Source organism: Bos indicus x Bos taurus, chromosome 15, assembly GCF_003369695.1.
Source record: "Bos indicus x Bos taurus breed Angus x Brahman F1 hybrid chromosome 15, Bos_hybrid_MaternalHap_v2.0, whole genome shotgun sequence".
NCBI lineage: Eukaryota > Metazoa > Chordata > Mammalia > Artiodactyla > Bovidae > Bos > Bos indicus x Bos taurus.
In genome coordinates this window covers 71,325,995-71,398,083 of record NC_040090.1, presented here as the reverse complement: position 1 = coordinate 71,398,083, position 72,089 = coordinate 71,325,995, and positions in this window count along the sequence as shown.

Sequence of the window (72,089 nt, the reverse complement as noted above, 5' to 3'; positions counted from 1 at the left end):
GCCGGTCAGAAAGATCCCCAGGCGAGGTGAATGGCTACCCAGAATTATTGCCTGGAGAATTCCATTGACAAAGAAGTCTGGTGGGCTATAGTCAAAGGGGTTGCAAAGAGTCAGACACAACTCAGAGAATAATACTTTCACTTTTCCCACTTTGTGTGTGTGTGTGTGTGTGTGTGTATAGTAAATTACAGTCAAAGTAAAATTGTTATGATTGTCTAAATTTAGTCCCACACTTTTCATCCTCTGACTTTGAAGCCTTTGTTCTTGTTTTTGTTCAGTTTCTAAGTCATATCTGTAACTTTGCAACCCCAAGGATTCCAGAAGGACAGTCTGTCCTCTCCTTTCCTATCTCCAGGGATTTGTATCAAACACATATCATTGAGTCAGTGACACCATCCAGTCACTTCATCCTCTGTCACCCCTTTCTCCTTTCATACTCAATCTTTCCCAGGATCAAAGTTTTATACAATGAATTAACTCTTGGCATCAGGTTGCCAAATTATTGGAACTTCAGCTTTAGCCTCAGTCCTTCCAATAAATATTCAGGCTTGATTTTCTTTAAGATGGCTGGTTTGATATCCTTGCTGTACAAGGGAATCTTAAGAATCTTTTCAAGCACCATAATTCAAAAGCACCAATATGTGGCACTCAGCTTTCTTTATGGTCCAACTCTCACATCCATACATGACTAATGGAAAAACCATAGCTTTGACTATATGGACCTTTGCTAGTAAAGTGATGTCTCTGCTTTTTAACACACTGTCAAGGTTTGTCATAACTTTTTTCCAAGGAGCATGCATATTTTAATTTTATGGCTGCAGTCCCCATTCATGGTGATTTTGGAGCCCAAGATAATAGAATTTGCCATTGTTTCCACTTTCCCCATCTATTTGACATGAGGAGATGGGACCAGATGTTATGATCTACATTTTTTGAATGTTGAGTTTTAAGCCAGCTTATTCACTCTCCTCTTTCACTTTCATCAAGAAGCTCTTTAGTTCCTCTTCACTTCTGACATTATTGTGGTATCATCTGCATATCTGAGATTGATATTTCTTCTAGCAATCTTGATTCTAGCAATCTTGATTCAAGCTTGTGATTCATCCAGCCTGGAATTTCACATGATGTACTCTGCATACAAATTAAATAAGCAGGGTGACAAAATACAGCCTTGACATAATCCTTTTCAAATTTTGAACCAGTCCACTTTTCCATGTTCAGTTCTACCTGTTGCTTCTTGGCCTGCATACAGGTTTCTTAGGGACAGGTAAGGTAGTCTAGTACTCTCATCTCTTAGAGAGTTTCCCACAGCTTGTTGTGAACCACACAGTCAAAGGCTCTAATGTTAGTCAATGAAGCAGAAGTAGGGCTGTGTGTGTGTGTGTGTGTGTGTGTGTGTGTGGAATTCCCTTGCACTTTCTATGATCTCTGGTTCCTCTGCCTTTTTAAAATCCAGCTTATACATCTTGAAATTCTCAGTTCACATACTGCTGAAGCCTAGCTTGAAGGATTTGAGCATTACTTTGCTAGCATATGAAGTGAACACAGTTGTATGGTAGTTTGAATATTCTTTGGCATTGCCCTTCTTTGTGACTGGAATGAAAACTGGCTTTTTCCACTCCTGTGGCCATTGTTGACTTTTCCAAATTTGCTGACATATTGAGTGCAGCATTTTAAGAGCATCATCTTTCAGGATCTGAAATAGCTCAGCTGGAATCCCATCACCTCAATTAGCTTTGTAGTAATGCTTCCTAAGGTCTACTTGACTTCACACTCTAGGATGTCCTGCTCTAGGTGAGTGACCGCACCATCATGGCTATCTGGGTCATTAAGACATTTTTTTGTGTAGTTCTTCTGTGTATCTTGTCACCTCTTCTTAATTTTGGAAGAGATTAAGCCTATGAATCTCCTGTAATTAGCTTTCTCAATCTCTCTACCTCTCCAGTTGGGAAAATGACCATGTGAAGTCACTCAGTCACATCCAACTCTTAGGGACCCCATGGACTGTAACCTATCAGGCTCTTCTGTCCATGGGATTTTATAGGCAAGAGTTCTGGAGTGGGTTGTCATTTCCTCTACCTCTCAACAGCCTAAATTTCAACTTTCAGTACATATAATTCTTTCACAAAGCCTTCACTGATCTTCCATTGAGAATGCATTTCTCCCTATTAAGGTGCAGACCTTTGTTTAGATTTTGTCTTACATTTTAATTATTTGTGTTTATATCTGATTGCTCCTACCAGATTTTAAGTTTGTAAAATGAGTCCTCTACTAATATTGCTGTGTAAAAAAATTACTCTGAATATAGTAGCTTAAAACAAACAGTTGTTGGTCAGGAATTAGGGGGTAACTTAGCAAGATTTTTTTTTTCCTTAGTGTTCCATAAGTTTGCAGCCACAGTTCGCCCAGAGCCTCAGTCATTTGAAGGCTTAGCTGAAGCTACAATAACTGCTTGCCAGTTGGTTCCCTCACATGACTGCTGACAAGAGGTTACAGCTCCTCCTCAGCTACTTGTCAAACCATTTGAGTGCTCTTACAAGCAGTCTCCCTCAGAATGAGTGAATCAAGAGGGAGAGGTCACAGCACTTTTTCGAACAAAGTCTCAAAAGTCACAAACATGAATCTATCCCATTTTTCATTTTTGTTATAAATGAGAACAACTCAAAGTCAAGTGGAAGAAAATTAGATTCTAATTTTTGGAATGATGTATAACAAATAATTTGTAGATATATTTTAAGACCTCCACAAGAATAATATACAAATTAATATCCATAAAATCACATTATAGTGACATACATTTTGAATAAAAATTAGATTAATGAACATTATAGTTATCTAAAATAAATTGTTCCTGTGGATTTATTTTTAATACCCTCTATAGTCTCTAGAAATCCTAAAGAAATGAATATTAATATGAATTTTGAGTCGCCCCACATCCCAATTTTCCCAAAACAATTCTGATTAATTTCCATATTGTCTCAACTTCCCATGTCATTTAATAACTGTCCTGGATTTTTTGTTAGGTGAAGAACTATTGGTATCAACAGTGACACTCACATTAACAAGGATTTGTTGGATAGATCTCCATTCTTTAGTTTCACTCCTGCTATGGTTTTGTTCTGGAATTTTTGAGAGAAATGTATAGTTACGAAGTGTGTGTGTATGTGTGTATGAGTTAGTCACTAAGTTCTGTCCAATTCTTTGCCATCTCATGGACTGTCACTCACCAGTCTCCCTTGTCCATGGATTCTCCAGGAAAGAATACTAAAGTGGGTTGCCATTTCCTTCTTGTGAGGATTTTTCAACTCAGGGATCAAACCCGGGACTCCTGCATTGTGGGCAGATTCCTTACCATCTGAGGAACCTGAGTTCCTCTTTAACACTTGCTTAAATCATGAATTTAATTTAGAACTGGACATGGAAAAACAGACTGGTTCCAAATAGGAAAAGGAGTATGTCAAGGCTGTCTATTGTCACCCTGCTTATTTAACTTATATGCAGAGTACATCATGAGAAACCCTGGGCTGAAAGAAACACAAACTGGAAAGAAGATTGCTGGGAGAAATAACAATAACCTCAGATATGCAGAGAACACCACCCTTATGGCAGAAAGTGAAGAGGAACTAAAAAGCCTCTTGATGAAAGTGAAAGAGGAGAGTGAAAAAGTTGGCTTAAAGCTCAACATTCAGAAAACAAAGATCATGACATCTGGCCCCATCACTTCATGGGAAATAGATGGGGAAACAGTGGAAACAGTGTCAGACTTTATTTTTCTGGGCTCCAAAATCACTGCAGATGGTGATTGCAGCCATGAAATTAAAAGATGCTTACTCCTTGGAAGGAAAGTTATGACCAACCTAGATAGCATATTCAAATGCAGAGACATTACTTTACCAACAAAGGTCCATATATTCAAGGCCAGTGGTCATGTATGGATGTGAGAGTTGGACTGTGAAGAAAGCTGAGCGCTGAAGAATCAATGCTTTTGAACTGTGGTGTTGGAGAAGACTCTTGAGAGTCCCTTGGACTGCAAGGAGATCCAGCCAGTCCATTCTAAAGGAGATCAACCCTGGGTGTTATTTGGAAGGAATGATGCTAAAGATGAAACTCCAGTACTTTGGCTACCTCATGCAAAGAGTTAACTCATTGGAAAAGACTCTGATGCTGGGAAGGATTGGGGGCAGGAGGAGAAGGGGACGACAGAGGATGAGATGGCTGGATGGCATCATTGACTCGATGGACGTGAGTCTGAGTGAACTCCAGGAGTTGGTGATGGACAGGGAGGCCTGGCGTGCTGTGATTCATGGGGTCACAAAGAGTCGGACACAACTGAGTGACTGAACTGAACTGAACTGATAGCAGTCTGAGGGAAGCAGTGACCATATATAATCTTTCCTCATGAAATGCTCATGTAGATGCTTTCGGAAACAAGGTTCCATATATAACAAAACTTTGGGAGTCAATCAGATTGCACAGGCAAAGTTTGTGTGAAATATCTCCGTAGAAAATCCCTTTACTCTTAATATTTGTAAGACAATAGAGCAGAATTCTTCCGTGGGCATTTGATGCAGTCACCTAAAAAAGCAAAGGGGAAAGGTACGGCTGCAATTTCCTTTATTATTTAACCATACTCACGTTTCCTGGAAGATTACACTTCAATCACAACATTAATCAGAAAGCAGAATTGCCTGCTGAGTTTGGCAGAATAACGTCCCCTCCCCTAAAGACTGTTATTTTTCAGTCTCTCAGTCATGTCCAACTCTTTGGGACCCAATGGATTGTAGCATACCAGATTTCCCTATCCTTCACCATCTCCTGGAGTTTGGTCAAACTCATCTCCATTGAGTCAGTGATGCCATCCAACCATCTAATCCTCTGTCATCCCCTTCTTCTCCTGCTTTCAATCTTGCTCAGTATTAGGGTCTCTTCTAATAAGTCAGCTCTTCTCATAAGGTGGCCAAAGTAGTGGAGTTTCAGCTTCAACATTAGTCCTTTCAATGAATATTCAGAGTTGATTTCCTTTCGGATTGACTGGTTTAATCTTACAACTCAAGGGACTCTCAAGAGTTTTCTTAAGCAACACAATTAGAAAGCATCAGTTCTTTGGCTCTCAGACTTCTTTATGATCCAACTCTCACACCCATACATGACTACTGGAAAAACAATAGCTTTGACTAGATGGATCTTTGTTGATAAAGTAGTGTCTCTGTTTTTTAATACACTATCTAGGTTTCTTCCAAGGAGCAAGCATCTTTTAATTTTATGGCTGCAGTCACCACCTGCAGTGATTTTAGAGCCCAAGATAATAAAGTTTGTCACTGTTTCCATTGTTTCCCCATCTATTTGCCATGAAGTGGTGGGAGTGGATGTGAGGAAAGTGAAAGTCGCTCAATCATATCTGACTCTTTGTGAACCCAGGGACTAAACAGTTCATGGAATTCTCCAGGCCAGAATTCTAGAGGATGGCCTTTCCCTTCTCTAGAGGATCTTCCCAACCCAGGGATTGAACTGGGGTTTCCCGTATTGCAGGCAGATTGTTTACAGCTGAGCCACCAGAATGCCATGATCTTAGATTTTTGATTGAGTTTTAAGTCAGCTTTTTCACTTTCCTCTTTCATCTTTATCAAGAGCCTCTTTAGCTCCACTTCATTTTCTGCCATAAGGGTGGTGTCATCTGCATATCTGAGGTTATTGATATTTCTCCCAGCAATCTTAATTCCAGCTTGTGCTTCATCCAGCGCAGTATTTAGACTGTGCTTATGTACATTTACAACGCATGATGTACTCTGCATATCAGTTAAATAAGCAGGGTGATGGGCTATATCCTAATTCCCAGAACCAGTGAATATATACGGTTGCTTAACACATGGAAAATAAGGTTACAGATAAAATTAAGGATGACAATCAGCTGACCTTAAAAGAGGGCAAGTATCCTTCTGCATAAGCAGAAGGCCCCAGTGTGATAAAAAGGGTCCTTAAAAGTTGAAAGGGACTTATATAAAAGAGTTGTTAAGTTGGAAAAATGAGAAGGAGGCCTGGTGTTTCTGGCTTAGAAAATTCAGAAGAGGCAAGGCTCAGAGAAAAGAGGATTGTGAGAAGCTAGACAGGATAATCCAATGAATTCTGCTCTAAAGCCTCCAGAAAGTAGTGAAGCCCTGATACTACCTTGAGATTAGCCCATTAATGTTGGATTTCTGAACAACAAAAGTGTAAGATAATAAATTTTTGTTAAGACACTAAATTTTTGATACATTGATACAGCAGTAATAGAAAACTAACATACCTCCCCTGGGCTTCCCAGGTTGCACTAATGTTAAAGAACCTGGAAAGAGCTATAAAAGACCCTGGTTCAATCCCTGAGTTGGGAAGATCTCCTTGAAAAAGGCTTGGCAACCTATTCCAGCATTCTTGCCTGGAGAATCTCATGGACAGAGAATCCTGGTAGGTTAAAATCCGAAAGGTCGAAAAGTGATGGACATGAGTGAAGTGAAAAAGTCAGACACGACTGAAAGGACTTAGCACACACACATGTGTACCTACCCTAGTTCATCTTTGTTCTAATCATTCCTATAAGATTAACTTACTTAATTGATTTAAGACCTATCTCCATGAAACTTTCCTAATTTCAGCCATCAGAATAAAGTATCTACTCTCTTTAATTATTTTAATTTTTAAATATTTCTGATATATTACTTTCACAGTCAGTCTTATATATGGTGGAACAATTTACTCTACAAACATCCCAGAAATAGTAAGAAATGCAACACAGCATGCATAGGGAAGAATTAAATATGCATGAATGATCAAGTGGTGCTTGGCTAAACTGCATAAAATGCTGACCCCCAAACCCTGATAATTCACAAATGACAAGATTTATTTATCACTCATGCTAAATATTCATCATGAAATCACGACTCACATTTGTGAGAGAAGAAGTACATATTTATAAGGGAATACTACTCAGCCATAAAAATAACAAAATAATGCAATTTGCAGCAACTTGGATGCAACTAGAGATTATCATATTAAGTGAAGAAAGTCAAGACGAGAAAGGCAAATGATACCTCATGTGATATCAATCAGATATGGAATCTGAAATATGACACAAATTAAACTATCTATAAAACAGAAGCATACTCATAGGCATAGAGAACAGATTTGTGGCTGCCACGTGGAGTGGGGAGGGAGAAGATGAACTGGGATTTTGGTGTTAGTGGATGGAAGCTGTTATGTTTAGAGTGAATAAACAACAAAATTCTAGTATATAGCACAGGGAACTATATTCAACCTCCTGGGATAAAATATAATCAAAAAGAATGTATGTATATGTATAACAGGGATTACCAGGTGGCTCTAGAGGTAAAGAACCTGCCTGCCAATGCAAGAGACATAAAAGACAAGAGTTTGATCTCTGGATCAGGGAGATCCCCTGGGGGCGGGAGTGGCACCCACTCCAGTATTCTTGCCTGGAGAATCCCCAGACAAAGGAACCTGGCCAATCCCATGTACAAGAGCATGGCAAGGTACAGTCCATAGAGTCACAGGAAGTCAGACATGACTGAAGCAATTTAGCACATGTGCATGCATGCTTGTGTCTAAAGGAGTAACTTTGTTGTACAGTGGAGATTGGCACAACATTGTTAATCAACTATGTATCAATTAAAAAAAAAAAAGCTTGTTGTTGTTCAGTTGCTAGTCATGTCCAACTCTTTGCAACCCCATGGACTGCAGCATGCCAGGCTTTCCTGTCCTTCACCATCTCCCAGAGTTTGGTAAAATTCATGTCCATTGAATAGGTGATGCCATCCAACCATCTCATCCTCTCTGGTCCCCGTCTCCTCCTGTCTTCAATCTTTTCCAGCATCAGGCTCTTTTTAAATGAGTCAATTCTTCACATGAGGTGACCAAAGTATTGGAACTTCAGCTTCAGCATCAGTATTTCCAATGAATATTCAGGACTGATTTCCTTTAGGATTGAGTGGTTTAATCTCCTTGCAATCCAGGTGACTCTCAGGAGTATTCTCCAACACCAGTTTGAAGGCATCAATTCTTCATTAGTTAGCCTCCTTTATGGTCCAACTCTCACATTTGTATATGCCTACTAGAAAGCCATACCTTTGAGTAGCTGTATTATTGTTGACAAAGTAATGTCTCTGCTTTTTAATATGCTGTTTAAGTTGGTCGTGGCTTTTCTTCCAAGGAGCAATTTGTCTTAATTTCTTAAGATAAAATGTCTTAATTTCTTAATTTCATGGCTGCAGTCACCATCTGCAGTGATTTTGGAGACCAAGAAAGTGAAATCTGTCACTGTCTCCATTGTTTCCCCATCTATTTGCCATGAAGTGATGGGACTGGATGTCATGATCTTATTTTTTGAACTCTGAGTTTTAAGCCAACTTTTTTACTCTCCTCTTTCACCTTCATCAATAGGCTCTTTAGTTCTTTACTTTCTGCCATCAGAGTGTTGTCATCTGCATATCCAAGGTTATCAATATTTTTCCTGACAATCTGGATTCCAGCTTGTGATTCATCCAGCCTGATATTTCACATGATGTACTAAGCACATAAGTTAAATAAGCAAGGTGACAATATACAGCCTTGACATACTCCTTTCCCAATTTTGAACCAGTGTGTTGTTCGATATCTGGTTCTAATTGTTGCTTCTTGACCTACATGCAGATTTCTCAGGAGGCAGGGTGAGTGGTCTGGTATTCCTATCTCTTGAAGTATTTTCCACAGCTTGTTGTGATCCACACAAAGACTTTAGCCTAGTCAATGAAGCTGACTTAGATGTTTTTCTAGAATTTCCTTGCTTTTTCTATGATCCAATGGATGTTGGCAATTGGATCTCTGGTTCCTCTGCCTTTTCTAAATCCAGCTTGTACATCTGGAAGTTCTTGGTTCACATATTGCTGAATCCTAGCTTGAAGGATTTTGAGCATTACCTTGCTAGCACATGAAATGAGTGCAATTGTGTGGTAATTTGAACATTCTTTGGCATTGCCCTTTGGGATTGGGATGAAAACTGACCTTTCCCAGTCCTGTGGCCCACTGCTGAGTTGTGTAATTTGCTGGCATATTGATTGCAGCAATTTAACAGCATCATCTCTTAGGATTTGAAATAGCTCAACTGGAATTCCATTACCTCCATTAACTTGGTTCATAGTCATGCCTCCTAAGACCCACTTGACTTCATACTTTAGGATATCTGGCTCTAGATGAGTGATCACACCACCATGGTTATCTGGGTCATTAAGACATTTTTGTATAGTTCTTTTGTGCATGCTTGCACCTCATGTTTTATCTTCTGCTTCTGTTTGGACTCAATGTTCAGTGTTATCTGAACAGAAGATAAATCCAACTAAAAAAAGGAAAAGTATTGAGTATTGAGCATGGTTAACCACTCCTTCTGACGGATTTAAAACTTGCTACCTTACAATGACACACAGCATGTTTGCAAATATTTCAGTGGCTAAGAAAATCATATTACCAAGCCCATGTGCAACAATCTCAAGGAAATACAATCTCCCATTCGAGAGAAGTAGCAAATATCTAGAAACTATGACTTAGTTATTATCCACAGTGAACTAGATTTGCCCAGGAGGCTTTATAATATGTGATTTTCCTGTGAAAACATCTGGAAATAGTGTGTTTGGGTAGCTCAGTGGAGTATGAAAATGGAGCAGAAGAACAATGTGATTCAAAGGTATGTGCTGTGTGATATTGATGTGTCTGTGTATGGGAGGTGGGATAGGGAGCCTGTGGAGGCAGAGAGAGAAAGACTAAAAGGGAATTTTTAGCAGGTTCTGTGTGTGGTGGTTTTCAGGGTAAGGAGAGATGTCTAAAAGAAAATTTATGAAGTTGGCCAAGGGATTGGTTGTAAACTCACAGTGATACCACTTTAAAGAAACTAGTTGCAAGGAGACTAATTATTTTTCAATGCATTTGGAGTTAGAGTGTGTTTTATTTGAGTGTGTTAGGACCCAAGACAGACCACCCCAAAATATGCCTCAATGGCATATTGATTAGTTTTAATTAAAGTTACTTAAGAAATGGCAGATGCAGTAGGAATACTTTGATCTTCCTCTCTGTCTCTCTAAAAGCAGACAATAAATCTGCCATGTGAAAGGTGGCCTCTCTGTACTGAGTGGTAGAAAGACTTTTATCACCAGAGACAAGGAACTCCAGCTGAGACGACTGTATAAACAAAGTGTATTACTTTTTAACTATGCACGAAGCCAAAACTCTGCTTAAATTCCTTATTAATTAAGAAACAAAGCCTGTTATTTTTTTCTGTCAATTCCTCTCAAATTTATTGCTTCTTTGTCTAAAATGTATAAACAGTGTTGGCTTTGACTACCTCTTGCCTAGAAAATCCCATGGATGGAGGAGCCTGGTGGGCTGCAGTCCATGGGGTCGCTGAGGGTCGGACACGACTGAACAACTTTACTTTCACTTTTCGCTTTCATGCATTGGAGAAGGAAATGGCAACCCACTCCAGTGTTCTGGCCTGGAGAATCCCAGGGACGGCGGAGCCTGGTGGGCTGCCGTCTATGGGGTCACATAGAGTCGGACACGACTGAAGTGACTTAGCAATAGCAATAGCAATAGGTCCTATTTGCATACGACCTCTGTGTGCACCGATTACATCTGTTTCTTTTTCTCCTGTTAATCTGCGTCAATTTTATTACTAGTCCAGTCACAAGAATTCAAGAGGGGTTGAGGTAGATTTCCCTCTCATTGACAAATGTATAGCCTGCAGATACGGGGCCAAAAATGGGTTCAATATGTACACCCATGGCTCAGTATGTCCGCCTATGGTTCAATATATACACCTATGGTTCAATATGTACACATACAACGTGTGTACAACTGTGGCTGATTCATGATGATGTTTGACAGAAAACAGCAAAATTCTGTGAAGCAGTTAGGCTTCAATTAAAAAATAAATTTAAAAAAACCTTTGATGTCTATGCATTTTTGGAGGTTGGTTTTTTTGCAGATACTTAACTTTGCATTGAATTTTGAATGCCTGGAGAATATGAAAACAAATGAATCAAGTACTATAAGAGGAAAATATAAAATAAAAGTGGCAAAATAAGTCTTATTATAGCAGTAATTATACATTGGAAGATAAATTTTCTAAATAAAAGAAATAACATTTCTGTCTGTGAATGGAGATTTCTAGGTGGTGCAGTGGTAAAGAATCAACCTGCTATCGCAAGAGACAACAGAGATGTGGGTTCGATGTCTGGGTTGGGCAGATCCCCTGGAATAGGAAACAGCAACCCACTGCAGAATTCTGGCCTGGAAAATTACATGAACAGAGGAGCCTGGTGGTTTAGAGTCCCTGGGTCCAAAAAAAGTCAATATCACTGAGCAACTGAGCACACACACACACTGTAAATATTTATTATTTTAATAAATGGCCAACAACTTTTATGAGACAAGAAAAAATGTCTCAGAAAAACTGAATACTAAAAACTAGATACCTCTTGATGAAGAATGAAGTATGAGGGTGAAAGAGTAGAGTGAACAAGCTGGCTTAAGCCTCCACTTTCAAAAAGCTAAGATCATGGCCCCATCACTTCAGGGCTAATAGTTGAGAAAAAGTGGAATCAGTTACAGATTTTATTTTCTTGGGCTCCAAAATCACTGTAGATGGTGTCTGCAGCCATGAAATTAATACGCTTGTTCCCTGGAAGAAAAGCTATGATCAACCTAGACAGTATATTAGAAAGCAGAGACATCACTTTGCTAACAAAGGTCTGTCTATTCAAAGCTATGTTTTTTCCAGTAGTCATGTACAAATGTGACAGTTGGACCATAAAGAAAGCTGAGCACTGAAGAATGGATGCTTTCAAATTGTGGGGCTGGAGAAGACTCTTGAAACTCCCTTGGATTGCAAGGAGATCAAACCAGTGAATCCTATAGGAAATCAACCCTGAATATTTATTGGAAGTATTGGTGCTGAAGCTCCAATACTTTGGCCAATTGACTCATTGGAAAAGACCCTGATGCTGAGAAAGTTAGACAGCAGGAAGAGAAGGGGGTGACAGAGGATGAGATGGTTATATAGCATCATGAGTTTGAGCAAACTCCTGAAGGTAGTGAAGGACAGGGAAGCATGGCTTGCTGCAGTCCATGAGATTGCAAAAATCAGACCTGACTTGTGATTGAAAAACAACAGCAAAACAAGAAGAAATACCAAGAATGTATGAAACAAATATATATCAAAAGAAGGTGTTGAAAACACAAATTCCACACTATACAAGGGCATTTGGGAAAGAGTTAGTTATCTGATTTTGGTGAATAAATGGAAAATAAAGCAGGAGGAGAATAAATTTCTATTTGCAGCTGAATGCATTAATGTTAGTAAGTGTTACAGTTCAATTCATTCAGCACACCTCTTTCCCAAAGCCCAGGTGCCTGAGAATATGCTCTAATCTTGACTTTCAAAATTCACCAAAAATTTTAAGATTTGCTTATATCACTTTTTTTCATATTATACTTATTGAAAGCAGTGATAAGATTTGTTGGTTTTTCCATCAGAAGGAGATGAAACACGGAGACATGATTTTGACTTAATTACCAAGGCTCAGGCATGAGACAATAGGATCATGAAGGATACCTTTGGCAATTAAAATAGAAAGAGATTAAATTCAGAGACTGGAAATTAAATCAACAGATTACAGTGATAGTCCTGATATTTGTGACAAATACTTGGATTAGATACTGATTATCTGTGGAATATAAAATTAAAGAAATTTAGAGTCATGGAGAAAATTTTGGGTACACTGACAATACAAATACTCAGTTTCAAGTAGTACAAATAAAAAAACAAAAGTCAGTGACGACAACAGCATGAGTCAATCCAAATTTTAACTAATGACTTTTAATAGAAGAACTATCCAGATAATAGGCCTTCTCTATAGTTCAGGGATCAGGTACTTATTGGTTTGGCACTTTTTGATAAGAAAAAAAGTGGCAACTAAATTCTTCCATTTTTCTATCAGGTTCAATATGAATCTGCTTTTCTTAACGTATCAGAGAGATACAGGTATTAAGAAGGTGCTATTAAGAATATTGTCATAATAATTGAAAAGAAATGAGTACAGGCTGTTTAACTGCATTTTCTCTTATATATTCTAGATGTTAAAGTTTAGAGACTTATCTGTGGGGTAGGTGACTAATAGAGCATTGTGATATGAAATTCAACTTATCTAAACAGTGATTTCTTCAAGGTCATTCCCTGTTGTTTGCATTTAGGAGAAGCACTGAAAATTATTCAAAGCCTGGTGTTTGGATTTATTATTTGTTTAGAAGATGATGTTCTGAAAGGAATCTATTTTTCTTGAGTTTTAAACTCTTCTGAATAACTGCTTCCTTGTATCTTAAAATAATGAAATCGCCTTTTGACTTTCTAAAAAATATATATTTTTATATAAAGATTGGCTTCTATCAAAGTCACACATTCACAAAGCAGAGAGACCTTGATGGTTTTCTATTGCATTGATTTTAAAATAGCTTTGTGAGAACACTGTTGAACTCTGCAAGGATGATCTGAAGTCTATGCTATGAGCTGGCTTTCATCCATGTTTTGGGGGGCAGTGCAGGGGCAGGTCTCATTGTGACTCCTTGGTTTTTATAAGCATAGCAGTGAGTGAAATTCACAACAAGAAGTATCCTTGGTTTACTCACAAGTATCAATGAAATAAACAATTCACAGTGAAGTAGACAAAGGAAAAGGTAATGGATGACGGACTAGCTGCAGCCCTTGTCTATCCAGGGTCCTTTTATTCTGAAGTACAGATCTTCACAAATCAAAATTTAATGTATACGAAAGAGATGTGTGTGTGTGTGTGTGTGTGTGTGTGTGTGTGTGTGTGACTGAAGTGAATGATTTGAAATAGTTGGGCTGCCCTTATAAAAAAAGTAAAGTTAAATAGTAATGGGTAAAGTTATGAAAACCACTTATTTTTTAATATTTGCCAGTTATTTTCCACTCAATGCCTTCCTAACTTTCATGTCTATTGTTGAAAGAGGATAATAGGAGCTGCTAGCTAATAGATTTAACATTCTCTAAGGACTTAGTATACTTATCATGTACTCAATAATGTTAATGCTTTTAAAACACAATTTGATAGTTTTAACATTTGACTTGGAGAGTACTTCAACCATGCAGTAAGGATTCAAGAGTAAGTACAGTGTGAAGAATACTTTAATCTCTTTTATACAGACACCCTGGTGGCTCAGATGATAAAGAATCTGCCTACAATGCAGGAGAACTGGGTTTGATGCCTGGGTCGGGAAACTCCCCTGGAGGAGGTCATGGCAACCCACTCCAGTATTTTTGCCTATAGAATTCCATGAACAGAGGAGCCTGGTGGGCTACAGTCCATGGGGTCATAAAAATTGTACACAACTGAGCGACTAACACATAAACATACAAACTGTGAACATTTTACCCCATTTGAATAAGTAAAATATGGCCCTTTACTATAAGATTTTTCCATGTATTTCCTAAGAATAGGATTATTATTTTATATAACTGCAGAGTAGCCATTAGCTAAAAATTTAGCAATGATTCAATAGTTCTGCCTAATTTACAATCTATAATTCAATTTTTCAACTTGAATAAATAATTTCCTGTATAGCATTTTTTCATCAATGCAGGATATAAGCATTATATTGTCTCATCTATTTGGTCCTTTTACAAATTTAGAATATGACAACAGCATTTCTTTGTTTCATAACATTGATATTTTAACAGTATAGTTATTTCCTACTCATATTTAATAGAAGACTCATCAATCTGTCTTTTCCTGATATTTCCTCAATATTAGGTACCCATTATATATTTCTGGCTGTTGTGATGTGTTGCAGTCTGAAAAATCACACCTGAAAGCACTTGATGTCCATTTGTCCCCAATGGTGATTCCATACACAGACAAGATCATCCCTCATTTCTCCACTGTTTAACATACAATTTTTCCCTTGCAACTGATGAGCAATTTGTAAGAAAAGCATTTAAGGAATGAGAATATTCTGTAACCATCTCCCCCCAGCAAAGTATGTCATCTGTTGAGTCTTAACAACACTTTACCACATGGTTGCAAATGACAATTTTCCAGTTCTAATACCTGCTCCATATTCACTAGCTGACACTTGGTACTCTATTGTAAGCAACAGCCCCCTCCCCTTTATAAATGTATTTATGTGTGTTTATATATGTATGTATTATTTGCCTGTTGATTTTTGATATAGATTGATAGATTTCTATTTTTCCAATTGTTTATAATTTATTATCATACTTAATTACTTTGATATTCAGATTAACCCAGATTTGACCAGTGGATCCCCTTCAAAGCTAGTACCTGTGCCCTGTGACATATCCCCATACTTTTTTGAAAGCTTCTTATTTATGACTTCATAGATTTGGAGAGAAGCTTTTCCTTTTAGTAGGAAATGTTGTCAGAAACCAAGATCTTACTGTTAGATGTCCTTATTTTTACTTGAATACATTTGTTTCTAGGCTCTTTCCGTGGTCAGAGCTAGGGAACATATGCTATGTATATATTTCTATATAGTTTTGTATCTGTTTATCTATATATGCATATCACTTCAGTTCAGTTCAGTCGCTTAGTGGTGTCCGATCCTTTGCGACCCCATGAACCACAGCACACCAGGCCTCCCTGGCGTGGAGGCTCCAACCCCCGGAGTCCATCCAAACCCATTTCCATTGAGTCGGTGATCCCATCCAACCATTTCACCCTCTGTCATCCCCTTTTCCTCCGCCCTTAATCTTTCCCAGGATCAGGGTCTTTTCAAATGAGTCAGCTCTTCACATCAGGTGGCCAAAGTATTGGAGTTTCAGCTTCAACATCAGACCTTCCAATGAACACCCAGGACTGTATAGTATACATACATACATGTGTATATACACGTGTTACTTAAGTAGACATATAAACACATATTTTAGAAATCATGAATTCATACCTATACCTCCATATCTAACATTTCCACATATTTCTTATTTTTTTATCTTTCTCCTTCAACTTTGAAAATTCTTACTTTCAAAATTTACAGATTTACTAATTTTCTCAATCTTATAACACATCCAAGATAATTAAGATAATTTCAGAATTGCTTTGTTCATACAAATAAAAAGTGAAATGACCTAAAAAGAGTTCAGGACTTGCTTGTAGACTCCCTTCCCATCACCTGACTTCACTGGTGTCCTAGATAGTAAAGAATCTGTCTGCAATGCAGGAGACCCAAGTTTGATCCCTGGGTTGGCAAGATCCCCTGGAGAAAGGAATTGTTGTGCACTCCAGTATCTTTGCCTGGTGAATTCCATGGACAGAGGAGCCTGGTGAGCTACAGTCCATGGGGATGTGAAAAGTCAGACACAACTGAGTGACTAACACTTTCACTTTCCCCTCACCAGCTCATTCCACTCAAGATTGAATTCAAGTAATGTGTTCATAAGCTACTCAGATTAGTTCTTTTTTCTCCTTCTGTGTGTTTGTAGTATTCCTTTGAAAATTATTGGATTCATTTGTTATCATTTTCTATGTTTTATGTTCCCCTCCTTTACCATTATTGTAAGCCTTTTTAAAATTATTTATTTTCATTGGAGGATAATTACAATATTGTGATGGCTTTTGTCACACATTGACATGAAACGGCCATAGGCATACATGTGTCCCCTCTTCTCAGAACCCCCTTCCCACCTCCCTCCCCACCCCATCTCTCCAGGTTGTCACAGAGCACTGGGTTTGTGTTCCCTGTGTCATATATCAAACTCCCACTGGCTATTTTACATGTGGTAATGTATATGTTTCAGTGCTATTCTATCACTCTCCCAGTGTGTCCAAAATCTGTTCTTTATGCCTGTGTCTCCTTGTCTGCCCTGCATGTAAAATTGTCAGTACCATCTTTATGGTATTTCTATATTAATGCATATATAGATTCCATATATATGCATTAATATACCATATTTGTCTTTCACTTTCTGACTTACTTGACTCTGTATAATGGGCTCTCAATTCATCCACCCCACTAGAACTGATTAAAATGCATTCTTTTTTAAAGCTGAGTAACATTCCATTGTGCATATGGACCACAACTTTCTTATCCATTCATCATCTGCTGTGCAGAAACATTTAAGTTTGATGCAGTCCCACTCATTGAATTTTGCTTTCTTGTGTTTTTGATGTCACATCCAAAAAGTCTGCTGAGTCCAATGTCCTAGTCATTTCTTCCCTATGTTTTGTCCTAGGATTTTATGGTATCATGTTTTATATTTAAATTTTTGATCCATTTGAAGTTAATTCTTGTGAGTGGTATAAAATAAGTATCCAAATTCATTTTTCTGCATTTTCATCCAGCTTTCCCAACACCATTTGTTGAAGAGACTGTCCTTTCCCTATTGTATTCTTTGACTCTCTTGTCAAACATTATTTGACTGTACACATTGGTGTTTAATTCTGGGCTCTCTATTCTGCTCCATTGATCTATATGTCTGTTTTTATGTTGGTACCATACTAGTGTGATACTTGTGACTTTGTCCTTTTACAGAATTGCTTGGCTATTAGGGGTAATTTGTGAGTTAACAAACTTTTTAGGGTTTTTTATTCTATTGCTGTGACTTTGGGTAATGTGGACATGTTAACAATATTAATTCTTCCAATCAATGGACACAAGATATCTTTTCACTTGTTTTTGTCTTCAGCTTTTTTCAAAGTTATTGTTGTTTTCAATGTATAGATATTTCACTTTGTTGGTTAGATGTATTCTTAGGTATTTTATTTATTTTTTACTTCTATTGAGAATATGATAGATAGTTTTCCTTTCTTTTATCTTTTTTGGTTTATTTTTTCTTTCCTTTCTTTTTTAGCCTCTCCCTTCCAGCAGATCTTCCCAACCCAGAAATCAAACTGGGGTCTCCTGCATTGCAGGTAGATTCTTTAACAACTGAGCTATCAGAGAAGCCCCCTTCTTTTTTTCAGATGAATGAATTGTATAAAAATCATTGGTAAATAGAAATGCAAAATTTTTGTATGTTGATTTCATATGTTACATATCTAGTGAATTTATTCATTATCCAACAGATAGTCTTTGGGGATTTTCTATTTACAAAATAATTTTTATGCAAATTATGCAATTTTACTTCTTCTTTTATGATTTGTATGCCTTCATTTCTTAGTGTTGATTAATTGCTCTAGCTAAGACTCAGAGTACTAAATTCAACAAGAGGGAGGAAAATAGGAATCCTTGTCTTTTTCTTGATCTTAAAGAAGAAGTTTTCAGATTTTCGTGTTAGCTGGGTTTTGTCATTTATGGACTTTATAATGTGAGGTGTGCTCTTTCTATACCCAATTTCTTGAGAGTTTCTATCATGAAAGCATACTGTATTTTGTCCAATGCATTTTGGTGGCATGTGACTTTTATCTTTTGTTCTACCAATATAATATTTTATATTTCTTGATTTGCAGGTACGAATCATCCTTGCATTCCATATATAAATCACACTTGGTCGTGGTATAGAATTCTTCTGGTGTGTTCTTGAATTTGGTTCACTAACGTTCTTTTGAGAATTTTTACATACATGCGCATTAGAGATATTACTCTATAGCATTTTTTTTTTTTCTTATAGTGGTCCTCATATGACTTTCATATAAAGAGAATGCTGTGGGATGGTACGGGGAGGGAGGAGGGAGGAGGGTTCAGGATGGGGAATACATGTATACCTGTGGCAGATTCATTTTGATATATGGCAAAACCAATACAATATTATAAATTTAAATAAAATTAAATTTAAAAAAATGCTGTCATATCTCACTGTATGGATGTACAGTATAACACAGTTTATTTATCTATTTATCTACGGAAGGATATCTTGTTCACTTTAAATTTCGACCATATGAATAAAGCTGTTATAAACACTCAAAAAAAAAAAAAAAAAAAAAGAGAGAATGCTGGCTTCATAGAATGAGTTTGGAAATGTTTACTCCTTTTCAATTTTTTGGAAGAGTTTGAGAAAAAAATAGCATCTTTTTTTTTTTAATTGGTAGGAAAAAAAGTTTATTAGAACTTTTTCCTTATTCAATCTTAGCAGGTATTATTTCTACCAATGGATAAAATATTTCATCCATTAATTTTAACCTATCTAATTTGTCAGTGTATAATCTGTTCATAGTAGCCCCTTATGGTCTTATGTATTTCTGTAGTATCAGAGAGAATAACTTAGTTTGAAAAGTGTTAGTTGCTCAGTCATATCTGACTCTTAGTGACCGCATGAACTGTAGACTGCCAGACTCCTCTGTCCATGAGATTCTCCAGACAAGAATACTGGAGTGGGAAGCCATTCCCTTCTCCAGTGGATCTTTCTGATCCAGGGATCAAACGGGAAGCCATTCTCTTCTCCAGGGGGTCTTTCTAACCCAGGGATTGAACCCTGGGTCTACTGCATTACAGATGGATTCTTTACCATCTGAACCACCAGCGAATATCAGAGACAATGACTTAGTTTAGCTGAGGCTACACTAATTATATAATAATAATATGTATGTTTCTTTTTAAAAAAACAGGTTAGTTTTCTTTTTTGGATCCTTCCAAAAGCTTTTGTAGTTTCCTTTGTTTCTTCACTAATCAATATTATTTCCTTATTCTACAGACTGGGCTTAAATTTTTCTTCTTCTAGTACCTTGAAATATTAAGTTAGGTTGGTTATTTGAGATTGCTTTGGATCTGTAGATCGCTTTGGGTAGTATGGATATTTTAACAATATTAATAATTTTAATCCATGAACATAGAATATCTTTCCATTTATTTGTGTCTTCTTCAATGTTTTATTAATGTTTTAAACTTTTCAAAACTTTGAAAAAAATTTTGAAAAAAGATACAGATCTTTACATCTTTTGTAAAATAAGTGTGTTCCTAAATATTATTCATTTTATTGCAATTGTAAATGGTATTATTTTAAAAAAATTCTCCTCTGATAGTTTATTGATAGCTTTTTATTAGTGTATAGAAACACAACAGAGTTCTGTGTATTGATTTTGTATTCTTTAACTTTGATTAGTTCTGCAGGCTTTTTGTTGTTGTTGTTGTCTTTTTTTGTGTGTGTGGAATCTTTAGGGGTTTCTGTATATAGGATTATATCATCTGCAAATGATTAGTTTATTCCCTTACCATTTAGTTGTCTTTTATTCCTTTTTTTCCTTGTCTGATTGCTGTGGCTAAGACTTCCGATACTATACTGAATAAAAGTAGCAGGAATGGGTATCTTTGTCTTGCTTCTGATTTTAGAGCAAATATTTCAGCATTTCACTATTGAGTATGATGTTAGCAGTAGGCTTGTTATATATTGCTTCTACTATGTTGAAGTACATTTTCTCTATACACTCTTCATCGAGATTTTTATCATAAATGGATGCTGAATTTTGTCAAATGCTTTTTCATTGTCTATTAAGGTCATATAATTTTTAACTTTTATTTTGTTAACGTAGTATGTCATGTTGACTGATTTACTGATGTAGAACCATCTATCTCTGGAATAAACCTCAGTGATCATGAAGTATGTTCCTTTCATATATTGCTGAGTTCAGTTTACTAATATTTTCTTGAATATTCTTGATTGTATGTTCATCAGGCCTAATGGCCTATAATTTTAATTTATTGTGGTATTGTCTGATTTTGGTATCAGAGTAATGCTGGCCTCACAAAATGAGCTTGGATATTTCTCTTCTTTCAATTTTTTTGAAAAATGTGAAGAATTATTATTAATTATTTTTGAATGGATTGTAGAATTTATTAGTAAGACTATCTAATCTTGGACTTATTTTCATTAGGACATATTTGCCTACTTATTCAATCTCCTTACCTAATCATGGGTGTATTCAGATTTCTAAATCTTCATGACTCAGTCTTGGGAGGTTGCATGTTTCTAGGAATTTATTCATTTCCTCTAGATTGTTCAGTTTATTGGTGTATAACTGTTCATAGTATCTTCTTATGAGTCTTTGTATTTATGTGATATCAGGTTCAATCTCTCCTCTTTTATTTCAGATTTTATTTATTTGAGTCCTCGCTCTTTTATTCTTGGTGAATCCAGATAAAAATTTTAAAACCTTGTTTTTTTCTTTTCAAAGAAAAAACTTTTAGCTTCATTGATCTTTTATTTTTTTTTAGTCTGTATTTTATTTGTTTCTGCTCCAATTTTTTATGTTTCCTTCCTTTTGTTTACATTGAACTTTGTTTTTGTTGCTTTTCTAGCTCTTTGAGGTATAAATTAGTTTGAGAGTTTTCTTATTTCTGGAGGTAGGCGTGAGTTTCTATGGAGGAGCTGTTCAGCTAATTCCAGGTCTTTGTTAAGAGGGAATTTTTCCATTTGTAGTTGTAGATTTGGTGTGTTCATTTGAGGAGGTGAGTGCAAGATATTCCTATGTCAACATTTTGAACTGACTTTCTGAGGTTTATATTCTCATCTGAAGAATCTGTCATTCCACACAAGGGCACATTCAATTACAGAGTTAATTCTTAGCTGCTAATTTGCAACCACAAAATATGTTTCTAACCCAATCTGTTAGCACTGAGGATTGAAGCATGTTGTTGGCACCATGGAAGAAGATAGATGAGCAGGAATGTGTTATCTTAGAAAGTACTGTCTGGAAAGACAGGTAAGAACCTTCTTTTATGTTCTCAATTGTACAATTTATCTCTTTTGATGATGTATATGCATTAATAAATCATGATAACTATAATTACTGTTAATACTCATACATTGGCTAAGTGTTTCTAATATAAAGTTACAGTTTTCTATTTTTCATTTTTCTCATTTTTACATAGTTTTATATGCCTTAGTATCCCTGATTGTCATTATTCCCTTTCAACCTAAGCTCCTCAGCATCTCTTGCAAGACAGTATAGTGGTGGTGAACTCCCTCAGCTTTTGTTTTTCTTGGAAAGCCTTAATTCATCTTCATATCTGATGGGTAATTTTGCTGGACAAAGTATTCTTGCTTGGTAGTTTTTATCTTTCAACATTTTGAATATGGCAATCTATTCCTTCCTGGCCTGTAGAGTTGTTGTTTTTTTTTTTTTCCTGAGAAATTGCTGATAGGCTCATGGTGGTTCTTTTGTAGGCTACTTTCTATTCTTTCCCTGATTAGCTTTAAGGTTCTTTATCATTGTTTGGTAATTTCATTATAATGTGTCTTGGAGAAGGTCTTTTTGTACGGACAAAATAGAGAATCCTATTATCTTTCTGGACCTGTATATTCCAATTTTCTCCCCAGGATTGGTAATGTCTTGCTATTATTTCCTTAAATAAACTCTCTGCCTCCTTATTCCTTTCATCTTATGCTACACCAATTATTACATTATATATGATAGAAAGTAATAGCTCTCATTGTGTTTCTTCACTTCTGAAAAATCTTAGTTTTCTCTCCTCCTCTAACTCAATTATTTGTATATCCCTATCTCCAAGTCATTAATTCTTTCTTCCATCTGATCAGCCCTGTCACTAATGTTTTCTATAGTATTCTTCATCTCATTCATTGAATTTTTCAGTGTTACTATTTTTGTTGTTGTTCAATTTTATGTGTGTGTGTATAAAATTTTAATTTTATTGGTAAAGAACTCACTATTTTCACTAATTTTACTCTTGAGTTTATGGAAAAGCCTTTTCTTGTAGCTCATTGTTTTTCTTCATATGAGCTTTTTTGAATTCTTTATAAAATAAATCCCAATATCCCATGCTTTTGAGTTTGATTGCTGAAGAATCATCATGTTTTGTGTGTGTGTGTGTGATACCATAGTTCCATGATTTTGTGTGTGTATGTGTTTGTAGCTATGTACTTCTGCTTTGGCATTTGAAGTACTAGACATCTCCTTAACTGTATTCTATGTCTTCTTTCAATTCAATAAGCTATGAAAAATCTTTTGTCTTCCAGAAAGTGACACTCTAGCTCAAGTTTGGCCTGTTTGTCTGCTGTAGCTGGAACTCATGGATTCACTCAGGAGCATACACAAGGAGCTGGCAGTAGAGTAGGGGAAAGGATATGCTCGGCACATGGGAGTTTGGGGTGATTGCCCCAGGACAGTGTGGATACTGTAGTCGGGGTATTCTCAGGGGTTTGCAGGTGGACTTCCTGCTGAATTTCTGAAGCAACCAGTAGGAAACACATGTTTTTAATGCATCCAAACTGATTTCTATCCCATCATGATGGTGCACTGGAATCTGTCTTCAGACAGGCTGGACTTTCACAGATTTTCTTTTGCACATGTTTATCTACCAAGTTTGTAACCAGCGGGTTCTTTTCATTACTGGTCATGGTGAATAGTGTTGGGCAATTTTGATATGGATTCATAGCCCTTATTGACGTCTGCTTGTTTATTTTCAGATGCACAGAAAACTCTTGGATCACTTAGTGTAATATGCAGAGGTACTTTTGTTTAGTTATGGGTATCTAATTAGTTGTTAAAGGAGAGAGAAAAGAGGAAGACCTTTCTCTTCACTCAGCTGCCCCACTTCTGAGTGCTGCAGATGGCCTTCCTCTCAGAATGCTAACTTTTGACATTGATACTGATACTTTTTCAGCAAAATTATGTCTTTGACTAGTCATGTGATCAGTGATTTAAGGAAGTCTCCATAGTAGACAGTGGATTGAAACAAATGTGACTGAAACACACATTTTTATTGTCAAATTTTTGAGAAATGACAATTTGGTAGCTAATTTTTCATTATAAAATACTTTTTTAGTTAATTTATGCCATAAGAATTTCCTACAAAAGAGTATGGTTTAAAATACTAAAACATAGCTAAGTATTTAAAGTGTAATACAATATATGGCAAGAACATTTGTAGCAAGAATATTAAAACTATTCTTTTGCAAAGTCTAAGGTAGAGCCCTTCAACCTCTATTTCCTGCTCATATTTCACTTAGAACTAGGTGATAATTTACTACAGTTTTCACTGACACAGCCATCTGGTGGCTTTGCAAAGTTGCACAGGATATGGCACAACTGATTAATACAGGAAGTGAGTGGAAGGTGCTACCACACTGAATACTTTTCCTCTAATACCAAAGACTATGTGCAATCAGCTGTTCCATCTGCTTCTACTTGACAATATTTGTTTTATTCACTAATTAGAAAACAAAGATCATGGCAACCGGTCCCATCATTTCATGGGAAATAGATGGGGAAACAGTGTCAGACCATGTTTTTTGGGGCTCCAAAATCACTGCAGATGGTGACTGCAGCCATGAAATTAAAAGACGCTTACTCCTTGGAAGGAAAGTTATGAGTGACATAGACAGCATATTCAAAAGCAGAGACATTACTTTGCCAGCAAAGGGCCGTTGAGTCAAGACTATGGTTTTTCCAGTGGTCATGCATGGATGTGAGAGTTGGACTGTGAAGAAGGCTGAGGGCTGAAGAATTGATGCTTTTGAACTGTGGTGTTGGAGAAGACTCTTGAGAGTCCCTTGGACTGCAAGGAGATCCAACCAGTCCATTCTGAAGGAGATCAGCTCTGGGATTTCTCTGGAAGGAATGATGCTAAAGCTGAAACTCCAGTACTTTGGCCACCTCATGCGAAGAGTTGACTCATTGGAAAAGACTCTGATGCTGGGAGGGATTGGGGGCAGGAGGAGAAGGAGACGACAGAGGATGAAATGGCTGGATGGCATCACTGACTTGATGGACGTGAGTCTGAGTGAACTCCGGGAGTTGGTGATGGACAGGGAGGCCTGGCATGCTGCAATTCATGGGGTCGCGAAGAGTCTGACACGACTGAGCGACTGAACTGAACTCTCCATTTAGGAGAAGGCAATGGCACCCTACTCCAGTACTCTTGCCTGGAAAATCCTATGGATGGGGGAGCCTGGAAGGCTGCAGTCCATTGGGTCGCTGAGGGTCTGACGCAACTGAGTGACTTCACTTTCACTTTTCACTTTCATGCATTGGAGTTAAGGAAATGGCAACCCATTCCAGTGTTCTTGCCTGGAGAATCCCAGGGACAGGGGAGCCTGATGGGCTGCCATCTATGGGGTCACACAGAATCGGACACAACTGAAGTGACTTAACAGCAGCAGCAGCAGTCTCCATTTGTTCTTTAGTAAATGCATCAGTATGTAATATGTGGCTGGAGGTATTAAAGGTTTCATTCATGATTTCAATTCAGTTCAATCACTCAGTCGTGTCCGACTCTTTGCGACCCCATGAATCGTAGCACGCCAGGCCTCCCTGTCCATCACCAACTCCCTGAGTTCACTCAGAATCACGTCCATCGAGTCAGTGATGTCATTCAGCCATCTCATCCTCTGTTGTTCCCTTTCCCCTCCTGCTCCCAATCCCTCCCAGCATCAGAGTCTTTTCCAATGAGTCAACTTTTTGCATGAGGTGGCCAAAGTACTGGAGTTTCAGCTTTAGCATCATTCCTTCCAGAGAAATCCCAGGGCTGATCTCCTTCAGAATGGACTGGTTGGATCTCCTTGCAATCCAAGGGACTCTCAAGAGTCTTCTCCAACACCACAGTTCAAAAGCATCAATTCTTCAGCCCTCAGCCTTCTTCACAGTCCAACTCTCACATCCATACATGACCACAGGAAAAACCATAGCCTTGACTAGACGAAACTTTGTTGGCAAAGTAATGTCTCTGCTTTTGAATATGTTATGTAGGTTGGTCAGAACTTTCCTTCCAAGGAGTAAGTGTCTTTTAATTTCATGGCTGCAGTCACCATCTGCAGTGATGCTGGAAATCAAGTTTCCTTTTCAACCTCTACCTTGTCTTTGGAAGAAAGCTGTATGTCTCTACATGTTGAGAAGTAAGTAACGTCAGAGGATGAAACCACTCAGAAAAATTCTCCAAATGTATCAAATAATATTAAAATGTACTTATTTTAAAAATATTTATAACACCAAAATTTTATTGACTAGCATTAACTGCAGTTATGGCAAAGAAACTTGGGACAGAGAAGGGAAATTAACATGTAAATTACTTTGTTATATTTGTAGCAGGTGAGCTGGTTTAACAAAATTAAGACAAATGACTGTGCTTTAAATCTACCCTAGATTTATTGCAATATGTTCTATTTCATTATCAGTACATTTTATTACCTAATAGAATTGTTCAGTAGTAATATCCTCCCAACCTACCACAAAAATTTTTTTTACACTTTTGAAGCTTTTTTGAATGAGGTTTTGATTAAAGTGAGCAGAAGGACATACAAAATAATAGAAGTGATTCACAGAGTGAGTAGGACTCAGGTATATTCAGGCTAAATCATACAAAAAGATTGAAAGGAGTGATGCAGTCAAACATAAGCTCTCTGAACGGCCTTGGTGAAAGATTCCAAATCAAACTCTTTTTTATTATTGACATAAAAGAGAAAAGAAAATAAAAAAATCTTACCTCTTTAGAAACTAGCTTCCATATCAAGATCAATGAAACACGACTAGTTGGACTCAATTCAATTAATTGCTGACTACAATTGAAATATGTCCTGTGTATCAGCTGAAATTTCTCCCTTGGCCATTATAAATATATACTCCCCTGTTCCTCACACAGGCATCTTTAGAATCCAGTCTACCTTGTGTTATACCTTTATAGACAATTACATCTTTCTTGAGGTATCATGTGCACTGTGTTTTATAGTGCTACAGTTGAAGTCTTACTACTGTATATATAATAAGACCATCTCTTTGATTTATACCTTATTTCTCTAGAATTCAGCTTGCTTTTTACAATATATAATTATAATGAATTTCAAGCCATCAGGAATAGTTTTGTAATAACTCCCAAATTCATTTGCAACTGACTGTTGCAGAATTCTTTATTTTTTCCTTCTAAGGTTTACCAGAATTTTTCACTCTATTTGGTATGAACAAAATTTTAGCAGCATCTTAGTAAATGCATTGAAAAAAATCTTTTCCTCAACTCTTTGCTCCTCTTTTTTAACATATTAAACCTTCTATCTACAATCATTTTCAAACTAAAGTATACTTCTTTAACACACTGAGCAGAAATTAATGAAAATTTCTAGGTATATTTTACTCCTTGATAATTTGATAAAAACAAAAATAACTGAAAAAGAGCTTTCGATTAAAAAATGCAAGTAGATGAATGCTTGAAAGGACAGTTGAAGAACAAACACATTTTTTCTCCCTTTATTCCTTTTTTCTTCACCATTCCAACCTTTCAGAAAATATAGTTCCATCAGTTTCCCCCAATCAGTGTCAATTTCTCTCCCAATCCTCACATTTATTTGGCCCCATCATTTTTTAGACTGGAAAGCAGAAAAACAGTATGTTTGAATAACATATAGAAAAAATATATATTTACAGTATCTTTATTGATATGGGTAATAAAGACCAACAGAACTATTTTATAGTATGAAAACCCCAAAAATAACCAAAAGGAAAGATTTTTGGACTTGTATATCTCCTATTAAAATATAATCTATTGTTCTCTTCCTTACCTTATTGAAATAGTACTATACTAAATATGTCAATAAAATGGCTGCTTTTGAATTTTGGATTTCCAATAGTGGGAGAGTCAATTGCTAGGCAGGTTGATAAGAAGTCTGGGGTTCCCAAGCTGGGAAGAGGAATCTGGATCTCTCAAAGAGGAGATAGGGGTCTGGAATTCTCAAGGAGGAGGAAAGGACAAACGTCTTTTTTCTTTCCTCCCCCTCTACATTCCTTAGTCTTAGTCACGTAAAACTTTTTTTTTTTCTTCCTTTAAGCCAGGAACTGATGATTTCACAACAAACAACTCGGTTTCAACTCTGTACTAAGGATTATATAACAACAATGTATCCTGCTTGAGGACAGTTTATGGCAACCCACTCTGGTACTCTTGTTTGGAAAATCCCATGAATGGAGGAGCGTGGTAGGCTATAGTCCATGGGGTCACAAAGAGTTGGACAGGACTGAATGACTTTACTTTCACTTTTCCTTCCTGAAAACCTTCTGACTAATCCTATTACCTTAAAATGTATATTATAGGAATGGATCTGGTAAGATCTTTCTATTGTTAAGTTCTAATCCTGTTACCTTAAAAAGTAAATTCTGGGAGTGGGTCTAGTAAAATTTTACAACCTTGAGACATTCTTTTGATTTATTGTAATAACTAATTTAAAAATTACATAACTCTCTTGCTAACACTAGCCAGGGGGCACTCTCTGCCCCTCTTCTGATGTTATGTCAGAAGATTCCTCTGTCCCTTTTCATACTTAAATAAAACTCTGCTACACAAAAGCTCTTGAGTGATCAAGCCTAGTTCCTGGTCCTGAAGCTAAATCTTCTTTGGAGATCACAAATCCAACATCATTCACAGTAAACAATCAGGAGTCTGGAGAAGGAAGGTAAGAAAAGTCTTCACAAAGGGAGGTCAGGGGAGCCCAGGTTTTATTTTATTTTTTTATTTTTTAAATTTAAGTTTATTTATTTTAATTAGAGGCTAATTACTTTACAATATTGTATTAGTTTTGCCATACATCAACATGAATCTGCCATGGGTGTACACATGTTCCCAGTGGTTTTAAAAGGCCATGTAAACAAGAATGAAGGCAGTTTTGTTAGACTGCCTTTATCCAACCTGAGTGAACATTGTGTGTCTCAATGACTTCTTTGAAGTCATTGAAGAGTACCCAGAGTCCACTCAGAAGAGTTTCTTTACTAGCTGTCATCCTTGTTTGTGTCCTGTGAATACCTCTCATGGAAACTAATCAATATATCATGGTTTTATTTGTCCAGGAAGAGTAAAGTCTATCTGTGGCTTCAACCAACTGTGCTCTCAGTTTTCTCCTTTATCAAAGATTAAGTTCTCTCCAACAAAGAAGAGTTCCTTGAACATCTAACCTTATATTTGAGCGGACTGAATGGAATCAGTTTGAGATATCTCCTCACATTTGCACAGTTGTGAAAACACAACATGAAACAATATTTCTGATATATTAATGAAATATTAAAAGTATTATAAGGAAGGTATCAGAGAAGGCCATGCAACCCACTCCAGTACTCTTGTCTGGAAAATCCCATGGATGGAGGAGCTTGGTGGCCTGCAGTATGGGGTCGCTAGGAGTCAGACACAACTGAGCGACTTCCCTTTCACTTTTCACTTTCATGCATTAGAGAAGGAAATGGCAGCCCACTCCAGTGTTCTTGCCTGGAGAATCCCAGGGACGGGGGAGCCTGGTGGGCTGCTGTTTCTGGGGTCACACAGAGTCTGACACGATTGAAGCGACTTAGCAGCAGCAGCAGCAGTAAGGAAGGTATCATTCTTTTAAAAAGGGATCAATTGTTAACATGACACCTAACAGGAAGTTATTCTTCTTCACAGAAAGGAGTGAAATATCCTATTACTTAGGACAATACATTGCCAAATGAGAAAACAAGCAAGAATTGCTCAGATCAGGGAAGTAATCATTTTGTTAATTTATTTATTTTTAATGGAAAGATAATTGCTTTACAGTATTGTGTTGGTTTCTGCCAAACCTCAACACGAATCAGCCATAGGTATAAATATGTCCCTCCTTCTTGAACTCCCTCCCAACTCCCTCCCCATCCCACCCCTCTAGGTTATTACAGAACCCCTGTTTGAGTTCTCTGAGTCATACAGCAAAATCCCATTGGCTACCTATTTTACATATGATAATATATGTTTCCATGTTACTCTTTCCATACATCCCACCCACTCCTTCTTTTCATAGTATCATCAAATCAGTTTATCAATCATAGTAACCATTGTTCTCAAAAAACAATCTCTTATCATTTTAAAGTCCTGACTGAACTCCTTTGAACATGACTATGCAGAGATGATTAGGGGTACATTCAATTAGGATCTTGACAAACAGCCAAAGTTTATCAATCATAAGAAAAAGGATATTAATAGTGTTGTATATAGCTAGGGTTAGGAGGTAATATGGCTTGATAGCCAAAAACCACAGGATATGAAGTCATAACACAGCCTGAACTTACGCTCTGCATTAAAAGTCTGGCTTTGTCATATGCGCAGCTAGCATACTGAGGGAAATGATCGTATAAATAAAGTTACCTGTATTATGCGCCAGGCATCACAGTAGCTGATTGGTAAGTATTATCTATAATATATAAGCATGGTTTGTTCATGTTTTCTTTATCTTCTGCATCTTTCCACTTTTACTCTCTCATATGCATGTTCCATTATCTAAACTTCAGGGACAAATCAAATGTCATTACTTGGGATTTTTGTAAATCTACATCCTATAATACCTTCCTCCATCTACCAAGTATAATTGTTTAATTCCTCCTTCTCATATGTTCCCAAGCTAAACTGTACATGATTCTAGTTTTAGTTATTCATGTGCTCAAACACTTAAGTCAAATCTGAACTTCACAATACACCTTGCATGAGTTTCTCTCCTATTGTTTCAGTCAGTTAGTATAGACTGAAAAATAGAAGCTTATTGAAGGTGAAGTACATGTCCATGAACCAAAACTAGTAAACAAATGTGAACAACTGATTCTGGAACATTATAAAGTGATTCACAATGGTACAAAGTTGAAAAGGAAGAAAACAAACACATCATTCAGTAAGTGCATTGAAGAGAACGATTCTGACAAGAGGGACAATGGCAGCAGGAAGAATCAGGCAATGTTTTTCAGAGACAGCAGAGATGCTTTTTCACTAAAATAATTAATTATTTAACAAATGGATGCATACAAATCTTCTGCAACTAAAATATGAGAACTATGAAGAAAGAAATGTTGACTCAATCACCTGTCAACAAAAGGAGGTTGTCAGGTCTCTACATTAGAAGGATCAGAGATTAAAATCAGAATGCATATTTTCAAGTTATGGCAGTTTATTCAAATGCTTAGAAAAATAACTTGATTTTTACATAGATTACTTTTATCCCTATTAAATCAAACCACGTATGTCTATAGCCCCAGTTGAAATAGCACTGTATTTATTATAATAAAATAATAAAAGTAGATAATTCAACAATAATTTTTCCATGCTGGAGAAAATCTATTTATTCATTTATTGTTCAACATTTTTGTTGTTGTTGTTGTTGTCTGCTAGGTACAATTTTAGGTACTAGAGATAGAAGAGTCATCAAAACAAAGTCATTGGACACATGGAATTGACTATCTGTTGGATAGAGACAGACAATGGTAAAACAAACACAAAAATAAAGTCTATTAAATTATGACAAGTGCAGGAATAAAAATGAAACAGTTGAGGAGAGAGGGTGCTGAGGTGTGATTTTATACAGGATAATGGGGGAAGACTATGTTAATAGTGAGGCTTGAGCAGAAATCTGATGATGGAAGAAAGCAAACCACATGTGCTCTTGGAGAAGAAAATCAGTAAAAGAGAAGAGAAAATACAAACCCTCCCAGATTTGAAGCCAAAGGGTTTGACCACAAAGACTATGCTCCTAATTAGTACTCTACCCTTCCTTGTTATGAGGATTAAGTGAGTTACTACATAAGGGCATTTATCATAATGCTTTCAACAAACCTAATTACTATTAGAAAAATTGTAAATTCTTATGCAGACCAAAGCAGAATGTAGCTGCACAGCCTTTTTTACTCTTCAGTAATCTGCCTGAAATGCAGGAGACCAGAATTTGATCCCTGAGTTGGGAAGATCCCCTGGAGGAAGAAATGGCAACCCACTCCAGTATTCTTACCTTGAGAATTCCACAGAAAGAGGAGCCTGTCGGGCTACAGTCTTTGGGGTCACAAAGAGTCAGACATGACTGAGTGACAGAATAGAATAGTGGTGCTCTATCAGCTTTAAAATTGTGGCAACCTTGCAGTATTGTGACTTATTATTAAATACCTCAAAATAATATGTCAAAAATAATTACTACTCAGCTTTGAAAATACTGGCCATATAAAATAAACTTTCTTCTAAGATTATATAATTTTGGATTAAAAATAAGAGTCAAGGAAGAAGAATCAATGGAATTTCCTGAGTAGTCATTGGTAAATATTTTTGTAGACTTATGGCTAGCAGATTTTATCCAGCTGTTTTTTTTAATCATGAAATTTTCAATAAAATGTAAATAAAAATCCTATCACATAAAATATTCCCTTATTTGTAGAATACACCCATTCTAGATCTGCATATGCCCATCAATGTCCTCACTATGTTCCCAGAGTCAAGTGGCCAAAGTACCACACTGCTGGAGTGTGCCTGTTCTGCCTATGTGACTACACATCCTGACTGAATTTGCAACACCCCATCATTGCAAAATGCTCTGTTGGCACAGCCTCTTTTGGCAGTGGCTAAATGGTTGCTCACGAATTTACACCTACAGGAAGGTCAGGCAGTCTTTTTGCCTGTGAGAGCATAACTCACAGGTAAGTTCAGAAGAGCTCAAAGGTACAATATTTTCATGAAGTTCACAGGCAACTGAAATTTGCTCTTAAGGTGAGGAAGCCGAGAGTTGTAATCATCACTAGTACCTATCAACTCCCTCTGGATCAACATTCTCATTTAAATGGCCAGGTGGAACTAGTGGTAAAGAACCTACCTGCCGATGCAGGAGACCTGAGTTCAATCCCTGGGTGGGGAAGATCCCCTAGGTGAGGAAATATCAACCCAGTCCAGTATTCTTGCCTGGAGAATCCCTTGTACAGGAAAGCCTGGAGAACTATAGTCCATGGTGTCACAAAAGTGTCAGACACAAATGAAGCAACTTAGCATGCAAGCATCAGCTTCTGAATTCAAATACAGAATCAGTCACTTCAACACTCCTTCCCAATGCACACTTCTGAGCAACGCCTTCTCTTTCCCTAGAGCCATTCCTTCCCAAGAACCTCAAAGAGGTCCATATGGTGAGCAGACTACTCTGGTCTGCAATACCTTATTTCCCATTATGTTCTTTGTAAGAGTCATACCAGCCAACTTTCCCAAGGTTTTCTTCCCTCTGAGTCTTAGAGAAAGCTACAGGTTTTTCAGAAATCTTGCCAACTTATTATAATCTCTGTCCCTTGTTGGTAGATCTTCTCCTGAATGCCCAAGTATTCACTTTTCCTATTTTATTCCTCAGAGAATCCTCTAGATAACAATGTAGATAGAATTTAAAACAAATTGTCATATTTAATTCTCACATACAAAAGAAAAAAAAAAAAAAAACCTGTGTGACAACTAATTATTATCTCCTTTTAAATGTAAGACTGAGGTTCAAACAGGTTTAGGTAGTTAATTGATTTTTAAAACCCTTGTTAACTTTACTGTACTCTCGCTTTTTCCTTATGATATGTTAGAAAATAAGAAAATGATTGTGGGTAATAGCATTCAAGAGGCCAGAGGCGGGCTTTTCTAGTGCTAGGACTACTCTAGCTCAAGTCAAAGCTGATTCTACTTTTTCCCAAATGGCTCAGGTTTTGCTTTTATATAGCCTGATTTAAATTTGCCCTTTTCTTTTTCTCTTCTGTTCACAGGCATTTTTGTGATGGATAACACAACAATAAGAAATACCCTATTTTCAGTTATTGCAATTGCTCATGAAATACCACCTCAAGTATTGCTATGATTCGATTCTGAGTTTGTTAGTGGAGGGAGACCAAAACAATGCCAAATTCTTATTTTTGATTATTTGAATTAACCTGCAGTCTGATTGCTGAGAATGTGATCAGCACTGCCATTGTATATTTAATGCTTCTTACACTAGCAAAATATTATTGCTAACAATTTTATATTTTACATAATATTTATCTTTCTGTAAATACCTGGAAATGTCCTGATTGAGATGCTTTTCAGGTAAAATACACTAAAATAAAAATATAAACATATAAAGTCACATTTAAATTTGTCATAAAGTGTCTCTTAGATTGTCAGACCTCGTGCCTTCTTCTAAGAAAAGTATTTTGAAATTCCCCTTTATATCTTGAACTGAAATCTATAGCTGATGTAAAATACAGACATTTATAAAAATAATGTAACCCATTAATTTTAAGATGAATAAAAAATTAATGTCATATCATTTTCCCCAGAAACAAAGTTCTCCTTTGAATCATTACATAGTATAAGGGGTAAGGAGCTTCCTGAGGTCTCCTTAGAATTGTTAGGAAACAGGGTATGTTACCCCAAAATATGTTTCAAGGACATACTGTTGTTTTGAATTCCCAGTTGGCGTTAGTGGAAAAGAACCCTCCTGCTGATACAGGAGATGTAAGTGATGTGGGTTCAGTCCCTGGGTCAGGAAGATCCCCTGGAGAAGGAAATGACAACCCAGTCCACTGTTCTTGCCTGGAGAATCCCATGAACAGAGGAGCTTGGTGGGTCACAGTCCATGGGTTCACAAAGAGTTGAACATGACTGAAGCAACTTAGCACACATAGTTATTTAAGAAATGGCCAGTACGAGAATAACACTCTGACTCTTCTGTCTCCCTAAAAACAGGAAATAAATCTTACATGAAAGGTATACTCTCTGTATTTAGAGGTAGAAGAACAACCTTGTCACCAAAGATAGGGAATTTGGGACCAAGAAACCTGTATAAATAAACTTTATTGCTTCTCTTGTTTACTACCAAATCCAAATTCTGTTTAGATTCTTCATTAATTGAGCACCCAAAACCTAAGTTTCTTTCCCCTGTCAATTCCTCACAAACTTATTGTCTAAAATATATCAAAACTGCTTGCTTTCTCCATCTTTCAGGTCCCATTTCTATGAGGACTTTGTGCACATGAATTAAAACTTGCATCTTTTTCTCCTATTAATTTGTCTGGTGTCAACTTTATTGTTATTCCAGCCACTAGAACTCAAGAGGGCTAACGGAGGAAACGTCCTGCTCCCCAACAGAACCTGCTGCTGCTGCTGCTAAGTCGTTTCAGTCGTGTCTGACTCTGTGCGATCCCATAGACGGCAGCCCACCAGGCTCCCACGTCCCTGGGATTCTCCAGGCAAGAACACTGGAGTGGGTTGCCATTTTCTTCTCCAATGCATGAAAGTGAAAAGTGAAAGTGAAGTCGTTAGTCGTGTCTGACTGTTAACGACCTCATGGACTGCAGCCAACCAGGCTTCTCCGTCCTTGGGATTTTCCAGGCAAGAGTACTGGAGTGGGTTGCCATTGCCTTCTCCACCAACAGAACCTAAGAACTCCCAAAGGCCCCAGCTTCTAATATCATCACATGGTTTTAGAATTTCAACATATAAATTTAGGGAAGACAGAACATAGCAGAGGTTGAGGGATCTCTTATACCATCCAAAGATAATTCTTGAAGGAGCATCTCAGCAGATAGCCTGGTGGCTCAGTTGATAAAGAATCTGCCTGCATTGTGTTACAAAGTGTTCTAGTTTCATTCTTTTACAAGTGGTTGACCAGTTTTCCCAGCACCACTTGTTAAAGAGATTGTCTTTAATCCATTGTATATTCTTGGTTCCTTTGTCAAAGATAAGGTGTCCATATGTGCGTGGATTTATCTAGAACACTTTCTAACACCATACACAAAAATAAACTCAAAATGGATTAAAGATCTCAACGTAAGACCAGAAACTATAAAACTTCTAGAGGAGAACATAGGCAAAACACTCTCCGACATACATCACAGCAGGATCCTCTATGACCCATCTCCCAGAATATTGGAATAAAAGCAAAAATAAACAAATGGGACCTAATTAAACTTAAAAGCTTCTGCACATCAAAGGAAACTATTAGCAAGGTGAAAAGACAGCCTTCAGAATGGGAGAAAATAATAGCAAATGAAGCAACGGACAAACAACTAATCTCAAAAATACACGAGCAACTCCTACACCTCAATTCCAGAAAAATAAATGACCCAATCAAAAAATGGGCCAAAGAACTAAATAGACATTTCTCCAAAGAAGACATACAGATGGCTAACAAACACATGAAAAGATGCTCAACATCACTCATTATCAGAGAAATGCAAATCAAAACCACTATGAGGTACCATTTCATGCCAGTCAGAATGGCTGCAATCCAAAAGTCTACAAGCAATAAATGCTGGAGAGGGTGTGGAGAAAAGGGAACCCTCTTACACTGTTGGTGGGAATGCAAACTAGTACAGCCACTATGGAGAACAGTCTTGAGATTTCTTAAAAAACTGGAAATAGAACTGCCTTATGATCCAGCAATCCCACTGCTGGGCATACACACTGAGGAAACCAGAAGGGAAAGAGACATGTGTACCCCAATATTCATCACAGCACTGTTTATAATAGCCAGGACATGGAAGCAACCTAGATGCCCATCAGCAGATGAATGGATAAGAGACCTGTGGTACATATACACAATGGAGTATTTTCAGCCATTAAAAAGAATTCAGTTGAATCAGTTCTAATGAGATGGATGAAACTGGAGCCTATTATACAGGGTGAAGTAAGCTAGAAAGAAAAACACCAATACAGTATACTAACACATATATATGGAATTTAGAAAGATGCTAACAATAACCCTGTATACGAGACAGCAAAAGAGACACTGATGTATAGAACAGTCTTATGGACTCTGTGGGAGAGGGAGAGGGTGGGAAGATTTGGGAGAATGGCATTGAAACATGTATACTACCATGTATGAAACGAGTTGCCAGTCCAGGTTCGATGCACGATACTCGATGCTTGGGGCTGGTGCACTGGGACGACCCAGAGGGATGGTATGGGGAGGGAGGAGGGAGGAAGGTTCAGGATGGGGAACACATGTATACCTGTGGCGGATTCATTTCGATATTTGGCAAAACCAATACAATATTATAAAGTTTAAAAATAAAATTAAATTAAAAAAAAAAAAAAGAATCTGCCTGCAATGCAGAACACCCAGTTCAATCCCTGGGTGAGGCAAATTCCCTAGAGAACGGAATGGCTACCCACTCCAATATTCTTGCCCAGAAAATCCACAGAGGAGGCCAGTGGGTTATAATCCATGGGGTCACAAACAGTGGACACAATTTAGTGACCAAACCACCACCTCAGCAGTTAGCAGCTAGTGTGTTTTAGGTCAGGTAAAGAAATAACAGGCAGAGCATCAAACATTGTAAGAAGAAAATATAATAAAATAGCACATCTTTAATATATAAATTCTCAAGTACAACTGCACTTGAAAAAAGAAAAAGAAAACATTCAGACATTTGAACCTATTCATGAAATTATAATGAATACGACAGTTACTGCTATAGGCTAATATAAGTTTTTGGTGTGGAGATTCAAATACCACAATGCTGCCATAAGAGACATGATTTTCTAAAATGTAGCTAAATCTTCAGAAAATCTGAAGGAAAAATGATAACATTTTTTCAAATGACATTGTTTTTGCATTTTTAAAAATTCAATGTACATAAAAATGTGCAAAAAATATGCTGGAAAAATAAAGAAGAGTTTGGTTTAAGAATTAGATAGTGATAAACAAGATTTTCACATATTTAGAGGCAAACCTATAACTTGTGAAGAACTTCTAAATATTCTTCATTTTGTAATTGTATACATGTTGATGGCTAGCTTTTATGACTTAACCACTAACAATTCTCTCAATCACTGGGACAAAGTGTCCCTGCCAAGAATGTCCAAACCTTCTACCTCCCAAAATTCCTAAGATGTTTCCAGGGTACAATACAAACTCTCTAAAGATTATTGGTTGAGACATATTAATCTTGAAAACATGAATTTTAAACATAGATTACTTTCATGTTAAAAACATTCCATATTCTACAGTTAAATTCTAAAACACTCTAGAAAGAATCTTACACACACACACTGAAGAGATGATTGTTACAAAAAGTATGGAACTAGTGCAATAATATAAGAACAGATAAAGTATTCAGTTCAGTTCAGTTGCTCAGTCGTGTCCAACTCTTTGCAACCCCATGAATCCCAGCACGCCAGGCCTGCCTGTCCATGACCAACTTCCAGAGTTCACTCAGAATCACGTCCATCGAGTCAGTGATGTCATTCAGCCATCTCATCCTCTGTTGTTCCCTTTCCCCTCCTGCTCCCAATCCCTCCCAGCATCAGAGTCTTTTCCAATGAGTCAACTCTTCGCAGGAGGTGGCCAAAGTACTGGAGTTTCAGCTTTAGCATCATTCCTTCCAAAGAACACCCAGGGCTGATCTCCTTCAGAATGGACTGCTTGGATCTCCTTGCAGTCTAAGGCACTCTCAAGAGTCTTCTCCAACACCACAGTTCAAAAGCATCAATTCTTCGGTGCTCAGCCTTCTTCACAGTCCAACTCTCACATCCATACATGACCAAATGAAAAACCATAGCCTTGACTAGACAAACCTTTGTTGGCAAAGTAATGTCTCTGCTTTTGAATATGCTGTCTAGGTTGTTCATAACTTTTCTTCCAAGGAGTAAGCGTCTTTTAATTTCATGGATTCAGTCACCATCTGCAGTGATTTTGGAGCCCAGAAAAATAAAGTCTGACACTGTTTCCACTGTTTCCCCATCTATTTCCCATGAAGTGATGGGACCAGATGCCATGATCTTCGTTTTCTGAATATTGAGCTTTAAGCCAACTTTTCACTCTCCACTTTCACTTTCATCAAGAGGCTTTTTGGTTCCTCTTCACTTTCTGGATAAGGGTGATGTCATCTGCATATCTGAGGTTATTGATATTTCTCCCGGCAATCTTGATCCCAGCTTGTGTTTCTTCCAGTCCAGCATTTCTCATGGTGTACTCTGCATATAAGTTAAATAAGCAGGGTGACAATATACATCCTTGACGTACTCCTTTTCCTATTTGGAACCAGTCTGTTGTTCCATGTCCAGTTCTAACTGTTGCTTCCTGACCTGCATACAGATTTCTCAAGAGGCAGATCAGGTGGTCTTGTATTCCCATCTCTTTAAGAATTTTCCACAGTTTATTGTGATCCACAAAGTCAAAGGCTTTGGCATAGTCAATAAAGCAGAAATAGATGTTTTTCTGGAACTCTCTTGCTTTTTTGATGATCCAGTGGATGTTGGCAATTTGATCTCTGTTTCCTCTGCCTTTTCTAAAACCAACTTGAACATCTGGAAGTTCACGGTTCACGTATTGCTGAAGGCTGGCTTGGAGAATTTTGAGCATTACTTTACTAGCATGTGAGATGAGTGCAATTGTGCAGTAGTTTGAGCATTCTTTGGCATTGCCTTTCTTTGGGATTGGAATGAAAACTGACCTCTTCCTGTCCTGTGGCCACTGCTGAGTTTTCCAAATTTGCTAGCATATTGAGTGCAGCACTTTCACAGCATCATCTTTCAGGATTTGACATAGCTCCACTGGAATTCCATCACCTCCACTTGCTTTGTTCATAGTGATACTTTCTCAGGCCCACTTGACTTCACATTCCAGGATGTCTGGCTCTAGATGAGTGATCACACCATATACCTAATAAGTAGATGTATGTTATTTCATCAATCTAACATAAAATATAAAGTTATATCTACTGGTCTAATGTTTATATCTACATGCATACTTATAATTTTATTCCATGGTTCTAGAATTCCAGATTACATTCAATGATAGTGCCAATTAAAACATAATGGCATTCTAATGTTACAGAAAGAAATATAAAAATTTCAAAAATTAATGGAGGGGAGAAAAGTTAAAGTAAATTCATCTCTTATTACACTATATTTGTAACCTGATTTACAATAGTCAGTCTCCCTGAAGTTGGGACTGTAGTCATTTTGATTAGTAGTTCATTTAATGAGTGCAAAAACGTCTTACATTGGGGATTCATACTATATTAAAAAGCGTCCATTAAAATTCCCACAATCTTGGAGTTAAAAAAGTCATCTGCCTTCTCCCCACATTGGTGCATCCAAGTTAACTTATACCTTAAGGAGTATAATTTGAACAACCCTTTGGGTTTGTCTTGAAATAAAAATGGAGAACCAAAAGAAGAGGTGTAAATGCAAAACAAAATTGCAAATTACTGAAGAAAAATATATTGGAATATGTCTATCAGGCCTAGTTGCCTCCACAGACTTCTTGTACTTGCCCTATAATCTGAACATGCTGAAAAAGCCTTTCAGCTACTGCATACATAATTTTCCCTGAAGAAGGATCATTAGGGAACCAGAGGACTCTCAGCAGGCAGAAGTATCTAGAGGAAACTAGATTTATGTGGAAATAATTGTTACTAATAATTATAGCAATTACTATTCAGAGAAAAAAATCATTCTTTATTAAAATCACTTCCTTCTCTTATGCTCTGAACTTCATCATTTCCTGTGTCTTGGAATATATTTCCACAATTCTGCCCATCTCCCACAACAATTTAAAGTATTGTTGTCCTCTCTCTTCCTTTTTAATCAATCCTTCTTAGTCATTCCAGGTTGATCCTAAAACTACTGTCTTTCATTATTCCAGGGGGCAAACCATAATGTATGCATCATATTAAGTTCAAAACATCTGGTTGGCTTGCAAAGTCCCTAACAGTCTGCTCCATCCAACATTCTGATCTGTCTTGTTTACAATTCTCTGAAATGCTTTCCGTCCAGGTGCACTGAAGGAATATTCAGGATCCTCTGGTTAGTTAGGAAACTAATGTCAAATTAGTCTTGGATAATAGTTTTCCCCCACTTCGCTACTGAATTATAGTGTCATCATGTCATTTTGCTAGTCCTTATCTTTGAAACACAGAGACCTTAATAACCTACTTGTCATTTGTCTTGAAGAGTCTTTACTTCACTTTTTGTCATTGCTTTTCAGTATCAATATAATTTACATATTCAAGTGAAATATTGATGCTCAATGGGAATATGAGTGACAAATTATGCAAGTACCAAGATTTTGAGCTGAATGTCACAAGGAGATGAATGTTCAAAACGAGGGAGTATTTCAGGACAAATGATTTAAAGTTAAAGGCAAAAATTGTGGGGTTAAGCCTAATTCTCCTATTTTTCCTGATAACAATTTCTGTAATTCTGATCAGAAAGATGGTACAGTGGTAAAGAATCCATCTGCCAATGCAGGAGACTCAAGAGACTCAGGTTCAATCCCTGGGTCGGGAAAATCCCCCAAAGTAGGAAAAGGCAATTCACTTCAGTATGTGCCTGGAAAATTCCACAGACAGAGGAGCCTGGCAAGCTACAGCCCATGGGGTTGCAACAAGTCCGACATGACTGAGAGGCTGAACACACATGCACAATGTGGTCTACTAAGTTACAATAGTGTTAAATTTAGAAAAATGCTGTGAAAATTTGTATTAGAAGAAAGTTTTTTGTTTGTTTGTTTGTTTGTTTTTTGCTTTCTTATAAAACCCTTTTCTATATAAATCTTAGTCATACTATCTCACCTTGGTGCTAGTCCACAGATATGAAAAAAAAAAAAAACAAAACAATTCCCATAACATCCAAGAGAGCCTCATAAAATCACCTAAATGCTTTGAGGCAGGTTAGTCTTTTTTTCCCCTTAGTTTCCCAGTACTCTAAAGAGATATTACTACCGAAAAAATACTCCTGGAACTGGTTACACATTTCCTGACTATTGAATCTTAATATGTGTATTCATTCTGTTTTCCTCTATCTGAAATGTTCCTGGAACTTCTAAATATCAAATAAAATCCTTACACATTATTTGAGTGTCAAAATGGCCATTTTTACTGTTTGTTTTTCCCCTGTACCTCTCTACTAAATGAAAGGGATAGCTTGAGTGCATGGAATGGAAAGCAACCAAAGTAAAAGGAATTTTAAACATCATGAATATCTAATATAAAAATAAATAAACAATTGAGTTCCATAAGGCTACTTGCTTCTTATCTAACTGATTTTTTTCCCCTTGATTCTTTGAAATACCCACCCAGTCCCCTTGTTATATAATCCAGAATTTGGCTGGTCTTTGTGTCTGGTTCCTGGGAGGTAATATCTAAATCCTTAGAATTTCTCTAGTGATGTGAATGTCTTTGATATTCATGTTTAGCCCTTGGACTACATTTGAGTTTATACTAAAGAGATGATTCAGGATGAGAGCCACTGGTTATGTCAGAAAAATGAATCAAACAATTACAGGGTTGGGGCTTGGAGCCACTTGATATTAGCCTAACCTCTCAACATCTGGTGAGGATACAGGACTAGAGGCTGACTTCAATCACATGGTCAAAGATTCAATCAATTATGCCTACATGGTGAAACCCCAATAAAAATGTTATACACCAAGCTTGGTGGAGGTTTCTAGTTGATGAACAAACTGAAATTCCAGAAGGATGACACATCCTGATTCCATATGGAGAGAGAACAAGAGGTTTGAATTCTGAACCTTTGCAAATCTTGCCCTATATGTCTCTTCATTTGAGAGATCTCTTCAAGAAAATTAGAGATACCAAGGGAACATTTCATGCAAAGATGGGCTTGATAAAGGACAGAAATGGTATGGACCTGACAGAAGCAGAAGATATTAAGAAGAGGTGGCAAGAATACATAGAACTGTACAAAAAAGATCTGCATGACCCAGATAAACACAATGGTGTGATCACTCACCTAGAGCCAGACATCCTGGAATATGAAGTCAAGTGGGCCTCAGAAAACATCACTACAAATAAAGCTAGTGGAGGTGATGGAATTCCAGTTGAGCTATTTCAAACCCTGAAGATGATGGTGTGAAAGTGCTGCACTCAATATGCCAGCAAATTTGGAAAACTCAGCATTGGCCACAGGACTGGAAAAGGTGAATTTTCATTCCAATCCCAAAGAAAGGCAATGCCAAAGAATGCTCAAACTACTGCACAATTGCATTCATCTCACATGCTAGTAAAGTAATTCTCAAGATTCTCCAAGCCAGGCTTCAGCAATACATGAACCATGAACTTCCTGATGTTCAAGCTGGTTTTAGAAAAGGCAGAGGAACCAGAGACCAAATTGCCAACATGCGCTGGATCATCGAAAAAGCAAGAGACTTCCAGGAAAACATCTCTTTCTACTTTATTGACTATCCCAAAGCCTTTGACTGTGTGGATCACAATAAACTGTGGAAAATTCTTCAAGAGATGGGAATACCAGACCACCTTACCTGCCTCTTGAGAAATTTGAATGCAGGTCAGGAAGCAACAGTTAGAACTGGACATGGAACAACAGACTGGTTCCAAATAGGAAAAGGAGTACATCAAGGCTGTCTATTGTCACCCTGTTTATTTAACTTATATGCAGAGTACATCATGAGAAACGCTGGGCTGGAAGAAGCACGAGCTGGAATCAAGATTGCCGGGAGAAATATCAATAACCTTAGATATGCAGATGACACCACCCTTATCCAGAAAGTGAAGAGGAGCTAAAAAGCCTCTTGATGAAAGTGAAAGTGGAGAGTGAAAAAGTTGTCTTAAAGCTCAACATTCAGAAAACGAAGACCATGGCATCTGGTCCCATCACTTCATGGGAAATAGATGGGGAAACAGTGGCTGACTTTATTTTTGGGGGCTCCAAAATAACTGCAGATGGTGACTGAAGCCATGAAATTAAAAGACGCTTACTCCTTGGAAGAAAAGTTATGACCAACCTAGATAGCATATTCAAAAGCAGAGACATTACTTTGCCAACAAAGGTCCGTCTAGTCAAGGCTATGGTTTTTCCAGTGGTCATGTATGGATGGACTGTGAAGAAGGCTGAGCACCGAAGAATTGATGCTTTTGAACTGTGGTGTTGGAGAAGACTCTTGAGAGTCCCTTGGACTGCAAGGAGATCCAAGCAGTCCATTGTGAAGGAGATCAGCCCTGGGATTTCTTTGGAAGGAATGATGCTAAAGCTGAAGCTCCAGTACTTTGGCCACCTCATGCAAAGAGTTGACTCATTGGAAAAGACTCTGATGCTGGGAGGGATTGGGGGCAGGAGGAGAAAGGGACGACAGAGGGTGAGATGGCTGAATGACATCACTGACTCGATGGACGTGAGTCTGAGTGAACTCCAGGAGTTGTGATGGACAGGGAGGCCTGGCGTGTTGTGATTCATGGGGTCGCAAAGAGTCGGACATGACTGAGCAACTGAACTGAACTGAATTTGTATCTTTTATAATAAGGCTACCATTTTAATTATAATAGCTCTGTGTCTCCCATGAGATTTTCTAGTGTATTATTGAATCTGAAGAGGTCTTGAGTACTCTCAAATTTATAGCCAGATGGTAAAACATTTGGGTGGTCTAGAGACCTCTACAATCAGCTGGAAGGAGGGCAGTCTGAAAGGAGGGCAGTCTTGCAGAGAACTGAGCCCTTAACTCATAGGATTTGTGCTAACTCCAAGTGAATATTGCTGGGATTGAAGTGAAGTATACAATTTTGTGTCAGAATATTCATCCTTATCTTTGCAGATCTGCTTTTGATGCCTGTATATCGCATCTTAACTCTACTACAACTTTGGTTTACATGAAGCTTTAACTTGACAGTCACTCTTGTAATATTTTAAACTCTTCTGTTGAGATACAAAGATTACCAGAGACTATTTCATTTTCATTAGAATTGGAGGCAAACATTGGTGACCACTGGCAACTTTTTGCAAAATTTTGACTAAGAAATGCATTTAGACAAAGTAAATAATTGTTTTCCTGGTTAAGGCACCTTCTCAGTGATGAAAGGAGTTCCCTCATTTTTCCCCCACCTAAAGCTTCAACATTTAAAGCAAAGAATTCCCTTACACATAAAGTAGGTCAGTTTTTAACATTTAGAGTTCTAAAAACAAAAGCAACAAACGGTCCTTTCCCCCTCCAAATAAAAATGAGTTTACTCAGCCCATCAAAAATCCACAATATAATCCAGAATTGATATGTTTGTGTGATAATTATTAAACATCATCTACATCAATAAATTTATTAAAATTGGCTCTAATTGTGAACCCTCTTCTCATGTAAGATAAAGCCCTGCTCCACAAAATTGCACTGTACTTGAACTAACTACTTCCAGTGTTCAACTGAGCTAAAATATAACAATGTCTTAGTCAATCAAATAGTGGAGAAGTCAAAGGGTTTGATTGGTTTAGCGGATCACAAAGGGCAAGACTTCTTAGTCCAGTTCTTATATCACAGATTTTAATTTTTATTTTGTTACGACTATTTGAATGCCCAAATAGATTCTAAGACACATTGTCACTGAAAAGTTAATATGTAAGTGTTTTGAGTATATAACCAGAAGAAAGAAACACTCTCCTGAATTGCTAAGTGTCTCAACAACAAACGAATTTGGTGATCAGTTTCTGATCATTAAAATAGCTCAGTCTCTGAGTATCCTTGGGTTTAATTCCCTGAGAAAGAGAGAATGTGACTGGCTCAGTTTGGATAAGCTGAACACTCCTGGTTCAATGAGCTGTGGATAACAAGCTGGGATTACTTGGTACCTCAGTATGGTCATTTCAATCATTTCACCTTCCCCAAAGTCTTTAATGTGGGTACTTAAAAGAATATGTGTGTGAAATGAAAATGTATTTTGCCATATCAATAAACAAAAAATGTCACAGCCATCAGTGATTTCTGGCCTCCAAATGTGAATGAGGGCTCCTGAAAACCAAGATCCAGCAGATGCTGCCACCCACCATGATGATTGCTGAGGAGCTGGGGGAATGTAAGAAGCAGCCACCTGCCCCTCTTTAAGGTGAACAAGAAAACAGGATTTGGCCCCAGATAGCTGAGAAAGAATCCGCCTGCAAGGCGGAAAGCCTGGGTTCGATCCCTGGGTTGGGAAGATCCCCTAGAGAAGGGAAAGGCCACCCACTCCAGTATTGTGGCCTGGAGAATTCCATGGACTATGTAGTCCAAGGGGTTGGCAAAGAGTCGGAAAAGACTGAGTGACTTTCACTTCACTTCACTTCTTTGGCTGAGGTGCATATGAAAGGACTGAATTCGCTGAGCCCATAGGTTTGCATCTTCCTGATTATAGAATGCTAAATTCCTTAATTTGACATCTGATTTGATGTTCAGAATGCCTGCTCCTTTTATTGCAAACTTGTGTGTAGCCTGACTCCCCTCCCTCTTCCTTGGAGCAGTTTTCTCAGAGCTACAGAGATTCTGTGTCCTGGGCTCAGAGTCCTAAACATTCTCACCAAATAAAATAACTCTCTACTTTCAACTTTTGACTATATTTTTAGTCGATCCATGTTAAGAGGCAAAATTTATCATGAATACTATGCTACTACACAAAGATCTAACTTATAATGCATTTTTGCTTGTTACTATTATTATTATTATTATTTTGGTATTGATTATGTAACTTAATTGGACTATTCTATGCTCTTTCTCGTAGGCTGCAGTCCATGGGGTCGCTAACAGTTGGACACGACTGAGCGACTTCACTTTCACTTTTCGCTTTCATGCATTGGAGAAGGAAATGGCAACTTACTCCAGTGTTCTTGCCTGGAGAATCCCAGGGACGGCGGAACCTGGTGGACTGCCGTCTATGGGGTCGCACCAAGTCGGACACGACTGAAGTGACTTAGCAGCAGCAGCAGCATGCTCCTTCTCAGAGGCTAACACAGTGCAAGTCCTCAATAGATGTTTAAAAAATCATTTCTGATAGAGTGTTATTGTACAAAGGGTATCATATGGAATTAAATTTAATCTTGGTCTACTATGAGGGGATTTTTTTTTTGTCTGGAAAATAAAAGTAGTATCAATATGTGCACAAAATATATAGCAACAGAACTTGTGTGATAGAGTGGAAAGGACCACCATTCAACTAGACAGGAGAGCAAGATTCAATTTCTGGGTCAGTTGCAATTATTTTTATTATCCAGTTATTGTCTGATCTTCAGCTTATTTCATGTAAGTAACAGAGTAGGGGGAAATGCATTTCAAGTTGTGTCCAATGATTTAACTCCCTATAGAAACGAAAATGTATGCTGTCTGTGTGATAGTTTCTGTGGTCTAAGTTAATATTTAAGAAATATCAGTGTTCTGGGAGTAGCCTGAAGGGTGATATTAAGGAAGGGATTTTAAAAAGGAAGTTCATTTTTATTATGCCCCTAGTTTATGTTATATATTGTTTAAAGCATTCTTAGTCATATTATTCCATTTTATTCTCATAAATATTCCATCAAAACCAACATAAGCATCCAGGTGTATTTATTAGCTTATACCTTTGAAAAGCTCTTTAGGCATGGTTGATTCAGTGTCTAACAAAACAGCTTGAAGGTCCAGGCTGTATTGATCAGTTAACACAGTTCTTCTGTGGCTTACCTTCATTTTCATAATGGTGCTTCCCTTCAAAGTGATATGATCACTATTGCAGATCCTGCCTAACATATTGTCAGCTCACAATGTGAGAAAAATATTAGCTTAAACCATGAACCTAGGGATATCAAGGGCTCAAGTTGGATTCCATGTTCATCCTTGAACTCTTAATAACTACAATTGCCCAATGAATGGAATACATTGACTAAAGTTCAATTATCTTCTCCACCTCTAGTAACATAAAACACATAAACAAGAGTAGGAGAAAAGTACAGAAAACTCTGAGTACAATTTCTCAAATTAGACTTAATTGAGATTAGGTAGTAGAATCATGGATTTATTCAGCCAAATTTTATTGACCACTGTTTATGAGTTGGACACTGTGCCAGGCACTGGGAAGATAGCCCTAACTAATCAAGAAAATGTCCTTAGGTTTCATGCAGATTAGATTGATGAGGCAAGAGACAAATAATCTATCCTGACAATAGTTTTCTATTTCTATTCTTCCAGAATCTCAGAAGGCAAATGCATTGAAGTGACACTCATGTTCTATGCCACCTGTTCATATGAAAACATTGTGTATTTCCAAATTCATAAGTGACATAGGACAGAACAGCTAAGAAGCTGTGCTGAAAGTGGTGCTTAAAAAATATAGAATTTAATAATTGAAATGTAGTATGAGGTTAATAGCATTAGAATGCTTAGATTTCTAACTTTGTTGAGAAAATATTTAAAGTAATAATTGACTTAAAGCTCTTCAAAATTTCACATAGCTATAATGTGTTTTATGCTATTTAAATAAATAGCTCAAATTGTTCTTCCTTAGTCTTTCTTTCTAGTATTATTTATTCTCTCTAAATTACTTATGTACTTAGTTTTTTTTCATTATTTTTTTGTTTCTTGTTTTGTGCTTTGCCATCTACACTCACATAGATTATAATCAATGATGATCTGGATTTACAATTGAACTACCTTCCTTTACATGTCTTTTCCAGAGAACTCTTACCCAGAAAGATAATAGTTGCATATATTGTTCATATTACTCATTGTTCTATTGTTCATGTCAGAAAATTTCCAGGAAATAATTTAATGAACACCAAAATTTTCAGCTTTTCAGCAAGCAACATCAAAAACTGTTTACTCTGTAAGATTCCAAGACTGTTTACACTCTTGACCCCAAACTCCTACTTTGTTTTCTCTACTTATCCTCAACTATAATATCATTATACTTACCCAATCCTAATAAAGCCACTCCTCTGAGAGATCCACCTAAAACTAGACTCTAAAACATTGTAACTGTCCTGAATTTGCCCTCCCTATTTGGAGATGCTACTAATACTCATTCAAGGTAGTCATCTGTCTTACCTGCTTTGTCTCACAAAGTAGTTCTGGTGACATTTTCCTGAAGTCAGAATTCAGTAGCTGTAAGAGAGTTTAACTACCACAATTCTAACATGGAGTGTCTGTATATATTGCTAAATGAATAGGCAAATGAATTACAGGGTCATTCAGATTAGAATAGATCACTTTATAGTTCTATGTGATAGTGAAAGCCTCTAAGTCATGTCTGACTCTGCAACCCATGGACTGTAGTCCACCAGGCTCCTCTGTCCATGAAATTCTCCAGGTAAGAATACTGGAGTGGGTAGCTATTCCCTTCTCCAGGAGATCTTCCCCACCCAGGACCAATCCAGGGTCTCCTGCATTACAAGAAGATTCTTTCCATCTGAGCCACTAGGGAAGCCATTATAGTTTCTATACTTGAGCTATAAAAATCCTAGGTACAGCGCTTCTCATCAGGTATCAAAGAATAGTCAAATTGGTCAATTTTAATTCCATTCTTTATCTGCAACTGATTTGCCCATTTCTTTCCATGTTGTATGTACTTCTTTCAGAATTATTTGGATTCTTTGAAATACTCTTTAAGAAGACAACAGAAATAATGTGGAATTGGTATAGCATTAAGAGCTTTATGAACATAGTTTTTGATAATTTGCTATAGATTTCCAAGAACTATCAAGAATTATCAAGCACTATGTTCATAAAGCTCTTAATGCTATACCAATTCTGCATTATTTCTGTTGTCTTCTTAAAGAGTATTTCAAATAATTCAAATAAATCTGAAAGGAGAAGTACATAGGAAGAAATGGGCAAATCAGTTGCACACAAAGAATGGAATTAAAATGACCAATTTTATTATCCTTTGATACCTGATGAGACACACTGTATCTAGGATTACAAATGTAGATTCTTTATGAAGTGTTTCCTGATGAAGTGTAGATAGTCAGTGTTGAAATTCATGCAGGATAAAGAGGTATGAGAAACACACCCTCATATCGAAGGAATATTTATTTCAAGCATTTTTGCCCTTTTTAAATAACTGAAAATAATGGCTTGTCTTACTACCTCCTTAAGGGAATTGTCTCTCTAAAATATAAGCTAATTTTTAGTGTATGGTTAAAAATGTCAATTTTCCATGATTACATTAATTTAAGTGCCAAGATTTAGAAGCAAGATTTAGAGTCTCAGCCTAAAGTTGATTAGACAAGAGAAGAATAATAGCATCGACTACTTTGTCTTACAAAGAGAAATAATGCAAATAGGTGCAGCCTCAGGGTAACAAAACAATATACATCTGGCCTGTCAGAGTCCTCCTATCCCAGAGGGCTCTGTGTACAGAGAGAAAGTGAATTCAATGAATGGTTAGTAAAATGGCAATTTCTAGTTTTCAGCTTCAGTTTCTGTTCTTAAGAGAGAAAAGTCTTTTTCCTCACAGATAGGGGAAACCCACAACCCCATCCCAAAGCAAGGTATTTTCATAGACAGGAATAGTTCAGATGGAAATTAAGGACAAAATGTAGCCTGGTGATTTAAGTTTGCTCCTACTGGGCAGTTAGACAAAATAGACTATGAAGTGCTTTTGTAGACAGAAAAGTCCTATAAAAATGCTAACCTATTAATCATGGGTGATTTTAATTACAGTGATATTGATTAGTATAGCAACTATGCAAAATCTAAGCCACACACACTGTGCTTTCCTGAGTTTGCTTTTTTTCCACCCCCCTCCTCAGTTTCATGAACAGCTGGCTTAACCAAAGCCTATTTTAAGACCCAAAAAGAGCAAACATGAATAAAGTAAAGTTGAAGGTTGTAGAAGTTTACAATGAGAAGTTATTGAAGACAATGAAATTCTAGAATCTCTAAGAAAACTTGGATTCTTGAAAGAAAGCTCTGTAAAGTATTATGCCTCTAGGGAATGTTTTGTCAATTTCTATAGTAAATGCATAAATGGTTCTATTTGGTTTTATTCCCTTGATTTAATATATATAGTTAAATTAAATGGCATATATTTGATGTACTTCCTAAAGCATATATACGTACATCTGTGCTTTGAGTCTAGCCTCTGCTTTTATGAGAATATTGTCTCCCTATACACAATTCCAGTTCACACAAATAACAATAAGGAAAATGTCTTAATTTATAAAGAAATGCTGTACCTAGTGGTATCATATCACATTCACATATTTAGGTACACTACAACTCAGATGTGCAGAGAAATCATGTAAACATAGCTTATTTTCTTTTGTAAAACTGATCTAATTGTTGTCACAAACTCTTAACTGCTATGCACTGATAAACTTAATTTTTTTAAAAAATTTAAACTTTCCACTTAATATCCTTAATTCCTTTTGGTTTCAAATAATCTCTTAATTGATTTCAGTTTGGGTAAATGCTCAGTCTTTCACATGCCTTTCCTGGTGGCTTAGAGGTTAAAGCATCTGCCTGGAATGAGGGAGACCAGGGTTCGATCCCTGGGTTGGGAAGATCCCCTGGAGAAGGAAATGGCAACCCACTCCAGTACTCTTGCCTGGAAAATCCCATGGAAGGAAGAGCCTGGCAGGCTACAGTCCATGGGGTCGCAGAGTCAGATATGACTGAGCAACTTCACTTTCACTTCACTTTCACATGTAATTTCCTTTCCCATATGCCCATCAATATGACTTTTGAATCTTAATAAGAATCTTGAGACCTCATGAAGAATGATGTGGCAAGTGGCAGGGAAGCCAAAGAAGATTCAAGGCTCTTCCATGTAGATCCTTTTTCTGTTTTCCCAAACAGAGTGTTTAACCTACCAAGTCTAACATTGTTCAGTCCTTGAATTAGTGTCTCTTGAGATGCTTCAAGTCTTAATTAGCGTTAAGATAGTATTTGATAATGAATTCCAGCTTTTCTTCTTTCGGTCACAAAATCCCTATGCACTATAAACCATCTTATCAGTTTATCAGTCTAGTCAGTATATCTGTTCTCCTCAGGGATATGAAGAAACTGGAGAGTCTTCTACATTCTCCTGTGGGTGATCAGGAGCTGAAAGCACTGTCTCAGGCTCATTAATTTATGCTCTTTCCAATAGTCACCCTCATGTCGCACTGGTCTGGCAATGCGACAAGTGAGGAACTTCTCCAGAGAGTAACAGCTCCTCATGGACTACCCCATGGAAAAGCAGTTTCTCTTCTCACTACAACCTTCTTGTAGTGAGGTAGGGTTAGGAAACAGGAGCATGGATGAGAGACTAGCCGAATTCCTTTCTATCCTTTCTACCTTTTCTCTGAAGGGTGATAGATTCAAAGAAACCATGTATTAAAAACTGTATAAAGTATTTTCCCTTGCATCTGAAAAAACATGTATAAAATTTAATACATATTTAAACTTAATAACTAGCATGTATGTGCCAGACATGGTGCTGAAATATGTTTATTTATTTATTTTTGAGATGTATAGTTGATTTACAATGTGGTATTAGTCTCAGATGTACAGCAAAGTTATTCAGTTATACATACAACATATCTAATTTTTTCCAGGTTCTTTTCCCTTACAGGTTATTAAAAAATATTGAGTATAGTTCCCTGTTCTATAAGTAGGTTCTTGGTTATCTATTTTATTTATTGTACTGTGTAATGATTAATCCCAACTTCTTAATTTATCCACCACCCAACCCTTACCTTTGGTGACCATATATTTATTTTCTATGTCTGTGGGTTTATTTCTGTTTTGTATATAAACTCATACTTATCTTTTTCTTAAATTCCACATGCAAGTGATACCATACATTATGTGTCTTTCTCTATGTGGCATATTTCATTTAGTCTGATAATCTGTAGGTCCATTCTTGTTACTGCAAATGGCATTATTTTATTCTTTTCATGGCTGAGTAATATTCATTGTATAAATATACCTTATCTTCTTTATCCATTCATCTGCCAATGGACATTTAGATCCATGTCTTGGCTACTGTATATAGTGACAAAATGAATGTTAGGGTGTGTGTATCTTTTCAAATTGCAATCTTCTCTGCATATATGCCCAGGAGTAGGATTGTATGATCATATGGTAACCCCCCATTTTTAGTTTTTTTTTTTTAAATCTCCATACTGTTCTCCATAGTGGTTTTACCAATTTACATTCCCACCAACAGCGTAGTTCCTTTCTGTTCACATCACCTCCAGCATTTATTATTTATAGACTTTTTGATGATGACTTTTATTATTATTATTATTATTTTACTTTACAATATTGTATTGGTTTTGCCATACATCAACATGAATCTGCCATGGGTGTAAATGTGTTCCCAATACTGAACCCCCCTCCCACCTCAAAACCCATAGCATCCCTCTGGGTCATCCCAGTGCACGAGCCCCAAACATCCTGTATCATGCATCAAACCTGGACTGGCAATTCATTTCACATATGATATTATACATGTTTCAATGCCATTTTCCCAAATCATCCCACCCTCACCCTCTGCCAAAGAGTCCAAAAGACTGTTCTATACATCTGTGTCTCTTTTGCTGTCTCACATACACGGTTATCATTACCATCTTTCTTTATTTTTTTTTTTTCTAATTTTATTTTATTTTTAAACTTTACATAATTGTATTAGTTTTGCTAAATATCAAAATGAATCCGCCACAGGTATACATGTGTTCCCCATCCCGAACCCTCCTCCCTCCTCCCTCCCCATACCATCCCTCTGGGCCGTCCCAGTGCACCAGCCCCAAGCATCCAGCATCGTGCATCGAACCTGGACTGGCAACTCGTTTCCTACAAGATATTCTACATGTTTCATTGCCATTCCATCTTTCTAAATTCCATATATATGTGTTAGTATACTGTATTGGTGTTTTTCTTTCTGGCTTACTTCACTCTGTATAATAGGCTCCAGTTTCATCCACCTCATTAGAACTGATTCAAATGTATTCTTTTTAATGGCTGAGTAATACTCCATTGTGTATATGTACCACAGCTTTCTTATCCATTCATCTGCTGATGAACATCTAGGTTGCTTCCATGTCCTGGCTATTACAAACAGTGCTGTGATGAACATTGGGGTACATGTGTCTCTTTCAATTCTGGTTTCCTCGGTGTGTATGCCCAGCAGTGGGATTGCTGGGTCGTATGGCAGTTCTATTTCCAGTTTTTTAAGTAATCTCCAGACTGTTCTCCATAGTGGCTATACTAGTTTTCATTCCCCCCAACAGTGTAAGAGGGTTCCCTTTTCTTGACACCCACTCCAGCATTTATTGCTTGTAGACTTTTGGATCACAGCCATTCTGACTGGCAGGAAATGATACTTCATTGTGGTTTTGATTTGCATTTCTCTGATAATGAGTGATGTTGAGCATCTTTTCATGTGTTTGTTAGCCACCTGTATGTCTTCTTTGCAGAAATGTCTAGTTCTTTGGCCCATTTTTTTTATTGGGTCGTTTATTTTTCTGGAACTGAGCTGCAGGAGTTGCTTGTATATTTTTGAGATTAGCTGTTTGTCAGTTGCTTCATTTGCTATTATTTTCTCCCATTCTGAAGGCTGTCTTTTCACCTTGCTTATAGTTTCCTTTGTTGTGAAGAAGCTTTTAAGTTTAATTAAGTCCCATTTGAGTACTTTTGCTTTTATTTCCAGTATTCTGGGAGGTGGGTCATAGAGGATCCTGCTGTGATTTATGTCAGAGTGTGTTTTTGCCTATGTTCTCCTCTAGGAGTTTTATAGTTTCTGGTCTTACATTTAGATCTTTAATCCATTTTGAGTTTATTTTTGTATATGGTGTTAGAAAGTGTTCTAGTTTCATTCTTTTACAAGTGGTTGACCAGTTTTCCCAGCACCACTTGTTAAAGAGATTGTCTTTTCTCCATTGTATATCCTTGCCTCCTTTGTTAAAGATAAGGTGTCCATAGGTGCATGGATTTATCTATGGGCTTTCTATTTTGTTCTATTGATCTATATTTCTGTCTTTGTGCCAGTACCATACTGTCTTGATGACTGTGGCTTTGTAGTAGAGCCTGAAGTTAGGCAGGTTGATTCCTCCAGTTCCATTCTTCTTTCTCAAGATTGCTTTGGCTATTCGAGGTTTTTTGTATTTCCATACAAATTGTGAAATTATTTATTCTAGCTCTCTGAAAAATACCATTGGTAGCTTGATAGGTATTACATTGAATATATAGATTGCTTTGGATAGTATACTCATTTTCACTATATTGATTCTTCTGATCCATGAGCATGGTATATTTCTCCATCTATTAGTGTCCTCATCAATTTCTTTCACCAGTGTTTTATAATTTTCTATATATAGAAATATATATATAGAAAATATATATATAGGGTCCTATATATAGGTCTTTAGTTTCTTTAGGTAAATATGTCCCTAAGTATTTTATTCTTTCCTTTATAATGGTAAATGGAATTGTCTCCTTAATTTCTCTTTCTGTTTTCTCATTATTAGTGTATAGGAATGCAAGAGATTTCTGTCTGTTGATTTTATATCCTGCAACTTTACTATATTCATTGATTAGCTCTAGTAATTTTCTGGTGGAGTCTTTAGGGTGTTCTATGTAGAGGATCCTGTCATCTGCAAACAGTGAGAGTTTTACTTCTTCTTTTACTCTTTGGATTCCTTTTATTTCTTTTTCTGCTCTGATTGCTGTGGCCAAAACTTCCAAAACTATGTTGAATAGTAGTGGTGAGAGTGGGCACTCTGGTTTTGTTCCTGACTTTAGGGGAAATGCTTTCAATTTTTCACCATTGAAGATAAAGTTTGCTGTGGGTTTGTCATATATAGCTTTTATTATGTTGAGGTATGTTCCTTCTATTCCTGCTTTCTGGAGGTTTTTTATCATAAATGGATATTGAATTTTGAAAAGGCTTTCTCTGCATCTATTGAGATAATCATAAGGTTTTTATTTTTCAATTTGTTAATGTGGTGTATTACATTGATTTGCGGATATTAAAGAATACTTGCATCCCTGGGATAAAGCCCACTTGGTCATGGTGTATGATCTTTTTAATGTATTGTTGGACTCTGATTGCTAGAATTTTGTTAAGGATTTCTGCATCTATGGTCATCAGTGATATAGGCCTATAATTTTCTTTTTTTGTTGCATCTTTGTCAGGTTTTGGTGTTAGGGTGATGGTGGCCTCATAGAATGAGTTTGGAAGTTTACCTTCTTCTGCAATTTTCTGAAAGAGTTTGAGTAGGATAGGTGTTAGCTCTTCTCTAAATTTTTGGTAGAATTCAGCTGTGAAACCATCTGGATCTGGGCTTTTGTTTGCTGGAAGATTTCTGATTACACTTTCAATTTCTGTGCTTGTGATGGGTCTGTTAAGATTTTCTATTTCTTCCTGGTCGAGTTTTGGAAAGTTGTACTTTTCTAAGAATTTGTCCATTTCTTCCACGTTGTCCATTTATTGGCATATAATTGCTGATAGTCTTTTATGATCCTTTGTATTTCTGTGTTGTCTGTTGTGATCTCTCTATTTTCATTTCTAATTTTATTGATTTGATTTCTCTCCCTTTGTTTCTTGATGAGTCCGGTTAATGGTTTGTCAATTTTATTTATCCTTTCAAAGAACCAGCTTTTGGCTTTGTTGATTTTTGCTATGGTCTCTTTTGTTTCTTTTGAATTTACTTCTGCCCTAATTTTTTTCTTCAAATATAAATTTATTTATTTTAACTGGAAGTCAACCACCCCACAATATTGCATTGGTTTTGCCTTAATTTTTAAGGTTTCTTTCCTTCTACTAACCCTGGAGTTCTTCATTTCTTCATTTTCTAGTTGCTTTAGGTGTAGAGTTAGGTTATTTATTTGACTTTTTTCTTGTTTCTTGAGGTATACCTGTATTGCTATGAACTTTCCCCTTAGCACTGCTTTTACAGTGTCCCACAGGTTTTGGATTGTTGTGTTTTCATTTTCATTCATTTCTATGCATATTTTGGTTTCTTTTTTTTACTTCTTCTGTGATTTGTTAGTTATTCAGCAGTGTGTTGTTCATCCTCCATATGTTGGGATTTTTAATAGTTTTTATCCTGTAATTGAGATCTAATCTTACTGCATTGTGGTCAGAAAAGATGCTTGGAGTGATTTCAATTTTTTTGAATTTACCAAGGCTAGATTTATGGCCCAGGATGTGATCTATCCTGGAGAAGGTTCCTTGTATGCTTGAGAAAAAGGTGAAATTCATTGTTTTGGGGTGAAATGTCCTATAGATACCAATTAGGTCTAACTGGTCCACTGTATCATTTAAAGTTTGTGTTTCCTTGTTAATTTTCTGTTTAATTGATCTATCCATAGGTGTGAGTGGAGTATTAAAGTCTCCCACTATTATTGTCTTACTGTTAATTTCCCCTTTCATACTTGTTAGCACTTGTCTTACATATTGCGGTGCTCCTATGTTGGGTGCATATATATTTATAATTGTTATATCTTCTTCTTGGATTGATCCTTTGATCAATATATAGTGTCCTTCTTTGTCTCTTTTTACAGCCTTTGTTTTAAAGTCTCTTTTATCTGATATGAGTATTGCTACTCCTGCTTTCTTTTGGTCTCTATTTGCATGGAATATCTTTTTCCAGCCCTTCACTTTCAGCCTGTATGTGTCCTCTGTTTTGAGGTGGGTCTCTTGTATACAACATATATAGGGGTCTTATTTTTGTATACATTCAGCCAGTCTTTGTCTTTTGGTTGGGGCATTCAACCCATTTACATTTAAGGTAATTATTGATAAGTATGATCCCGTTGGCATTTACTTTATTGTTTTGGGTTCGAGTTTACACACCCTTTTTGTGTTTCCTGTCTAGAGAATATCCTTTAGCATTTGTTGGAGAGCTGGTTTGGTGGTGCTGAATTCTCTCAGCTTTTGCTTGTCTTTAAAGCTTTTGATGTCTCCTTCATATTGAATGAGATCCTTTCTGGTTACAGTAATCTGGGCTGTAGGTTATTTTCTTTCATCACTTTGAGTATGTCTTGCCATTCCCTCCTGGCCTGAAGTGTTTCTATTAAAAGATCAGCTGTTATCTTTATGGGAATCCCCTTGTGTGTTAAGGGGATTTGTTGTTTTTCCCTTGATGCTTTTAATATTTGTTCTTTGTGTTTGATCTTTGTTAATTTGATTAATATGTGTCTTGGGATGTTTCCCCTTGGGTTTATCCTGTTTGGGACTCTCTGGGTTTCTTGCACTTGGGTGATTATTTCCTTCCCCATTTTAGGGAAGTTTTCAACATTATCTCAAGTATTTTCTCATGGTCTTTCTTTTTGTCTTCTTCTTCTGGGACTCCTATGATTCGAATGTTGGGGCCTTTAATATTATTCTGGAGGTCTCTGAGATTGTCCTCATTTCTTTTAATTTGTTTTTCTTTTTTCTCTCTGATTCATTTATTTTACCATTCTATCTTCTAGTTCATTAATCCTATATTCTGCCTCCATTATTCTACTATTTGTTGCCTCCAGAGTGTTTTAGATCTAATTTATTGCATTATTCATTATATGTTGACTGTTTTACTTCTTCTAGGTCCTTGTTAAACCTTTCTTGCATCTTCTCAATCCTTGTCTCCAGGCTATTTATCTGTGATCCCATTTTGATTTCAAGATTTTGGATCATTTTCACTATCATTATTCAGAATTCTTTATCAGGTAGAGTCCCTATCTCTTCCTCTTTTGTTTGGTTTGGTGGGCATTTATCCTGTTCCTTTACCTGCTGGGTATTCCTCTATCTCTTCATCTTGTTTATATTGCTGAGTTTTGGGTGGTCTTTCTGTATTCTGGCAGTTTGTGGAATTCTCTTTATTGTGGAGTTTCCTCACTGTGGGTGGGGTTGTACAGGTAACTTGTCAAGGTTTCTTGGTTAGGGAAGCTTGTGTTGGTGTCCTGGTGGGTAGAGCTGGATTTCTTCTCTCTGGAGTGCAATGAAGTGTCCAGTAATGAGTTATGAGATGTCAGTGGATTTGGAGTAACTTTGGGCAGCCTGTATATTGAAGCTCAGGGCTGTGTTCCTGTGTTGCTGGAGAATTTGCATGGTATGTCTTGCTCTGGAACTTGTTTGCCCTTGGGTGGTGCTTGGTTTCAGTGTAGGTATGGAATAATTTGATGAGCTCCTGTTGATTAATGTTCCCTGGAGTCAGGAGTTCTCTGGTGTTCTCAGGATTTGGACTTAAGCCTCCTGCTTCTGGTTTTCAGTCTTATTTTCATGGTAGTCTCAAGACTTCTCCTTCTATACAGCACCATTGATAAAACATCTAGGTTAAAGATGAAAAGTTCCTCCACAATGAGGGACACCCAGAGAGGTTCACAGAGTTACATGGAGAAGAGAAGAGGGAGGAGTGAGTTAGAGATGACTCAAATGAGATGAGGTGGAATCAAAAGAAGAGAGAGCAAGCTAGCCAGTAATCACTTCCTTATGTGTGGTCCACAGTCTGGACCACTCAGAGATATTCACGGAGTTATACAGAGAAGAGAAGAGGGAAGAAGGAGACAGAAGTGGCCAGGAGGATAAAAGGGGGGAATCAAAAGGAGAAAGACAGATCTAGCCAGTAATCAGTTCCCTAAGTGTTCTCCACTGTCTGGAACACACAGAGATTCACAGAGTTGGGTAGAGAAGAGAAGAGGGAGGGAGGAGATAGAGGTGACCTGGTGGAGAAAAAGGAGAGTCCAAAGGGGGAGAGAGTAGTCAAGCCAGTAATCTCGCTCCCAAGTAAAAATGGGTACTGAAGATTGGGTTCTTAAAGGTAAAAAATTGATAATAAATATCAAAAAGCAAAGATTAAAAATCTATAGAGGTTGGATTTTCAAAAATACATTATTAAAGAAAAAAAAAACAGAAAGAAAAGTCACAAAAATTATATATATATATATATATAATTTTTTAAAAGCAAACTTCATATATATATATATATATGCATATATATATATATATGAGCTCATCATATCATCAAAGCAAACTTCATATATATATAAATAGGGTCTTTAAAAAAATAGGGTCTTTTTTTGGCAAAGTAATATTAGGTTATTAAAATTAAAGGAGTAATAGAAGGCTTAAAATTGAAAAAAAATTAAAAGAAACAAGAATGATAGTAAAAGTATATCTAGAACTTTCTCTGGTGTTGTGGGCAGTGTGGGGTCAGTTCATTTTCAGATAGTTCCTTGGTCTGGCTTATATTTCTCAAGATCTATAGGCCCCTTCCTATGTAGTCGGTACTAACTACAGGGTTTTAATCTATTGCACCTGTCACTTCCAAGGCAGTTCCCTCTGTTTTAGCTTCTTCTGTTTGCTGGTCTTTTCAGTGTCTTGTTTCTGCCCTAACACAAGGGGGGCGGTGGTGGACACTTTTTTTTAGGCTCATTTGTTCAGTCGCGCTATGGGGAGGGAGGGACGCTGCAAACAAATAACACAAGCGTGTTATTTGTCATGTTATTTGCTCGCAGTGTCCCAGCCACACTGGGCCTGCCCCCACTCATGGTGCATGTGCCCTCCCTTCCCACACTGCTCAGGCTCTAGGTTGCTCCACCAGGAACCGTCCAAGGCCGGCTCTGGGCTTCCTGCACCTCCCAGGTCTAAGCCGCTCAGGTTCAGGCGCTCAGGTAGTCCTCAGAGGCACAGACTCCGTTGGGACTGCGTTTTCTGCCCTTCCCAGGTCCGAGCAGCTCAGGTGATGAGGTATTTGGTGAGTGTGGTTGCTGCGACTTATCACCCACCCCCGTCCCTGCCGCTGGTTTTCTTGGTGTACAACCAGTGCACCTTTGCAGGCAGATGTCTAGAATCCCAATAAGTCTTAGCAAAGAAGCCTGCTTGCAGTTTGGTAGATAATGTCTCTCTGGGGCTGCGATTGCCCCCTTCCGGCTCTGGCTGCCTGTCACTGGAGGGGGATGGTCTGCAGTGGACTCTGTTCAGTCCTTTGTTCTGTGAGTGGGCCTGGCAGTGTCTTAGGTTAGGGCTTTGCACGGGGTAGCTATCCCACAGTCTGTTTTGCTAGTCCAAGTTAGTTCCCTCAGATTGCGTTCGGAGCATTCAGGCTCCATCCTTACTCTAAGCAATGCAGCCTGCTCCTCCCTGCCCAGCCCCCACTTGCTAGTGGTGGGTACAGGCATCTGCGCTGCTTCTTCGCTGGGGTAGTACAATTGGGCTCGTAATCTGTGGGTTTTAATTATTTATTTATTTTTCCTCCCTGTTATGTTGCCCTCTGTGCTTCCAAGGCTTGCCACAGACTCGGCAGTGAGAGTGTTTCCTGGTGTTTGGAAACTTCTCTCTTTTTAAGACTCCCTGCCCCGGACAGAGCTCCATCCCTACATCTTTTGTCTCTTTTTTTGTCTTTTATATGTTTTCCTATCTTCTTTCGAAGACAATGGGCTGCTTTTATGGGTGCCTGATGTCTTCTGCTGGCATTCAGAAGTTGTTTTGTGGAATTTACTCAGCATTTAAATGTTCTTTTGATGAATTTGTGGGGGAGAAAGTGGTCTCCTTGCCCTATTCCTCTGCCATCTTAGGACCGTGATGATGACTTTTGATAGATGTGAGATGACACCTCAAAATAGTTTTGATTTATTTGCAATTGTCTACCAAGTAGTGAGGCTGAGCATCTTTTTTATGTGCATTTTGGCCATCTTTAGGTCTTGTTTGGATAAACGTCTATCCTTAAAAATGGGCAAAATATATTATTTAATATTCATATCAAACTTGAAAATCAGATCGGATCAGATCAGTCGCTCAGTCATGTCCAACTCTTTGCGACCCCATGAATTGCAGCACACCAGGCCTTCTTGTCCATTACCAACTTCCGGAGTTCACCCAGATCCACGTCCATCGAGTCAGTGATGCCATCCAGCCATCTCACCCTCTGTTGCCCCCTTTTCCTCCTGCCCCCAATCCTTCCCAGCATTAGAGTCTTTTCCAATGAGTCAACTCTTCGCAGGAGGTGGCCAAAGTACTGGAGTTTCAGCTTTAGCATCATTCCTTCCAGAGAAATCCCAGGGCTGATCTCCTTTGGAAGGGACTGGTTGGATCTCCTTGCAGTCCAAGGGACTCTCAAGAGTCTTCTCCAACACCACAGTTCAAAAGCATCAGTTCTTCAGTGCTCAGCCTTCTTCACAGTCCAACTCTCACATCCATACATGACCACAGGAAAAACCATAGCCTTGACTAGACAGACCTTTGTTGGGAAAGTAATGTCTCTGCTTTTGAACATGCTATCTAGGTTGGTCAAAACTTTCCTTCCAAGGAGTAAGCGTCTTTTAATTTCATGGCTGCAATCACCATCTGCATTGATTTTGGAGCCCCCCAAAATAAAGTCTGACACTGTTTCCACTGTTTCCCCGTCTATTTCCCATGAAGTGATGGAACCAGATGCCATGATCTTCGTTTTCTGAATGTTGAGCTTTAAGCCAACTTTTCACTCTCCACTTTCAATTTCATCAAGAGGCCTTTTAGTTCCTCCTCACTTTCTGGATAAGGGTGGTGTCATCTGCATATCTGAGGTTATTGATATTTCTCCCAACAACCTTGATTCCAGTTTGTGTTTCTTCCAGTCCAGCATTTCTCATGATGTACTCTGCATATAAGTTAAATAAACAGGGTGACAATATACAACCTTGACGAACTCCTTTTTCTAGGTATCAATATTTTATCAATGTTAGTAAGTAGTTTTGAGGATAAAGGAATTTAAATAACTTCTCTAATGTCAAACAGCAAATATTTGGCAAACCTGGTATTCATGACCAAGTATAGAAGACTTTGAACTGACACCTTTAAATATTATGATCAAATGTAAGAGAGTGAACTGATTCACCCATATCTATATCCCCATGAAAACAAATATCCAGGAAGATATCATAAAACCCAGCAAATATAAAAACTGAAAACTTAGAGTCCATATGTTTTAATGTGATATATTGTCTTTTTTTGGAATTCATATTACACTTGTTGGGCTGATTATAAGGAAGACCTATCAGCAAATACAGGAAATCGATGCTCTTCTTAGAGTTCCAAATTATAAGGACCCTCATGTGTAGACAAAAATAATTCCCTAGACCTTGAATTCAAATTTCAATATTAAGTTACTCTGTATTGGAAATATCTCGAGTAGTTTTTGTTTCTTATAGTAAACTTTAACTAGTAAAATATATAGAACTGGAAGGGATTCCAAGAAAAGACCCTTAAGATGGACTTCATCACCAGTGAAAGTGGATTGTAGGTGGCCTACCAAATGTGGTTATTGGTAGCATGCAGTCTCTTATCACTGAGTGGGATTTGGAGATAAAGTGGCTCCTGAAAATGATTCTGAGGAATTTAGAGAGAGTGAGGTGAGTTGGTTTCTTCTGATTGAACAGGATGGCACAATGAAAGAAAATTATAACACGGGGACTTAAATATTCAGCTTCCTTTTCCTTCTTTCCTTTCACTTCCCAAATTCACCTGCTTCCATAAGTTTAGACTTTCTTGAGTCCCTAAAAGGGTCTCTTACTATTAACAGTCACTGATTGAGACAAGAATAAATAAGACACAGAAATCAATTCAAGGAGTTACAGAAATGCAAAGTAATTTGAAGCTTCTACCTTGCCAGGTCTGTTATATGACAGTTAGGCTCTTAATAGGATAGAGTTAAGCTCTCAGAATCATAATGGAAACATGTGAGTAAGATACAATAAATATGAGTTTTTAAATCTCCAAATCCTATAACTGTCCCCTTGCCTAAGGAATTAACTGATTTATTGTGTATTTTTTTAACATTTTTGGGGGGGAAAGCCATAGCTTCTTGAAGATATTGACATTCTCTCATTTGTATCAGTCAGAGTCCATAGTCAGAATATGGAAGTCAAAGCAATTATTTGAAGAGAGACACTTTTATTTGAAAAAATTATTAACTAGGAATAAAGTTTTTAGCCATGCAAGTGAAAGGATAAAATGAAAATCTAAGGTATGGGAAAGGTAGCAGCTGTATAGGAAAGGTAGCATGCATTTTAAGTCACTTCAGTTGTGTCCGGCTCTCTCTGTCCACGGGATTCTCCAGGCAAGAATTCTGGTATGAGTTCCTATGCCCTCCTCTGGGGATCTTTCTGACCAAGGGATTGAACCTGTATTTCTTACCTCCTCTTTCATTGGCAAGTGGGTTCTTTACCACCTGGGAAGACCATAGGATTCTATCCCTAAATCTCAGAGAAGAAAAGAAGTAATTGGAATTATAAAAACTTTGAAAGTTATAGGATGGGGCTGAGAATGTGGGACCCAGACTTCTGAAGAGGGGATTCTGGTTGGCTGTGGCTGGTATAAGAAGATGGGTGCAAATGAAGCTGGTTGCGCTATCATTTGGAAAAGTTGAAAACACAATTTATTTATTGCTATTAGAAGGAATTGTTACTGCTAGCGTAAGGAATCATTAATGAGTTGGCCCTGACAGGAACCAGAAATAAACAGGAAACTCACAAGAAAGAAACTGGAACAGGTAAAGTGCTTCTTTCATCTCTATATTTGAAGTCCCCTACTATCCTTTATCACAGATTCTATCATACAGCCACTTGGCCAAACAAAAAGGCGTTTGCAGAGATCTAATTCCAGCATCACGGACAGTATACAAGGATACAGACTTAGCACCTTAGGCAGTTCCTTCAAGAGCACTTACCAATTATCCTCAAGCCCTTCTCTAGTCACCCCTCATAGCTTTCAAATCCATGACCAGAACCACATCCTAACAGATGTCTCAGGAGGGAAAATGAAAGATCCGACTTGAGAGGAGATGCTTCACACACCAGAAGTGTGACTTACAGGTTAGTCACAAGACTTTGCCAATTTACTTTATCAAAAATCTATGGAATATGTGTGGGAATGGATTACATGGCTACCAAGAGGGGATAGTGAACACAACCTTAGAGGTGTTGAATTTATCATTAAAGGATGATATTTCAGGTTGAATTTCATCTCTGTCACTTACAAGCCTTGTGAAAACTTTGTGAACTTAAACAAGATGCTTAACTGTTTTATGCCTAATTTTGCTCATTAATAAAATAGGGATGACATTTGTATTTACCGTGTGTGATTATTGTGAAGATTAATATCTTCACATATTAATACATACATATTAATATATGTATCAGCTTAGATAAGTATCTGGAACATACTAAGTATAGTTTTAGCAGATAAAAACTACTCAGGAAGCTAGAAGCAACTATAATAGTTTGTTTGACTATCTCAATGAAACATGGATTCAGCAGTTGCCTGAATTAAATAAAGTTGACATATTAGATATTTATTGTATAACATAATGGAAGAAATACAATGACTTAGGAAGATAGGAATGCTGGAGTACATTTTTCACCTGTGATCTGTTTATCCACCCCCTACCTATATTACCCTGGAGGTCTACTACCAAATATATATTTATCTAGGCTTCCCAAATGAATATGTGGCTTTCTACCAAGATGGGTGTACACCTTACACTAAGGAAAGAGAACAAACTTGACTTTCAAAGGATTATCATACAGTGGTTTCCACTGTTTGGGAATGTATGGTAATATATTGGGGTTTACCAGTCAGAATAAGAGTACATATGGACTCGGTGGTAAATGTAATTTGTCTTGCGTTCAGCTCCAACAGCCGATTTGTAACACAAACCTCTATTTATTTCTGCCATTTTTGACTACATAATTTGAACAGACAAACCTGGCAACTAACAAAATCCCTGCACTGGTTCCCTCATAATAATGAGGATTATTTTGCTTGTTAAAGCCTAGGGAAACCCCTTAAACTTCCCCTGTATAGCAAAATAATAAACCAAACTCCATCTTGTAACTCTGGTGCACCACAGATATTAGTGCCACCCAAAGACTTGAAGAATGTCAAAGTGATGATTTCTATCATGTTCCCATTTAAGAAGCAGAAAATATACTGATATTGTGAAAAGAAGATGGGTTAGTGTTTGAGAATGACAGAGAATTATTTTAAACTTGATCAGAAGGTTAAATGTAACTGGGGTTGCTGTTCCCCTTGTGGTCTCCTTTTTGCAGCTAATCAACATTCTTCTGACAACTGGTAAGCAGTTTTCAGTGTGCAAATTTGTTTTTTCTTCCTCTGTCTTAACAAGCAGATGCAGTTTGCTGTGAGGTCAGCAGTACACCTCTGGTTCCCTGCATAAATTGGCTTCAAGAATCTTGATCATCTCACCATCCTATAGGATAATACGGTGGTTCACTGCATGGATAACATTGTGTTGACTGAATTTGATAAGTATTTACAGAAATACTCTAAATGCCTATATATGCAAACATACATATGCTAGAGAATGGAATGTAAACCCCACCAAAACTCAGGGTGTCACCTCAATGTTAGACAGTGGTATGGGGATATTGACATAACTCTTCAAATTAAAAAAAAAAAAATCAACTTTATTTTGCACAAATATTACTTCCTCAGTATAGGGTGACAGGGATGTTGGCATTAATGGGAGCTGATATTGTGTGATTTTGAACCCAGCCGTCCAAGATGTCACATTATTCAGTTCTTTTCATCCTTCCAGCAATTTAGCAATCACCAAATCTTACATCAAATTTCTTTCTGCTTGAAAAACAATAGTTTCTATTACTGCACTGTACCCTATAGTTTCATATTGCTGCTGTAACAAATTATCAAAATTTTAATATCTTAAATAATATCCGTTTATCATCTTACATATCTGGATGGAGGCCAGAACTTAAAAATGTGTCTCATATGACTAAAATCAAGGTGACAACAGGCTGCAATCCTTTCTGGAAGCTCTAGAGGAAAATTTACCTTTTTGCATTCTCCAACTTATAAAGGCTGCTATGGCAACCCACTCCAGTACTCTTGCCTGGAAAATCTCATGGATGGAAGAGCCTGGAAGGCTGCAGTCCATGGGGTTGCTGAGGGTCGGACACGACTGAGCAACTTCACTTTCACTTTTCACTTTCATGCATTGGAGAAGGAAATGGCAACCCACTCCAGTATTCTTGCCTGGAGAATCCCAGGGACAGGAGAGCCTGTTGGGCTGCCATCTATGGGGTCGCACAGAGTCAGACATGACTTAAGTGACTTAGCAGCAGCAGTAGCAGCAGCACATTCCTTAGATAGTGTCCTCATTCCATTTTTCTTAAATCTTTCTTATACTGCTTCACTCATTCTAAATTTCCTGCATCTTTCTTTTACATATGAGGACTCTTATGATTGTATTGAACCCACTCAGATAGTCCAGAATAATCATATTATTTCAGAGTCATCTGATATGCAGCTTAATTTCAGCAATGAACTTAATTCCCCTTTGCTATGTAACAGAACACATTAGCAAGTTCTAAGCATTAGGACCTGGACGTCTTTGGAGGACTATATTTTGTCTGCTACTCCTTCTGTCTTTCCTCCCATCCCCATCACCTCATATTTCCAAGAGCATGAATTTCCATTTACCAATCTTGTTGACTCCCCATTGGCAAAAGTACCAGTGCCTTTTATTGAATTTGGAAGATATAAATGACTGCATATGCCTCACTTTCTACATTCTTCTAGGGCACTGAGAGCATACATTGCACTCTCTGTGTACGGTGGTCCCCGGAAAAGTCATGAAGCTCTTTATTTATTACAGGCTGATGCAAAATTGTGGGTCACCCAATCTGAGGTCAGTGTTAATCAGGTTGTTATCAGCATATCTGAATAACTTTGCCTAAAATGTATTATTAATAATTAAACCTTTTATCTTCAGCTATCTGTCTCCAGTATCTACACAGCAATTGGTTCAAAACTCTGACAAAACATATAAGGATGTAATATACCAAAAGAAAATACTTTATTTTTGTGGACTCCAAAATCACTGCAGATGGTGACTGCAGCCATTAAATTAAAAGATGCTTGCTACTTGGAAGAAAAACTATGACCAAACTAGACAGCATATTAAAAAGCAGAGACATTATTTTGCCAACAAAAGCCCATCTAGTCAAAGCTGTGGTCTTTCCAGTAGTCATGCATGGATGTGAGAGTTGGACGATAAAGAAAGTTGAGTGCTGACGAATTAATGCTTTTGATTCTGGTGTTGGAGAAGACTCCTGAGATTCCCTTGGACTGCAAGGAGCTCAAAACAGTCAATCCCAAAGGAAAACAGTCCTGATTATTCTTTGGAAGGACTGATGCTGAAGCTGAAACTCCAATAATTTGGCCAACTGATGCAAAGAATTGATTCATTGGAAAAAACCCTGAAGCTAGGAAAGATTTTAGGTGGGAGGAGAAGGGGATGACAGAGGAATGAGATGGTTGGATGGCTTCACTGACTTGATGACATGAGTTTGAGCAAGATCCAGGAGTTGGTTATGGCCAGGGAAGCCTGGCGTGCTGCTGTCCATGGGGTCGCAAATAGTCCGACTTAACTGAGCAACTGAACTGAAATGAATGCCAAAATAAAATAACAGTAGCTGCTACATGAGTGGTTATAAGTATTCATTGAGGCTACATCCAATTAAAATAAATAAATTAATAAAATAAAATTTAAAATTACTATTAATAGAAATACAAGAATACACAGAAGAACTGTACAAAAAAGATCTTCATGACCCAGATAATCACGATGGTGTAATCACTCACCTAGAGCCAGACATATTGGAATGTGAAGTCAAGTGGGCCTTAGAAAGCATCACTATGAACAAAGCTAGTGGAGGTGATGGAATTCCAGTTGAACTATTCTAAATCCTGAAAGATGATGCTGTGAAAGTGCAACACTCAGTATGCCAGGAAATTTGGAAAACCAGCAGTGACCACAAGACTGGAAAAGGTCAGTTTTCATTCCAATCCCAAAGAAAGGCAATGTCGAAGAATGCTCAATCTACCGCACAATTGCACTCATTTCACATGCTAGTAAAGTAATGCTTAAAATTCTCCAAGCCAGGCTTCAGCAATACGTGAACCATGAACTTCCTGATGTTCAAGCTGGTTTTAGAAAAAGCAGAGGAACCAGAGATCGAATTGCCAACATCTGCTGGATCATGGAAAAAGCCAGAGAGTTCCAGAAAAACACCTATTTCTGCTTTATTGACTATGCCAAAGCCTTTGACTGTGTGGATCACAATAAACTGTGGAAAATTCTGAAAGAGATGGGAATACAAGACCACCTGATCTGCCTCTTGAGAAATTTGTATGCAGGTCAGGAAGCAACAGTTAGAACTGGACATGGAACAACAGACTGGTTCCAAATAGGAAAAGGAGTACGTCAAGGCTGTCTATTGTCACCCTGTTTATTTAACTTATATGCAGAGTACATCATGAGAAATGTTGGACTGGAAGAAACACAAACTGGAATCAAGATTGCCAGGAGAAATATCAATAACCTCAGATATGCAGATGACACCACCCTTATCCAGAAAGTGAAGAGGAACTCAAAAGCCTCCTGATGAAAGTGAAAGTGGAGAGCGAAAAAGTTGGCTTAAAGCTCAACATTCAGAAAATGAAGATCATGGCATCTGTTTCCATTACTTCATGGGAAATAGATGGGGAAACAGTGTCAGACTTTATTTTTCTGGGCTCCAAAATCACTGCAGATGGTGATTGCAGCCATGAAATTAAGAGACGCTTAGTCCCTGGAAGGAAAGTTATGATCCACCTAAATAGCATATTCAAAAGCAGAGACATTACTTTGCCAACAAAGGTCTGTCTAGTCAAGGCTATGGTTTTTCCTGTGGTCATGTATGGATGTGAGAGTTGGACTGTGAAGAAGGCTGAGCGCCAAAGAATTGACGCTTTTGAACTGTGGTGTTGGAGAAGACTCCTGAGAGTCCCTTGGACTGCAAGGAGATCCAACCAGTCCATTCTGAAGGAGATCAGCCCTGGGATTTCTTTGGAAGGAATGATGCTAAAGCTGAAACTCCAGTACTTTGGCCACCTCATGCTAAGAGTTGACTCATTGGAAAAGACTCTGATGCTGGGAGGGATTGGAGGCAGGAGGAGAAGGGGACGACAGAGGATGAGATGGCTGGATTGCATCACTGACTCGATGAACATGAGTCTGAGTATACTCCGGAAGTTGGTGATGGACAGGGAGGCCTGGTGTGCTGCGACTCATGGGTTCGCAGAGTTGGACACGACTGAGCGACTGATCTGATCTGATTAATAGAAATTGATAAAGAAAATATAAATAATTTATTCAGAAAATTAATTGTCAAATCCCTTATGAGAGAGTCTGTAGTAATCTGTTGAGGTAAAAATAATGAACAAGTATGGCCATTACATGAGGTGTACATAAGTGTTTTAAGTTCTGCTCCCAATTTCAATGTGTTGGAGTATAGGACTCCTATACATCAAACATAAGTTTGAGACACTAGCTTGTGTCCCACAATTCTGATTTCTGACACTATTTACCCTTAGATAGCATCATATTCTACAGGTCAGGATGGGGAACACGTGTACACCCATGGCAGATGCATGCTGATGTATGGTAAAACCAATACAATATTGTAAAGTAAAAAAAAAAAAGAATTCAGTCCGACAAGATTCCCCGACCTTCATCCCTAAACCTACTCCCCACCTCCCACTCCACCCAATTTCAGATACTAGCTACAAGCCCATGTTGGCACTTACACTTCTGATCAACTGGTGTAATCAGACATTTGAGGCCCAACAGACTCAGGAAGAGCTGTTTGCTTTCTCCTTAACTGCATAAAATAATTTAGATAGAGGTTCATATCTTTGGGGATCTCATACATAAGAAATTTATTTTCTCTCCTGTTCATCTGTTTTATGTGCTTCCCTTGTGGTTCAGCTGATAAAGAGTCCAATGTAATGCAGGAGACCTGGGTTCTATCCCTGGGTTGGGAAGATCCTCTGGAGAAGGGAAAAGCTACCCACTCCAGTATTTGGGCCTGGAGAATTCCATGGACCATATAGTCCATGGAGTCACAAAGAGTCAGACATGACTGAGTGACTTTCACTTCACACTTCCAATCTGTTTTATGTCAGTCTAATTATTGGACCAGACAACGAACCTAGAAGGTAAGTTTAGTTTAGTTTTCACCCTTATAAGCTAACTGACAACTAGAAAGGTTTATTTGTTTTCCTATGGTGAACATTATATTAATGTCAGAAAAGAAAAGAATACTATTTCATTAACTTCTCCTTATTTTTTGATGCTAAATTAGATATGTCATGATGATGGACTCTTCTTTCCTTCCCTCTGGAAACCAAAAGATGAAGTGTCTTGATTAAGATGGGCCAGCCAAAGAAGCAGATAAAGACCTAAGAAAATTTTCCCCCAGGTTATCACGTTTTTACTCTTGTCACTATGTATACAAAACCATGAATACTCCTCATTTCTAAACAGAGAACCCAGACACACTTCCTGATATCTAGTTCACAGTTTGAAATGTTGGTTGCTTTCAGATGAGGTTAATTTGGGTAATATATTCACCAACTTTGTAAAATATATAACATCTCTCATTATCCTTCAAATCAGTGTGCATGCTTAGTCATTCAGTCATGTCCGTTGCTTTGTGACCCCATGGGTTATAGTATACCAGGCTCCTCTGTCCATGGGATTCTCCAGGCAAGAATACTGAAGTTGGTAGCCATTCCATTGTCCAGGGGATCTTCTAGATCCAGGGACTGAACCCAGGTCTCCTACATTGCAAACAGATTCTTTAACATTTGATCCACCAGGGAAGCCTTCAAATCAGTACACTGTTTATTATATATCTTATGTAGTAGCATTTTTGGCTTCCCAGGTAGCTCATCTGGTAAAGAATATGCCTGCAATGCAAGAGACTCTGGTTTAATTCTTGAGTCAGGAAGTTCCTCTGGAGAAAGGATAGGCAATCCACTCCAGTTTTCTCAGGCTTTTCTGGTGGCTCAGATGGTAAAGAATCTGCCTGCAATTCAGGAGACCTGGTTCGATCCCTGGGTTGGGAAGATCCCCTGGCAGGAGGCATGGCAACCTAGTCCAGTATTCTTCCCTAGAGAATCCCCTTGGATAGAGAAGCCTGGTGGGCTATGGTCCATGGGGTCACAAAGTGAGGGACATGACTAAGCACAGCACAGCAGCATTTTTCCTGTGATGCACTAAAATGGCCATTCATTTTCATAGAATAAATAAGGTCAGCCACTGTCTAAATTTCAAAACAAGAAGCTATCTTTACTAATATGCTTTCTTATTTTAAATGTCTCTTTTAGGTTGCATTAACCAAAATCACCCTGTATTTCACTATGAGTCCCATGGAGAAAAGTAGTATTACAGACATGCTCTTTAAACCCACATACCATTCCTACCAAATATCCCATTATCTTAACTTTTATGGTAAATATTAAATTAATTAAACAAATAAGCCAATATTTCTAGATTAAAATTTTTCTGCTTCCTAAAGATTAGACTCATTAGTTCAGAAGTCAATTAAACATCAAGTTTCTTTAATATGTGATGCTCATTGTTTCAATGAATGTATTATATGAAGCTATTATCCTGGATAGCAAGGTCTTGCTGGGAATCTGTATATTGTTGTTGTTCAATCAGTCAGTCATGTCTGACTCTTTGCAACACCATGTACTGAGCATGCCAAGCTTCCTTGTCTTTCACCATCTCCCAGAGTTTGTTCAGACTCCTGAACATTGAGTCAGTGATGCCATCCAACTATCCCATCCTCTGTTATCCCCTTCTGCTCCTGCCTTCAAACTTTCCCGGCATCAGGGTCTTTTCCAACAAGTCAGCTCTTC